We start from the raw sequence: 72,089 nt of genomic DNA on the forward strand, positions 1-72,089 counted from the left end.
AGCATGATTCAGACAGAGTTTCAGTCTTGGAGCATGATTCAGACAGAGTTTCAGTCTTGGAGCATGATTCAGACAGAGTTTCAGCTTTGGAGCATGATTCAGACAGAGTTTCAGCTTTGGAGCATGATTCAGACAGAGTTTCAGTCTTGGAGCATGATTCAGAAAGAGTTTCAGCCTTGGAGCATGATTCAGAAAGAGTTTCAGCTTTGGAGCATGATTCAGACAGAGTTTCAGCTTTGGGGCATGATTCAGACAGAGTTTCAGCCTTGGAGCATGATTCAGACAGATTTTCAGTCTTGGAGCATGATTCAGACAGAGTTTCAGCTTTGGAGCATGATTCAGACAGAGTTTCAGTCTTGGAGCATGATTCAGAAAGAGTTTCAGCCCTGGAGCATGATTCAGACAGAGTTTCAGCCTTGGAGCATGATTCAGACAGAGTTTCAGTCTTGGAGCATGATTCAGAAAGAGTTTCAGCTTTGGAGCATGATTCAGACAGAGTTTCAGTCTTGGAGCATGATTCAGAAAGAGTTTCAGCCTTGGAGCATCATTCAGACAGAGTTTCAGTCTTGGAGCATGATTCAGAAAGAGTTTCAGCTTTGGAGCATGATTCAGACAGAGTTTCAGTCTTGGAGCATGATTCAGACAGAGTTTCAGCTTTGGAGCATGATTCAGACAGAGTTTCAGTCTGGGAGCATGATTCAGACAGAGTTTCAGCTTTGGAGCATGATTCAGACAGAGTTTCAGTCTTGGAGCATGATTCAGACAGAGTTTCAGTCTTGGAGCATGATTCAGACAGAGTTTCAGCTTTGGAGCATGATTCAGACAGAGTTTCAGCTTTGGAGCATGATTCAGACAGAGTTTCAGTCTTGGAGCATGATTCAGAAAGAGTTTCAGCCTTGGAGCATGATTCAGAAAGAGTTTCAGCTTTGGAGCATGATTCAGACAGAGTTTCAGCTTTGGGGCATGATTCAGACAGAGTTTCAGCCTTGGAGCATGATTCAGACAGATTTTCAGTCTTGGAGCATGATTCAGACAGAGTTTCAGCTTTGGAGCATGATTCAGACAGAGTTTCAGTCTTGGAGCATGATTCAGAAAGAGTTTCAGCCCTGGAGCATGATTCAGACAGAGTTTCAGCCTTGGAGCATGATTCAGACAGAGTTTCAGTCTTGGAGCATGATTCAGAAAGAGTTTCAGCTTTGGAGCATGATTCAGACAGAGTTTCAGTCTTGGAGCATGATTCAGAAAGAGTTTCAGCCCTGGAGCATGATTCAGAAAGAGTTTCAGTCTTGGAGCATGATTCAGACAGAGTTTCAGTCTGGGAGCATGATTCAGACAGAGTTTCAGCTTTGGAGCATGATTCAGACAGAGTTTCAGTCTTGGAGCATGATTCAGACAGAGTTTCAGTCTTGGAGCATGATTCAGACAGAGTTTCAGCTTTGGAGCATGATTCAGAAAGAGTTTCAGCCCTGGAGCATGATTCAGACAGAGTTTCAGCCTTGGAGCATCATTCAGACAGAGTTTCAGTCTTGGAGCATGATTCAGAAAGAGTTTCAGCCCTGGAGCATGATTCAGACAGAGTTTCAGCCTTGGAGCATCATTCAGACAGAGTTTCAATCTTGGAGCATGATTCAGAAAGAGTTTCAGCTTTGGAGCATGATTCAGACAGAGTTTCAGTCTTGGAGCATGATTCAGACAGAGTTTCAGCTTTGGAGCATGATTCAGACAGAGTTTCAGTCTTGGAGCATGATTCAGAAAGAGTTTCAGCCCTGGAGCATGATTCAGACAGAGTTTCAGTCTGGGAGCATGATTCAGACAGAGTTTCAGCTTTGGAGCATGATTCAGACAGAGTTTCAGTCTTGGAGCATGATTCAGACAGAGTTTCAGTCTTGGAGCATGATTCAGACAGAGTTTCAGCTTTGGAGCATGATTCAGACAGAGTTTCAGCTTTGGAGCATGATTCAGACAGAGTTTCAGTCTTGGAGCATGATTCAGAAAGAGTTTCAGCCCTGGAGCATGATTCAGAAAGAGTTTCAGCCTTGGAGCATGATTCAGAAAGAGTTTCAGCTTTGGAGCATGATTCAGACAGAGTTTCAGCTTTGGGGCATGATTCAGACAGAGTTTCAGCCTTGGAGCATGATTCAGACAGATTTTCAGTCTTGGAGCATGATTCAGACAGAGTTTCAGCTTTGGAGCATGATTCAGACAGAGTTTCAGTCTTGGAGCATGATTCAGAAAGAGTTTCAGCCCTGGAGCATGATTCAGACAGAGTTTCAGCCTTGGAGCATGATTCAGACAGAGTTTCAGTCTTGGAGCATGATTCAGAAAGAGTTTCAGCTTTGGAGCATGATTCAGACAGAGTTTCAGTCTTGGAGCATGATTCAGACAGAGTTTCAGCTTTGGAGCATGATTCAGACAGAGTTTCAGTCTTGGAGCATGATTCAGACAGAGTTTCAGTCTTGGAGCATGATTCAGACAGAGTTTCAGCTTTGGAGCATGATTCAGACAGAGTTTCAGTCTTGGAGCATGATTCAGACAGAGTTTCAGTCTTGGAGCATGATTCAGACAGAGTTTCAGCTTTGGAGCATGATTCAGACAGAGTTTCAGCTTTGGAGCATGATTCAGACAGAGTTTCAGTCTTGGAGCATGATTCAGAAAGAGTTTCAGCCCTGGAGCATGATTCAGAAAGAGTTTCAGCCTTGGAGCATGATTCAGAAAGAGTTTCAGCTTTGGAGCATGATTCAGACAGAGTTTCAGCTTTGGGGCATGATTCAGACAGAGTTTCAGCCTTGGAGCATGATTCAGACAGATTTTCAGTCTTGGAGCATGATTCAGACAGAGTTTCAGCTTTGGAGCATGATTCAGACAGAGTTTCAGTCTTGGAGCATGATTCAGAAAGAGTTTCAGCCCTGGAGCATGATTCAGACAGAGTTTCAGCCTTGGAGCATGATTCAGACAGAGTTTCAGTCTTGGAGCATGATTCAGAAAGAGTTTCAGCTTTGGAGCATGATTCAGACAGAGTTTCAGTCTTGGAGCATGATTCAGAAAGAGTTTCAGCCCTGGAGCATGATTCAGAAAGAGTTTCAGTCTTGCAGCATGATTCAGACAGAGTTTCAGTCTGGGAGCATGATTCAGACAGAGTTTCAGCTTTGGAGCATGATTCAGACAGAGTTTCAGTCTTGGAGCATGATTCAGACAGAGTTTCAGTCTTGGAGCATGATTCAGACAGAGTTTCAGCTTTGGAGCATGATTCAGACAGAGTTTCAGTCTTGGAGCATGATTCAGAAAGAGTTTCAGCCCTGGAGCATGATTCAGAAAGAGTTTCAGCTTTGGAGCATGATTCAGACAGAGTTTCAGCTTTGGGGCATGATTCAGACAGAGTTTCAGCCTTGGAGCATGATTCAGACAGAGTTTCAGTCCTGGAGCATGATTCAGAAAGAGTTTCAGCTTTGGAGCATGATTCAGACAGAGTTTCAGTCTTGGAGCATGATTCAGAAAGAGTTTCAGCCTTGGAGCATCATTCAGACAGAGTTTCAGTCTTGGAGCATGATTCAGAAAGAGTTTCAGCTTTGGAGCATGATTCAGACAGAGTTTCAGTCTTGGAGCATGATTCAGACAGAGTTTCAGCTTTGGAGCATGATTCAGACAGAGTTTCAGTCTGGGAGCATGATTCAGACAGAGTTTCAGCTTTGGAGCATGATTCAGACAGAGTTTCAGTCTTGGAGCATGATTCAGACAGAGTTTCAGTCTTGGAGCATGATTCAGACAGAGTTTCAGCTTTGGAGCATGATTCAGACAGAGTTTCAGCTTTGGAGCATGATTCAGACAGAGTTTCAGTCTTGGAGCATGATTCAGAAAGAGTTTCAGCCTTGGAGCATGATTCAGAAAGAGTTTCAGCTTTGGAGCATGATTCAGACAGAGTTTCAGTCTTGGAGCATGATTCAGACAGAGTTTCAGCTTTGGAGCATGATTCAGACAGAGTTTCAGTCTTGGAGCATGATTCAGAAAGAGTTTCAGCCCTGGAGCATGATTCAGACAGAGTTTCAGCCTTGGAGCATGATTCAGACAGAGTTTCAGTCTTGGAGCATGATTCAGAAAGAGTTTCAGCTTTGGAGCATGATTCAGACAGAGTTTCAGTCTTGGAGCATGATTCAGAAAGAGTTTCAGCCCTGGAGCATGATTCAGAAAGAGTTTCAGTCTTGGAGCATGATTCAGACAGAGTTTCAGTCTGGGAGCATGATTCAGACAGAGTTTCAGCTTTGGAGCATGATTCAGACAGAGTTTCAGTCTTGGAGCATGATTCAGACAGAGTTTCAGTCTTGGAGCATGATTCAGACAGAGTTTCAGCTTTGGAGCATGATTCAGAAAGAGTTTCAGCCCTGGAGCATGATTCAGACAGAGTTTCAGCCTTGGAGCATCATTCAGACAGAGTTTCAGTCTTGGAGCATGATTCAGAAAGAGTTTCAGCCCTGGAGCATGATTCAGACAGAGTTTCAGCCTTGGAGCATCATTCAGACAGAGTTTCAATCTTGGAGCATGATTCAGAAAGAGTTTCAGCTTTGGAGCATGATTCAGACAGAGTTTCAGTCTTGGAGCATGATTCAGACAGAGTTTCAGCTTTGGAGCATGATTCAGACAGAGTTTCAGTCTTGGAGCATGATTCAGAAAGAGTTTCAGCCCTGGAGCATGATTCAGACAGAGTTTCAGTCTGGGAGCATGATTCAGACAGAGTTTCAGCTTTGGAGCATGATTCAGACAGAGTTTCAGTCTTGGAGCATGATTCAGACAGAGTTTCAGTCTTGGAGCATGATTCAGACAGAGTTTCAGCTTTGGAGCATGATTCAGACAGAGTTTCAGCTTTGGAGCATGATTCAGACAGAGTTTCAGTCTTGGAGCATGATTCAGAAAGAGTTTCAGCCCTGGAGCATGATTCAGAAAGAGTTTCAGCCTTGGAGCATGATTCAGAAAGAGTTTCAGCTTTGGAGCATGATTCAGACAGAGTTTCAGCTTTGGGGCATGATTCAGACAGAGTTTCAGCCTTGGAGCATGATTCAGACAGATTTTCAGTCTTGGAGCATGATTCAGACAGAGTTTCAGCTTTGGAGCATGATTCAGACAGAGTTTCAGTCTTGGAGCATGATTCAGAAAGAGTTTCAGCCCTGGAGCATGATTCAGACAGAGTTTCAGCCTTGGAGCATGATTCAGACAGAGTTTCAGTCTTGGAGCATGATTCAGAAAGAGTTTCAGCTTTGGAGCATGATTCAGACAGAGTTTCAGTCTTGGAGCATGATTCAGACAGAGTTTCAGCTTTGGAGCATGATTCAGACAGAGTTTCAGTCTTGGAGCATGATTCAGACAGAGTTTCAGTCTTGGAGCATGATTCAGACAGAGTTTCAGCTTTGGAGCATGATTCAGACAGAGTTTCAGTCTTGGAGCATGATTCAGACAGAGTTTCAGTCTTGGAGCATGATTCAGACAGAGTTTCAGCTTTGGAGCATGATTCAGACAGAGTTTCAGCTTTGGAGCATGATTCAGACAGAGTTTCAGTCTTGGAGCATGATTCAGAAAGAGTTTCAGCCCTGGAGCATGATTCAGAAAGAGTTTCAGCCTTGGAGCATGATTCAGAAAGAGTTTCAGCTTTGGAGCATGATTCAGACAGAGTTTCAGCTTTGGGGCATGATTCAGACAGAGTTTCAGCCTTGGAGCATGATTCAGACAGATTTTCAGTCTTGGAGCATGATTCAGACAGAGTTTCAGCTTTGGAGCATGATTCAGACAGAGTTTCAGTCTTGGAGCATGATTCAGAAAGAGTTTCAGCCCTGGAGCATGATTCAGACAGAGTTTCAGCCTTGGAGCATGATTCAGACAGAGTTTCAGTCTTGGAGCATGATTCAGAAAGAGTTTCAGCTTTGGAGCATGATTCAGACAGAGTTTCAGTCTTGGAGCATGATTCAGAAAGAGTTTCAGCCCTGGAGCATGATTCAGAAAGAGTTTCAGTCTTGCAGCATGATTCAGACAGAGTTTCAGTCTGGGAGCATGATTCAGACAGAGTTTCAGCTTTGGAGCATGATTCAGACAGAGTTTCAGTCTTGGAGCATGATTCAGACAGAGTTTCAGTCTTGGAGCATGATTCAGACAGAGTTTCAGCTTTGGAGCATGATTCAGACAGAGTTTCAGTCTTGGAGCATGATTCAGAAAGAGTTTCAGCCCTGGAGCATGATTCAGAAAGAGTTTCAGCTTTGGAGCATGATTCAGACAGAGTTTCAGCTTTGGGGCATGATTCAGACAGAGTTTCAGCCTTGGAGCATGATTCAGACAGAGTTTCAGTCCTGGAGCATGATTCAGAAAGAGTTTCAGCCTTGGAGCATGATTCAGAAAGAGTTTCAGCTTTGGAGCATGATTCAGACAGAGTTTCAGTCTTGGAGCATGATTCAGAAAGAGTTTCAGCTTTGGAGCACGATTCAGACAGAGTTTCAGTCTTGGAGCATGATTCAGAAAGAGTTTCAGCTTTGGAGCATGATTCAGACAGAGTTTCAGTCTGGGAGCATGATTCAGACAGAGTTTCAGTCTTGGATCATGATTCAGACAGAGTTTCAGCTTTGGAGCATGATTCAGACAGAGTTTCAGTCTTGGAGCATGATTCAGACAGAGTTTCAGCTTTGGAGCATGATTCAGACAGAGTTTCAGTCTGGGAGCATGATTCAGAAAGAGTTTCAGTCTTGGAGCATGATTCAGACAGAGTTTCAGCCTTGGAGCATGATTCAGACAGAGTTTCAGTCTTGGAGCATGATTCAGACAGAGTTTCAGCTTTGGAGCATGATTCAGACAGAGTTTCAGCCTTGGAGCATGATTCAGACAGAGTTTAAGTCTTGGAGCATGATTCAGAAAGAAGAGTTTCAGCTTTGGAGCATGATTCAGACAGAGTTTCAGTCTTGGAGCATGATTCAGACAGAGTTTCAGCTTTGGAGCATGATTCAGAAAGAGTTTCAGCTTTGGAGCATGATTCAGACAGAGTTTCAGTCTTGGAGCATGATTCAGAAAGAGTTTCAGCTTTGGAGCATGATTCAGACAGAGTTTCAGTCTGGGAGCATGATTCAGACAGAGTTTCAGCTTTGGAGCATGATTCAGACAGAGTTTCAGTCTGGGAGCATGATTCAGACAGAGTTTCAGCCTTGGATCATGATTCAGACAGAGTTTCAGTCTGGGAGCATGATTCAGACAGAGTTTCAGCTTTGGAGCATGATTCAGACAGAGTTTCAGTCTTGGAGCATGATTCAGAAAGAGTTTCAGCTTTGGAGCCAGATTCAGACAGAGTTTCAGCCTTGGAATGAGTCAGGTTGCCTCATGGAAAACACTCTTAACATCATCGTCATCCCATTATTATTATTATCATTTTAAGAAACATTACTTAAAAGTTCATAGTCAGTTTCAGTGAAATAATTCTCAGTGTGTTCATAAGTTGATTCCAAGTCACACATTGAAACAGTTTGAAAATTCGGTTCAACGGTCGAACACAGAATGAGCGATACACAGGGAAGCAGGGTAATTGAGCAGAGGAACCAAACTGTGGAAGGCGTCTCCTGTGGCTTAATAACTGCCTTTCTGCTAGCTGACCCATTAACAGTTCGTTTGCCCATGAGCGTCTTGGCAGGACTATTCTTAGTCTGAGCTACTTTATAAACATGAACAGTCTTTTCATAGCCGGGCCCATAAACTGGAAAATCAGTATTTGTTTTAATCTCCTCTATAGAAAAAACGTGCGGTGCAAAAACACAGTCATTTGATTCAAGCTGTTGTAAGGCGCAGTGGCGATGCGGACACCACCTCCTGGAAGTCATAGAGTGATGGAGGCAGGCACCACCATGGCTGAGGTGAATATGGTGCTGGAAGCAGCCGCTGGTTGACACTGAGGACTGCTACTTTACTGTGGTGGTTCTCCAGATGCTGCAAACAGAACATGAAAGACAAAACAGAGGTGCGTACACAAACAAACACAATTTTGCTGTGATGTGTGTGTGTTTGTGTTCCTGTCTAGCTATCTTTGTGAGGACTGAAATCTGCATTCTACTCTACTTGTGATTACCAACAGTCACTTGTGAGGACACACACACACACGGTCCTCACAAGTTTGAAAATGTGGTTTTAGTGTCAGGGTTACAAATAGGTTATGGTTGGGTAACGGTATAACTATATCAAGTAAAATAAAATAACATGTCAGTGCAGAGGACTATAAAAAGTGACATAGTATTTTGTAATGAACAGAAAGAATACAGGGTATGATGGGGGGATGAAACAAACATTCAGTAACATACTGTTGAGTAATGTTGCTGAATGAGAACAGAATAACACTGATATTGATATTAGAAGAATCTCCTACAGAGCGAGGTTGTACAGTCTCATGGCCACAGGTGGGAAGGATTTCCTGCGACGGTCGGTTCTGCATTTAGGGGAGATGAGTCTTTTGCTGCGTGTGCGCCAATGGTCCATCATGGAGGCGTGCATGGGGTGAGAGGGGTTGTCCATGATACTGAGAAGCTATTTTAATATTCTCCTCTCAGACACCTCCATCAGGTTCTCTAGTCTGACACCCAGGACAGAACCAGCCTTTTTAATCAGTTTGTTCAGCCTGTTGGCATCAGCTGTCTTCACCCCACACAGCAGTGTGCAGCACCAGCTGCGAAGAACACAGCAGAGTGATAAACATGGTCAGCATTTTCCCACAAATGCTGAAGGACCAGACCCGAATCAGTAGGAGAAGCCGACTCTGGCCTTTTTTGAAGACAGCATTGGTGTTCTTGGACCAGTCCAGTTTACAGTCCAAGTGTACCCCCAGGTACCGGTAGTCCTCCAGGATCTCTACATCAGCCCCTCTGATGGGGACAGGGGTAGGAGGAGGAGCCTGCTTCCTAAAGTCCATGATCAGTTCCTTTGTCTTTGTGATGTTAAGTTGTAGATAGTTAAGCTCACACCACTCAACAAAGCTGTCCACCACACTCCTGCACTCCTGCCCGTCCCTGATACAGCCCACAATGGCAGAGTCATCGGAGAGTTTCTGCGGATGACATGACTGAGATTGTACCTGAAGTCAGACGTGTAGAGGGTGAAGAGGAAGGGTGATAGGACCGCCCCCTGCGGCGCCCCCGTGCTGCTCAGGATGTCATCGAGCGGCAGCTCTTCAGTCGGACATGCTGTGGTGGACTTGATAAATAGTCCGTGATCCAAGCTACCAGTGGGGCGTCCACCTGCATTTCTGTGAGCTTCCCCAGCAGTGATGGTCTGATCGTGTTAAAAGAAGTCAAAGAACATGACCTTCCCAGTGCTCCCAACAATGTCCAGGTGAGAATAAGCCTGGTCCAGCAGGTAGATGGTGGCATCCTCCACACTGATATGGGGTTGATAAGCAAACTGCAGGGGGTCCAGCCAAGGCTCCACCAGCAGATGCAGATGTCTCAGGATGAGTCTCTCCAGCGTCTTCATGACATGTGACGTCAGAGCCACTGGCCTGTAGTTACTGGGGGGCGACGGGTTAATCGTTTTGGGGACAGGAACCAGGCAGGATGTCTTCCAGAGTGATGGGACCCTCTGCAGTTTCAGACTCAAGTTAAAGATCTGATGCAGAACTCCAGACAGCTGGGCAGCACAGCACCTGAGGGCACCAGCAGCTTTACTGGATGGGAGTCTGCCCAGTTCCCTTTTGATGTCATCTGCTGAGAGGGAAATGATAGAAAAGCCAAATCCCAGCCCCGAGATAGATTCATCAAACTATGATACTCCCATCACCACAACCACAGTGCTGGAGATATGAGATATCTAATTTCTGCTCTCCACCCAAAGAATGTTGTCCCACAAGAAATGTTAAATACCGTCATAAAAGCTGGGTCTGGCTCTCTGATAACACTTTCTAAATTTGGAAGACTGTTTTCTGCTCTTCTAGATTATGTATAAATAAATAAATAATGCAATGACAATTTTAATTTCATCATTGTGATCAATAAAGCCAAGAAATGTACATTTTTTTGTGTGTTGGTCAGATTGTGTTGTGACTTACATTAAGTTTAAACTATACTTAAAATAAACAAGTTATTATTATCATCATCATTATTATTATTATTATTATTATTATTATTATTATTATACAGATATGATAATAATATTAAATTAAAGTCATACTTGACTTCATTAGTTTTAGCTCACTAGTACACTGGACCCCCTTTTGCCTACAGAGCTGCCTTAATTTCCATCCATCCATTATCTTCTGCTTATCCGGGTCTAGGTTAGCAGAGAACCCCTGACCTTATTCTCCCCAGTCACTTCCTCCAACATATCCGAGTGAACACCAATGCATACCCGGGCCAGCTCTCCAGCATCAAACCGCTCCAGTGCGAACTGGAGGCAATCATCTGATGAAGCCAGAAGAACAACATAATCAGACACCAGTCGGCCCATACTCTCGAAGCACCCCCCACAGGAGTTGGTTAATTACCTCAATGAACTCACTCCCAGTGATGGGCGAGTCAACCTCCTTGTCCCAGACTCTGCTTCCTCTACAAAAGTGTGTTTGTGGGATTAAGGCAGTGCTTAAAATATTCCTTCCACTGCCAGAATATGTCCTCAGTGGAAGATATGACTGCTTCTACAAACTGATGGCTTCTTTCACCTTTGGTGTCCACCATCTGGTTTGGGGATTACCACCACGACCTGCACCAACCACGATGAAGCTGCAACTTTTTGTGGCAACCTCAACAATGGAGGTGCAGAACATGGTCCATCCAGACTCAATGTCCTCAGCCTTTCTTGGAACGCTATCAAAGCCTGAGGGGGACTGAAGATATCTCTGGCTTCTGCCAGGCGTTCCCAGTCTACTATACATGTGGGTGCACAATTCTGTCCAGCATCCTCTTCCACCACGTGATCCAACCAGGTGGTGATAAGTGGACACCTCAGCTCCTCTCATCACTGGAGTGGCTGCGCATTTGGGCTTCTTCATGGGGATGTGGTCCAGGACGTCATCGGTACCTGCTACCAATCTCTGTCAGCCTCTGGTGGCGTTGCTGTCCCTCGATTTCAACACACACACACACACACACACACACACACACACACACACACACACACACACACACACACACAGACACACACAGACACACACACACACACACAGGACACACACACACACACACACAGACAGACACACACACACACACACACACAGACAGACACACACACACACACACACAGACACACACACACACACACAGACAGACACACACACACACACACAGACAGACACACAGACAGACACACAGGGGACACACACACACACAGACACACAGACAGACACACAGGGGACACACACACACACACACAGACACACACACAGACAGACACACAGGGGACACACACACACACACACACACACACACACACAGACAGACACACAGACAGACACACAGGGGACACACACACAGACAGACACACAGACAGACACACAGGGGACACACACACACACACACACACACACACACACACACACACACACACACACACACAGACAGACACACAGACAGACACACAGGGGACACACACACACAGACACACAGACAGACACACAGGGGACACACACACACACACACACACACACACAGGGGACCCACACACACACAAACACACAGACACACACACACAGACAGACACACAGGGGACACACACACACACAGACACACAGACAGACACACAGGGGACACACACACACACAGACACACAGACAGACACACGGGGGACACACACACACACACACACACACACACACACACACACACACACACACACACACAGACACACAGACACACACACACACAGACAGACACACAGGGGACACACACACACACAGACACACAGACAGACACACGGGGGACACACACACACACACACACACACACACACACACACACACACACAGACACACACACACAGACAGACACACAGGGGACACACACACACACACACACACACACACACACACACACAGACACACAGACACACACACACAGACAGACACACAGGGGACACACACACACACACACACACACACACACACACACAGACACACACACACAGACAGACACACAGGGGACACACACACACACACACACACACACACACAGACACACAGACACACAGACACACACACACAGACAGACACACAGGGGACACACACACACACACACACACACACACACACACACACAGACACACACACAGGGGACCCACACACACACAAACACACACACACACACACACAGACACACACACACACACACACAGACACACACACAGGGGACACACACACACACACACACACACACACACACACACAGACACACACACAGGGGACCCACACACACACAAACACACACACACACACAGACACACACACAGGGGACCCACACACACACAAACACACACACACACACAGACACACACACACACACAGACACACACACACACACAGACACACACACAGGGGACCCACACACACACAAACACACACACACACACAAACACACACACACACACAGACACACACACAGGGGACCCACACACACACACACACACACACACACACAGACACACACACAGGGGACCCACACACACACAAGCACACAGTGGTGATCATCTTCACTTACATTCTTTAAAATGCAGTGAAATGTGTTTTAATGCGACCGCCCTGCCAATCCAGTCATTTCCTTTTCATTGTTCCACCTCTAGAAGTCAGAGTTATTCTCTGAATATATTTAACGTGTTGTGAGCAATAAATTTGTGGAAATAAAATGACACCCATAACTGTTCAGAGCAGCCAGACAGAATGAGGGGGTGAAATTTCAAGTTACTTCTACAGAGGAAATGGCTACTGTAGCAATGGGTCCTGCTGAGCTACCCGCATGTTTATTATGCCTGCTCCTCTTCTATGACTGTGTCACAGACTTAACACAGTACTGCAAACCGGAGAAACAACCCTTTGCTTATGGCTCTATTAATGCTCACTATAATTGCTATAAGTTGGCTTTTAGTGGTCCTGTTATTAGGACTCAGAACTACTTGGCACTTTGTGGCAAAGCCTTTTTGGTTCTCTAATACAAGGTAGGTTGCTGTGAAGAGTGCAGCCTTGATGTTTGAATGACAACATGGTAACTCAAGATGAATGGCTGCATTCAAAGCCCTGCTTTACGTTTACAAATGTGGTGATTATGTTCCACAGTAAGAGAGCAAGCTGTTCTTGAACCTTCCAGATAAAGAGCTTGTTTCTATCGATGGCAGAGGGCTCCGCTGGCAGCTGAGCTCAATTTTTTTTAATCCCTGTTTTTACTGTCTGTGGATTTTTTTTTTCTATTCTGTTTAAATCACTTGCACCTTTTAAACATGGAGTGCTTGCACTTACTGATTCTAAGAAAACAAACTTTGCAACTAATTAATTAACCTAAGTTTGAGCAGGTTTGACACTTGAGTTAATAATTAGGATCAGGTTGGTTTTGCGGGTTGGTTCGTGGTGCTGGAGCTCATGGGCCCATGACAACTTTATTGTTAACTTCTCGACTGAGTTGCAACAGATGATACAGCTCAGTAATTCAATTCAGTTCTATTTATTTAGAGTGTCATCACCTCTGCACAATAAAGCAGACAGACTACAATAGTTTAGAAGGGAGAAGGGAAAAACAAAAAGAAGGATCAATACCTGCAGAAACATCCACATCCCGAGCCAGTGAGATCTGCAACAACAAAGGAGGGAGCATAGACAAACTGTGGAAGAGAGGACAGATCTCTGCTGGTTGCATTTTGAAGTCATGTGGTGGTTTTTTTTTAATATATACATTTTCTGCAAATCCTAAAAAAGAACCGAAACCAGCAATGACATCATGCTATTGTGGGACTCATGTAATGGGTGGGCACAGATGGAAGTATTGTAATAGATATTGCCCCCCCTCCATAATCTCATGCATTGTTATGTTATGCGTTCAGTTCTGTATTACTATTTCTGACACATACTGTGATAACTGGCAATATAGCTAGGATACTCTGATCAATGATGATTCCCACGGGTGGTGCTCACGCAGGCACTGAAACGGGCAGCTTCGGGCTCACGCAGGCACTGAATCGGGCAGCCTTGGGGTCCTGTGTGTTCTACTGCACAGATAGCCTGCAGAGCGCAGCTACGCTGAACTGAAGTGCTTGTGTTTTGTATTTGCAGGTGAGCACAAGTTATGTGTTGATAAACGGAATGATGTTGACGTATGAGAAATGTATTAGAGTATGGTACTGTCATTAATGGAACACAACGCTAATGTCGGAGTTTGTGATTTACATGATGTACCTGAACTGGTGTTAAACGGGATGTCACATCGCAAATGATGTAATGAGGGGATCGAGAGGGTAGTCTCCATGCGCAACAATACTAGTTGGAGGAGCATACGAGTGTGCAGAATATTGTAATATGAACATTGGTGGGAAAATACTGAGTAAATGAGTACTTTGTTAACACGTGTTCAGTAGTTATATGTAAAATGGTCGCGTGTGTTCTACTGCACAGATAGCCTGCAGAGCGCAGCTACGCTGAACTGAAGTGCTTGTGTTTTGTATTTGCAGTTGCAAAAGAGCAAGTAAAGAGAACGATTCTGAACTCATGCACGCCTGGAAGTGTCATTTGTCCAAGTGTGCAACAAATATTGGAGGCACCGCTGGGATTATTAACGCCGTGTCCAGCGTGATGAAAATAAGGAAGGGGCGTGGCTACAGCAACCACGATGGACCTCGAGGAGCTGGCAGAGACTGTGTCCCAGACACTCTGGAACCTACAACTCGACCAACTCAAAGGGGTATGTGCTGAAGCTAAAATCCCTAGTGGAAATGTCACAACAAGATGAGCGTTAATAAGATTAATTACAGAATCGATGGACAAGGTTATTAATGATGAAGAGCAGGATGTTGCGCTCTGCTATCTAAAGAAAATGTTAGAAAGTGTCGACCCAGCGATAGGGAGCTCCAGAAGCACAGAAAGTGGATCAAATCCAACGAGCTCGCCACAGGGGGCTCAGGAAATAAGGGAAGAAGTTGATTTAGCAGAGAGATACGCACAGCTCCAGAGAAACAGCGAAGCACTGCAGGAAGAAATTAGGAGGCTGAGTGGAAGGGTGGAGAGGACACCACCAAATCAACCAACCACCCCACAAAATGTGTTTCCTGTCGCAGCCAACCGCCTTTCGGAAGTGACGATAAGGAGGGAATTCAAAATCTGTGGTCAAATTGGGGAGAAGGGCCAAAAGGACAGACTCTCATACACCAACCTGATGCATCAGATTGACAGAGGTCTGAACAAAGGACACAGTGAAGCGGAGGTTATAGAGGCTGTGGTGAAGTCTGTCAGCCCAGGTTTGAGTCTTAGAGACATGCTTGAGATAAAACGTGACCTCACCCTCCCCCAATTGAAGGCCATATTAAAGGGGCATTTTAAAGAAGATAGCACCACAGATTTGTATCACAGACGAGTGAACGTCACACAAGACAGCCGTGAGTCTCCCCAAAACTTCCTCTTCAGAGCAATTGAGTTAAAAGAGAGGCTGCTGCTTGCATCGGAAGACACAGGGTCCGATGAACAATACAGCCCTGAGCTCATCCAGAAGAAATTCTTGAGGTCGGTCAGTACTGGGCTACTGAGTGACCCTATCAAGTTTCAGCTCAAGCCCTATCTGGATGACCCTCGGGTGACAGATGAAATCCTCATTGATAAGATGAATGAAGCAGCTAGTGTTGAATCAGAAAGACAATTGAAGCAAAAGAAAACTACAGGCAGCAAATCTGTGAAAGTAAATGAACTCCAGACGGAAAGGCCAGCCAGTCAATTGGGTCTGGGTGTAGCCGAAACTAGGTTGGGGACTCAAGAGCAATCAGCTGAAGTGGTGAAACCCAAGAACCGCAGAACACCTGTTGTAGCTGCTTCCCGAGAGTCAGAGCTGCATGAAGCGGTCAGGCTGCTGAGAGAGGAGATGGCTGAATTAAGGAGGAGCATCACCACCCCTCAAGGCCCCACTCGCCCACTAAGAACCAGTGGGAGGAGGGGATGTAAGGCATGCCAGGAGCAGGGAACCAATGAAGGGTGTGAACACTGCTTCAAGTGTGGCCAGCCAGGACACCTCTCCAGAGGCTGTAGAGGGCGAAGGGGGGCAACAGAAAGATCGGAGAGCACTCAAGTGGGAATCCAGACCATCGCCCCTCCCAAATCATTAATTCCCATCCATGCTGAAGCAGATGACAAGTTGCATGAACTGCTTTGGAATCGGATAAGACAGCTGGAGGCAGAATTAGAGCAGAGTGGCAAGGCTAAAGAGACTGTGGGTGCCACGTATGCCAGTCATCTCTCACTACGCTGTCAGGCTAAGCTGAGAGCTCTGATCAGGAAGAAGTGTATGGTGGATTGTTTCTTTGAAGGTGTAGAAACACAAGCATTGTGGGATACAGGCTCACAGGTGACTATCATTAATGAGAACTGGAGGAAGTCCTGCTTTCCACATATCCAACTGAGAAGCACAAGTGAACTCCTAGGTGAGGATGAGGCTCTGGTGGGCAAAGCAGCGAACCAAACACCCATACCCTTCGCAGGTTGGGTTGAGCTAAAATTTAGACTGGGGTCAACTAGAGATCCACAGCCAGAGCTAGTTGTCCCCGTGCTTGTCTCAAAAGAACCAGGAGTAGCAGAGCCACCCATCATTGGCTATAATGTGATTGAGCATTTTGTGAAGGATGGAATGGAGCAGCATCCAGACGTTACACCTGCGGTGGTAAGGGAAGCCTTCTCGATTGATTGTAAGAAAGCGGAAGGGCTAATTAACATCGTGCAGCGCTGCCACAAAAGCGATGAGGAGGGTGTGGTGAAAGTTGGGAGGCAAAAGATAGTGATTCCAGCGGGACAAAGCAGGGAGGTTAAGTGCAGTGTGAGGACAGGTCCCCTTCGCCTGAAACAGGAGGTTCTTTTCGAACCAGAGGACATTTCAAAACTACCAGAGGGGGTTAACCTGAATGAAACTGTCATTGGACTGCAGAGGGGAACCCGGTCCAGGGTGGTTATTCCAGTCACGAATGGCAGCAGCCATGACATCACCCTCCTCCCTCATGCAGTGTTGGGACGGCTACAGCAAGTGAAGGCTATTTACCCAGTAGACGTAAGACCAGTAAGTGCTGAAAACATGGGCAAGTTGACATGTGCTAGTGAAAACACAGGGAGCACCATCAGCGCCCCAGAACAGCACAAAGGGGAGTATGAAGAGGTGGGCAGATGCAGCCAAGATTTATGGGACCCACCGGTGTCAGTTGATCACCTGACCCCAGACCAGCAGGAGCAGGTGAGAAAAGTCCTGCGTGATGAGTGTGCTGCATTTTCAAAAGATGAGAGCGATGTGGGATGCATCCCCTCCCTGCAGTTAAAGATCAGATTGAATGACACAACTCCAGTAAGACGCACATACATCTCAGTCCCCAAGCCACTCCACAAGGAGGTGAAGGAGTATTTGGAGGACCTGTTGAATAGAGGATGGATTCAGAAATCCCGTTCCCCCTACTCATCGCCCATCGTCTGTGTGCGCAAGAAGGATGGAAGTCTGCGTCTCTGCGTGGATTACCGTGAGTTAAACCGGAAATCCATTCCTGACCGTCACCCCATCCCTCGTGTTCAAGACATGCTAAACAGCCTGACTGGGAGTGCATGGTTCTCAGTGTTGGACCAGGGCAAGGCGTACCACCAGGGTTTCCTGGAGGAGAGTAGCAGACCCCTCACAGCCTTCATCACACCTTGGGGCTTATATGAGTGGGTAAGGATTCCCTTTGGTTTGTCCTCGGCTCCAGCAGAGTTCCAGCGCAGTATGGAAGAGTGCCTGGCAGGCTTGAGGGATGAAATATCTCAGCCATATCTGGATGACAATTTGGTCCACAGCAGATCATTTGAGGACCACCTGCGTGATCTGAGGGAGGTCCTGCGCCGCTACCAAGAGCACGGGGTGAAGCTAACCCCCAAAAAGTGTGAAGTGTTCAAGGACAGGGTGAAATTCTTGGGAAAAATTGTATCTAAAGATGGCTACTGCATGGACCCTGCTGAATTGGCACCAGTGCAAGCACTAAAAAACCGCAAACCTGAGACTGTGGGAGACCTAAGGAAAATGCTAGGTTTCCTGTCATACTACCGCCCCTACATTCCAAACTTCTCACGCACTGCCAAGCCACTATACCAGCTGCTATCGATCGGAAAGAGTCAAGTGATTACTGACAGAAGATCAACGGTAACAAAGCACAAAGGACAGCGGAAAAAAGCAGACCAACGCCACTCAAGCCAGCCAATCACATGGACAGAACAACACCAGGCAGTGCTATGCCAACTGATAGAACACCTGCTGAGTCCACCACTCCTGGCATACCCTGACTTCGAAAGGCCATTTGTGCTGCACTGTGATGCCTCTCAAGAAGGGCTTGGTGCAGTCCTGTACCAGAGACAGCAGGGCCAACTGGTTGTCATTGGGTATGGGTCGAGAACTCTAACAGCTCCAGAAACCAACTACCACCTCCACTCTGGAAAGCTAGAGTTTCTAGCAATGAAGTGGGCAATCTGTGAGAGGTTTCGGGAGTATCTGTACTACGCACCTTCGTTCACAGTGTATACAGATAACAATCCGTTGACCTATGTCCTGACTACAGCGAAGCTAAATGCTACAACACACCGGTGGGGTGCTGAGCTAGCCGATTTTAACTTCTCAATCAAGTATCGGCCGGGAAGGGCTAATGGCGATGCTGATGGTTTATCACGAATGCCGCTAGACATGGAGGAGTACATGCGCACATGCTCGCAGGAAATGAAACCAGAGGTAATCACCCCTGCGACAGAGGTGCTTCAGTTGAAAGCCCATGAAGATGAGCCATGGATGTGTCCAGCTACCATAACCACAGCATGTGCTGATGTAGAGCTTGAACGAGTAATGGCCCCAGTGACACAGATCTCCAAAGAGACACTAAAGAAAGCACAGGAGGATGATCAGTCATTGGCAGGGTGCGAGAATGTGTTATGACAGGACAATGGCCTCCTTGGAGAGGAAGAGACAGGGGTGAAGACACTTCCGTTCTAAGCCGGGAAAAGAGTAAGCTGTACCTCGACAAAGATGACATCCTGTACAGGAAATCAGCTGCTCGAGCTCAGCTAGTGTTACCCACAAAATTCCATCAGCTGGTGTACAAGGAGCTCCATGAGGAAATGGGACATCTCGGAGTGGAGCGGACACTCGCCTTGGTCCGTGATCGATTCTATTGGCCACATATGCAAAAACATGTGGAACATTATGTGACTAAGGTGTGCAGTTGCTTGAAACGGAAACGTCCCGGCAAGCCAGACAGAGCACCGCTGGTCAACATTGTCACCACATACCCTTTTGAGATGGTCTCAATAGACTTCCTGCATCTGGAGAGTTGTAAAGGAGGATATGAGTACATCCTAGTCGTGATGGATCATTTCACCCGGTTTGCACAGGCATATGCATGCACCAACAAGTCAGCAAGAACAGCGGCAGAAAAGATCTTTGGAGATTTTGTGCTCAAATTTGGTTCCCTGCCCAGTTACACCATGATCAGGGAAGGGAGTTTGAGAACCAGCTGTTTGCCACCCTGGAAAAGTACTGTGGAATCCAGGGGTCACGCACAACACCTCACCATGCAGCGGGGAACGGCCAGGTGGAGAGATTTAATCGGACACTCCTTTCCATGTTGAGGAGCCTGACAGAGGAAGCCAAGGCGGACTGGAAAAACTCCTTGAGCAAAGTGGTGCATGCGTATAACTGCACACGCAGTGAAGCAACAGGATATGCCCCATATTATCTTCTCTATGGCAGAAACCCCCGCCTACCAGTGGACATCATGTTTGGCCTGGTTCCAGGTGACCAGAGTACTTCTCACAGTGATTACGTCCGTAAGTGGAGAAGTAGGATGCAAGAGGCATACAGATTGGCATCAGAAACAGCCCAGAAAGAGAGGAACAGAGCGAAAAAGCAGTACGATCGGAAGGCTCATGGAGTGGAACTGCAACCGGGATGTCGGGTGCTAGTACGGAACTTCAGAGATCGGGGTGGGCCCGGAAAGCTAAGGTCTTACTGGGAGGAGCGAGTACATGTCGTGTTAGAAAGAAAGCACAAAGATAGCCCTGTCTATGCTGTACAGCCAGAGAGAGGACCAGGGAAAGTGAGAGTTCTGCACAGGAACCTCCTACTGCCCTGTGACTTTCTCCCCGTCCAGGAGGAGAAGCTGGAGAAAAACAAGAAGGGGAAGGAGGATGCCAAACAACAAAGAAAAGGAAAGACCCAAGAAAAGCAGCAGGAGAGCGACCACGACAGCGGTTCAGAGGATGAGGGTGACTGGGGAATTATCACCACACAAGCTGCGGAATCACCCACCCAGATCAGGAGTCAGCTGAGGGCAGAGGCAGAGGAGTTCCAGCCAGAAGAAGCTGACGGAGAACTGTCAAGTGGTGGTGTCAGCAGCGAGTGCCTAGACGAGGGTGGAAAAGGTGGACTGGAGTCAAGTGCAGAGGAGGAGGAGGCAGGGCGAAGTGAGCTGTCTGGGGAGGAGAACAGAAGAAGTCAAGGACAGGTGTCGTCATCTGATGAAGAAGACGAGGGAGAGCCCAACTCACAGCCAGTTCCCACATGAAAGTATTCTTTCCGATGCAGAGATCCACCCAAGACACTCACGTATGACACCTTAGGTCAGCCATCAGTCATAAACAGACACAAGTGATGTCCACAGCTAAGAGAAAAAACTAAGTTCATTGTCACATGTTGAGTTTACTGTGGTGACAGTTTAAACAGAAAGGGAAGTGTTCACAGTAGCAAATGTTAAAAAGAGCAAATTTGACAGAGCAACAACTGCATGTATTTGTTTAATAGTTCACATGAGTTAAACAGGGAATACCAGAACCAGACTAGCTACACATAGAGAGATACTGGCTTGTATGTGAGATATACAGCAGTAAATGTGTGTCTGTGTAAAAGGTTACATGGTAGAGTGATAGGTCTACACCTTCAGCCTGATACAGAGCACGCCTGAGTGGCGGAGAGACTTTACAGACATTGCCTGGCCAGTAGTGTCTGTTGCTGGTACATGACATGAAGGGGGAGATGTATGTCATGCCAAAGACTGTTACCGGACAGAACGTATCTTGAGAGGCTGACTCCCAGTGAAGCTACTGCTGTAACCTTCTGTTGAAGACATGCATTCTGGAAAAAATCTCTAATGTCAGGATGACATTCATTTTTGGAGGGGAGAGTGTGGGACTCATGTAATGGGTGGGCACAGATGGAAGTATTGTAATAGATATTGCCCCCCCTCCATAATCTCATGCATTCTTATCATTGTTATGTTATGCGTTCAGTTCTGTATTACTATTTCTGACACATACTGTGATAACTGGCAATATAGCTAGGATACTCTGATCAATGATGATTCCCACGGGTGGTGCTCACGCAGGCACTGAAACGGGCAGCTTCGGGCTCACGCAGGCACTGAATCGGGCAGCCTTGGGGTCCTGTGTGTTCTACTGCACAGATAGCCTGCAGAGCGCAGCTACGCTGAACTGAAGTGCTTGTGTTTTGTATTTGCAGGTGAGCACAAGTTATGTGTTGATAAACGGAATGATGTTGACGTATGAGAAATGTATTAGAGTATGGTACTGTCATTAATGGAACACAACGCTAATGTCGGAGTTTGTGATTTACATGATGTACCTGAACTGGTGTTAAACGGGATGTCACATCGCAAATGATGTAATGAGGGGATCGAGAGGGTAGTCTCCATGCGCAACAATACTAGTTGGAGGAGCATACGAGTGTGCAGAATATTGTAATATGAACATTGGTGGGAAAATACTGAGTAAATGAGTACTTTGTTAACACGTGTTCAGTAGTTATATGTAAAATGGTCGCGTGTGTTCTACTGCACAGATAGCCTGCAGAGCGCAGCTACGCTGAACTGAAGTGCTTGTGTTTTGTATTTGCAGTTGCAAAAGAGCAAGTAAAGAGAACGATTCTGAACTCATGCACGCCTGGAAGTGTCATTTGTCCAAGTGTGCAACACTATCAAATATGAATCGAGTTTAGCATGAACACATCCAGAACCAGTGGCGCCCTCCCCCTCCAAACACACACAGACTCCTCATATTGCGACCAGCAGATGAGTGTCCTCCCCTCAGTCTGGGACACTGTGGTGTAACAGCCAGCTGGTCTTTAAAGACCATTATACTAAAACATGGTAGTGGTAGCGTCGTGCTCTGAGGCTATTTTGGTGAAACTGAAACAGTGAAGAAAGATGATCTCAAAATTCTTCAGCTTCACCACAAATAGAGATTGCGGCCATTTATCTCATTTTTTAAGTAGTTGTGTGGAATAAAAACATTAAATGAATGTTAATAGCAAAGTTACTAATGTATAGCTCAGAGGTCATTTGTATTTTTGGCACCAAATGTAGTTTTTCCATTTTATAGACTGAAAATATCTCAGTGCTGTTGTAACTAATCTGCTGTTGACATACCAGACAGCCTAACAAAGCCTTAGCAGTAATTGATTTTTTTCTGTACATTCTTTGTGAGTAGTTTTGGATAACACCCTTTTGTCCCATGGACAGCGGGCCTTGCTGTAGTAATTGTCACAGGTGTAATTTGAGCAGTTCCTTTGTATCTCTGCAACAGTTTCGTCCCCATTGGCAGTCATGGTGTGCATCCGTACTAAAGCATGAGGGGAACAATGGAAAAGCATCATAAAAGCTTTGAAAATAAATCATGTGGGGTTTTTTGTATCGTTTCCCCTCTCAACACTCAGCCCGCCATTTGTCAAAACACAGATGGACTGTATTTTAACCAGGACAAATATTTCGGGAGTGGTTAGAAACACAGCAGGCTGTGCCTCTCTCTGTTTAACATCCTTGATGCCAGAAATACAACAGAAATACAGCAAATATTGATGCTGGAATGACTGTAGCATACAGTGTTGAACAGAAACCTGTTAGACACCAGTAAAGGAGGACCTTAATACGTATTAATGCTTAAATCCTCAATCGCCATACTGTCTCGGCTCCACAACAAGCTAACAGAAAAAGACATAACATGATACATTTCTCAATAATTTATTGAAACTGTGAAAAACACAAGTGTTAACACTTAAATACATGTCTCATTTCTTATATGGGAGGCCAGCAACTCAAAATACACTACACCTGACAAGACGGTAGGCCAAGCCTTTTCTATAACCTATTAGTGGTTTCCTAACAACACAGCATCTGATTAACAATCTTTGTTTGCTTTTTCTGAGAAAATGACAGAATGCATCATTAAATCAATCAGTAAAGGCTCGGTTCAAACTTACCTGCTCAAGAAAAGTAAGTAAAAAGTAAAGAGTGGGACTGATTATGACAAAATCTGAATATCCTTAATGCACACTCTCCAGTTCTTCACAGGATGACTTATTTTATGAGGAGAAGACAGTACAGCAAAAAGAAGAAGAAAGCAGACAGGTGACTGTCAGAGGAGAGATAGTTGACACTGAAGGGAATTTAAAACTGTTGAATATTTGAATTTTTGTGTGAAGGTCAAGAAAGACACCCGACTGATTTACTTTGCCAACTGGATCATCGTGGCCTTGCTGTATTGGTCCACTTGATTGACCTTTGTTATTATTATTTATTTATTTATGTTATTTATTTATTTATGTTATTTATTTATTTATGTTATTTTATTTTGTTATTATAGACAGGACAGACATGGCTGGGGGATAGGAAGGAAGAGAAAGAAAGAAAGAAAGAAAGGGAGGGAGGGAAAGAAAAACATAGGGGAAGAGGGACAGTGAGAGAAGACAAAAACATGAGCTGGATCACCTGTTGAAAGAAGAAAAACAAGCAAATAGAGAGCAACACAATAAACACAACACCACAGCAATAACCTAGATAAGTGTAAGTAACAGTAAATAACAAATATTGAATGTTATTGAGCAGCACGCAAGACCGACAGCGCACAATGTGCTTTGAGGCAGCAGCGAAGAAAGATATCGTTTGTGTCTTTGAAGACCCGTGTGTACACCTGTGTGCATGAGCGCCCTGGTATTCAAAAGATTTCTCCATGTAATGTAAAAATATGATTGAAGTCGGCAGTAATGACACCCGGTTCCAACAACTGGAGGCCACTAAAATTAATATTGATTCAATGTGTAACAAAACAATGTCAGACTCGCTGTCGCTGGTCTCCTCCCCAATCGGACCAATTGCTGAGTGGTGTCCAAAAAACTTGATAATTGGGTAATCCTCTGGAGGACACCTGGTCTTGTTAGGAGAGATGGCATCCATCCCACTTTAGATGGAGCAGCTATCATTTCTAGAAATCTGGGCAAATTTATTATTATAATATTTTAATATTATTATTATCTGTCTGATTTCTCAGACAGAACCCAGATAACACACACCGATTAGTTGAACTGCAGGAATGTCTTAAAGACATAAAGACCTGGATGGCCGCTAACTTTCTGCTTCTTAATTCAGATCAAACTGAGGTTATTGTACTCGGCCCTGAAAATCTTAGAAAGGCCCCATCTTCTCTTAATGACCTTGTAGTACCATATCACCCTATTAGAGCACTTCGCTCTCGCTCTGCAGGCCTACTTGTTGTTCCTAGAGTATTTAAAAGTAGAATGGGAGGGAGAGCCTTCAGTTTTCAGGCCCCTCTTCTGTGGAACCAGCTTCCAGTTTGGATTCGGGAGACAGACACTATCTCTACTTTCAAGATTAGGCTTCAAACTTTCCTTTTTGCTAAAGCATATAGTTAGGGCTGGACCAGGTGACCCTGAATCCTCCCTTAGTTATTCTGCAATAGACGTAGGTTGCCGGGGATTCCCATGATGATGTCAACGTGTTTACGGAAGCGGTTGTGGGATTCATCGGGAAACTAGCGGATGATACCGTGGAGACAAAGACTATCACAACGTTTCCCAACCAGAAGCCGTGGGTGGATAAAACCATCCGCGACACTCTGAGATCCCGCACCGCTGCCTGTAGCATCCCTGGCTGAATGATGGTCTTTTATACTGATGCTTCACAGAGGTTTTATTGTGTGGATGCCTTAATAGGCATCCACACTATTGAGTTCCTGTTTCTCTTTATTCTTTATTATTCCGGGTGTTTCCGTACACTTTTCGCCGTGGATCTACTTCCACAATTTTTGTGCTATTTTCACCGTTCAAACTCTAAACTGTTCTGCTCTTTCTGCTTATGCCGGCTATGACTTTTGGTGTTTATTACTATTATACTTTTTAAAATATTACACTTTTTTCCTTTAATTTGTCCCATTGAAATGAATGGGAAACTTCCACAATTCTGCTAAAACTTTCTTGTCTTTGAAACTTAACTACTGCCTCATACTTTCACCTAGAAACTCCATTCAAACTTTAAAACGTTCTCAAATGATTGGGCTATTCCTGTGTGATTCAGCTTTTTCAGATCTTCTACCTTTTTCATCTTATCTCTCTTTAAGTCTTCAGTTGCAAAATTGTGATTTTTCAGAAAATACATGCGTTGCTATGGTTGCTATGCAATTAACTCAGAGGGGACAGTGAAACTGTTTGAATTTTCTCTTCATGTCCAAACAACTTCTTGCTACTCGCTCAATTTCCACTCAAGCCGCACAAATTATACATCAAAACGTAGGTATTTTTGCTGGCTTTCAGAAAATGTCCCTATCATTGTTGTGGGACTCATAGATATTTTGCAAATCTCCTCAGAGTAACACAAAGTGTGAAAACTCTCCATATAAACTCAATGGAGAGTTTCAAAATCACCGCTGGATTTCTGTAATGAGAGGCATTTTCAAATTGTCATATCTCCTTAACGAAGCGAAGTTAAGACATGAGGCTTGTCCCCGTATATCTTCAGACACTCCTGATGCTCACAATTCAAGAATTATTTTCTCACCTATTACCGTTCTGAGATGAGTTAGACTTGTTTGAGGGTAGGAAATTTGTCCCTCGCTCAGATTTCATCAGATTTCAAATTCTGGAAATGAGTCACTTTTTTCTCTCATCATATCTTTTTGATGGATTTCCACAGAGCCCTGAAAATTTCCATGACTGTTCACCAAAGCCTGCTGTTTCTTACGGTGAAAGAATGATTTTGATGCTCCATATAGATTTAGAGTTACCAAAGGTTGTTTGAGAGCAAGTCAATGCAGTTTTTGCTTCGCCTCTACTCAGTTACAGTGTATTACAAGTCATATATCTTTAATAATTTATATTTTATCTCTGAATTATGAAGACCTGAAGATTCCCCCATCTCTTCTGAACAAAACGATGTCTGAATGACCGTTCTAGCCTCTACGGTTAGGAAATTATGGCCATTTGTTCGAGGGGAATCCTGAATGTCAGAAATACACTGAAGAAAACTCACACCTCTCTCTGTGTCTGTGTGTGTAAGGGCTGACTACAGCAGGTGCAGCTAATTTAACTGACCTACATATACCAAGCCCAGACTCTCCACAGCTCCTGTTCCCTTTACTCTCTGTGTATGTGTGTCTGTGTATCAATATTTCTCCTATGTTTAAGTATTACTCCTCAATCATAGTATTTCTGCTAAAGCAAAGTACTTCTACTACATCTAAGTACTTTTGCCAAATCATAGTATTTCTGCTAAATAATAGTATTTTTGCAAAAATCATGGTATTTGCGCAAAATCATGGTTTTGGGGCCAAATATTTCTGTTATTTTATAATGTATGTGCTGAATATATTATATGTGCCAAATCATAGTATTTATCCCAAATTATAGTATTTATGCCAAATTACAGTATTTATGCTAAAACGCAGAAATAGTACCTTTTAGCAGGAATTTCTACCAAAAGATAGTACTTCTGCTAAATCAGAGTATTTCTGCTAAACCAGAGTATTCCTGCCAAATCATAGTATTTGTACTGAAACATGGTACTTCTGCCCAATCATAGTATTTGTACTAAATGATAGTACTTCTGCCAAATCATAGTATTTGTGCCAAAGCACCGTATTTGTATGGAGTCATAGTATTTCTTTTAAGTCATAGTATGTATTTCAATCAAATCTCAGTAGTTGTTGTTAAAACGCAGTATTATTGCCAAATCATAGTATTTGTACCCAATCATAGTATTTCTGCTAAATCATAGCATTTGTGCCAAATCATGGTATTTGTGCAAAAACATAGTATGTCTGCAAAACCATAGTATATCTCTTATGTTATAGTATTACTACTAAGGCATAGTATTTCTGCCAAATCATAGTATTTGTACTAAATCATAGTACTTGTGCCAAATCATAGTATTTGTTGAACATCATAGTATTGGAACCAAAACATAGTATTTGTCCCAAAGCATCGTATTTGTATTGAGTAATAGTATTTCTTCTAAATCATAGTATTTCAATCAAATCTCAGTAGTTGTGTTAAAATGCAGTATTATTGCCAAATCATAGTATTTGTACCCAATCATAGTATTTTTGCCAAATCGTGGTATTTGTGCCCAATTAATAATTCTGTTATGTTATAGTATTACTACTAAGTCGTAGAATATCTGTTATGTTATAGTGTATCTGCGGAATATAGTATGTGTGCCAAATCGTAGTATTTATAGCAAATCACAGTATTTTTGCTAAAACATAGTATTTCTGCCATATTGTGGTATTTGTGCAAGAACATTGAACTGTTATGTTATAGTATTACTACTAAGTCATAGTATTTCTGCGTTGTTATAGTATTTGTGCTAAAACATAGTATCTCTGCCAAGTCATAGAATTAATGCAATTTCATAGTTTTTTTTTAGGAAATCTGTTATGTTATAGTATTACTACTAAGTCATAGTATTTCTGCCAAATCATAGTATTTGTACTAAATCATAGTACTTGTGCCAAATCATAGTATTTGTTGCACATCATAGTATTGGAACCAAAACATAGTATTTGTCCCAAAGTATCGTATTTGTATGGAGTAATAGTATTTCTTCTAAATCATAGTATTTCAATCAAATCTCAGTAGTTGTGTTAAAATGCAGTATTATTGCCAAATCATAGTATTTGTACCCAATCATAGTATTTTTGCCAAATCGTGGTATTTGTGCCCAAATAATAATTCTGTTATGTTATAGTATTACTACTAAGTTGTAGAATATCTGTTATGTTATAGTGTATCTGCGGAATATAGTATGTGTGCCAAATCATAGTATTTATACCAAATCACAGTATTTGTGCTAAAACATAGTATTTCTGCCATATTGTGGTATTTGTGCAAGAACATTGAACTGTTATGTTATAGTATTACTACTAAGTCATAGTATTTCTGCGTTGTTATAGTATTTGTGCTAAAACGTAGTATCTCTGCCAAGTCATAGAATTACTGCAATTTCATAGTTTTTTTTAGGAAATCTGTTATGTTATAGTATTACTACTAAGTCATAGTATTTCTGCCAAATCATAGTATTTGTGTGAATTTGTATACTGTAATATCACTGTATTATGTAGTGGCTAAGTAGGGGCTGTTTACTAAGTGCATCAGTGTAAATAGGTCATCTCTTGTGTTGGAGTGCCCTCTTGTGGCGCCTTTTGGGTAGTGCCTTAGTAAACGGGAACCCTGTAAAAAGTGGCATCAGACTGATTTGTAGTGGAGGAATTTGTTGCCAGTTTTCTTAATCTTTAATCTGTATGCATGTTGTAATGCATACCCTGTTCTTAATCATAGAAACCACACCATATCACCTCTCCACATCCTCCTACTGTATGCCATACCTCCCTGTACCATCCATCTGACCGCAATAAACTCCACCTGTGGTAATCTAATCCCTGGATGTCAGCCTCTCCTTCTGACCGAGGATAGTTATAGTATTTGAGCCAAATCATAGTATTTGTGCTAAAACATAGTATTTCTTCCAAATCATAGTATTTGTGCCAAAGTATAGTATTTCTTCCAAATCATAGTATAACTGCACAATAAAGGTTCTTGAGCCACATCAGTGTTTGTGCCAAATCTTAGTATTTCTTCTAAATCCTAGTAATTCTGCTCAATGATAGAATTTCTGCTATGCTGTAGTACTTTTTTCCTAGATTGTAGTACTTCTGCTAAGTCAAAGTATTTCATGTAAATCATAGTATTTCTACCAAGTCCCAGTGTTTCTGCTTAATCATAAATAATGTTTTAGTACAAATTGTATGATTTGGCAGAACTTTCTGTGTTCCAGCACAAATGCTATGATTTGGCAGGAAAAAAATATTATTTAGTATAAATACTAAGTTTTAGCAGAAATACTATGTTTAAACTTTAAAAAATTCTGCTATTTCTGCTGATGTGTGTTATGACTTTTGACCATTGAAATGAATGGAACACATTATCAATGTGGTCACTGATTTTGCATGATGGGCTGAGCTGTGTTTTAGCTCAGTGAGATAAGCATCCGTTCTCAGACTGGGAGGCCTGGGTTCAAATCCAGCTTATGGCAACATTTCTTTCACTTAACAGTTAAACTTTTTTTAAACTCTTTTCAACACAAATTTCATCTTTTTCACCCCTTTTCAGCAAAATTTTCAGTTTTTTTAACCCCTTTTCAGCACAAATCCAAACTTTTTCAACTCTTTTTCAGCAAAAACCTCTTTTCAGCAGAATTCTGCTCATTCAACTCTTTTCAGCAAAATTTTCAGTTTTTTCTGCTGTTTTCAGAAAAAAACTCTTTTCAGCAGAATTCTGCTCATTCACCTCTTTTCAGCAGAATTTTCACCCCTTTATTTTTGCCCAAATTCTGCTTATTCACCTCTTCTGAAAAATTTTCCGCCTTTCCACCTGTTATCAGCACAATTCTCAGTAGCTTCTGCTCATTTCAGCACAATTGTCAATCTCTCCACCTTTTCTTGGTGAGAAAGTGTTTTGCTCAGTGAGCTAAATAGCTGCCCTTTGACCAGGAGGGCCAGGTTCGAATCCTGCTCAGGGCATCTTTTTTTTTTTTTTGTTTCAACTTTTTCAGCTTTTTTCAGCAGATATCTTCAGCCGTTAAGGCATCCACACTGCATTTTCGCAGGAAATGCAAATTTTTCTAGTTGGAAATGTTTTTATTGAAACATTCAGTGAAGACACCGTAAGAGCTAGGAGCAAAACAAAACGTCGTGTAACTCAAAAACTAGGTGGGATAGAAGCATAATTCTTGCACTGGGTGAATCAGCGGACTTTGGTGTACTTTGACTGCGATTTACATAGCTCTTTGTATCTCCGTCGCGGAGAAGAAACGGCTTCATTTTCGGAATTTGAAAAATGAGAGGAGGACAGGTTTCCACCCCTCAAACAAGTCTAACTCATCTCAGAACGGTAATAGGCGAGAAAATAATTCTTGAATTGTGAGCGTCAGGAGTGTCTGAAGATATACGGGGACAAGCCTCATGTCTTAACTTTGCTTCGTTAAGGAGATATGACGATTTGAAAATGCCTTCAGTTTCAGTATTTCAGCTCTGAGTTTCACAACCTCCCCATAGACTTTGAATGGGGAGTTTTTAGACCTTGTGTCACTTCAAGGCAAATTGTGAAAAAACCGTAACTCTCACAATAATTATAGTGACACTGTCTTAAAGCCAGCAAAAATACCTACGTTTTGATGTATAATTTGTGGAAGTTGAGTGGAAATTGAGCGAGTAGCAAGAAGTTGTTCAGACATGAAGAGAAAATTCAGAACAGACGAGTGTGCACTGGGAGTTAATTGCATAGCAACCATAGCAACACATGTATTTTCTGAAAAATCACAATTTTGCAACTGAAAACTCAAAGAGGGATAAGATGAAAACGGTAGAAGATCTGAAAAAGCTGAATCACACAGGAATAGCCCAATCATTTGAGAACATTTTAAAGTTTGAATGGAGTTTCTAGGTGAAAGTATGAGGCAGTAGTTAAGTTTCAAAGACAAGAAAGTTTTAGCAGAATTGTGGAAGTTTCCCATTCATTTCAATGGGACAAATTAAAGGAAAAAAGTGTAATATTTTAAAAAGTATAATAGTAATAAACACCAAAAGATATAGCCGGCATTAGCAGAAAGAGCAGAAGAGTTTAGAGTTTGAACGGAGAAAATCGGCTGAAAACTGAGGGAGTAGTTCGAACTCAAAAAACGTACGGAAGCGACAGGAATAATAAAGAATAAAGAGAAACAGGAACTCAATAGTGTGGATGCCCTTGAGGGCATCCACACAATAAAGAGAAACAGGAACTCAATAGTGTGGATGCCTTGAGGGCATCCACACAATAAAGGATAAAGAATAAAGAGAAACAGGAACTCAATAGTGTGGATGCCTCCGGCATCCACACAATGATGCGCTGTGCATCCTCTCGCTCCTGAACTGTGCTGTGACTTGTTGACTTGTCACTCTTGGTTCGGCGAAGAAGTCGCGCAACAGCTTGTTTGACCTTACACCATGAAGAAAACTTTGACAAGCGGTCTGAAAGAGTCACTTGTTCTGCAGACTCCAAATTTAGTGCTTGAACCCTTTTAACTTCGGGGTCCCCAACTGGGATTTCTGGGATTACCTCTACCTCTGGTGATACCTCTTTCTCCCATAAGAACTTGGGTCCAGTAAACCAGTTCGATGTCAGAAGCTTGCTTGCACTAGAACCTCTCGAAGCAAGGTCTGCAGGATTCTTGTCAGTAGAAACATATCGCCACTGCTGAGGAGTTGTACTGAGATGTATTTTCTGAATCCTATTTGATACAAATGTGTGGAAGCGACGTGCCTCGTTGTTAATGTACCCCAGTACAACCTTGGAGTCTGTCCAGAAGTATTCGTCAATCCCTGAAATTCCCAGTTCTTCCTTTAGAGTATTGCTTGCTGCAACTGATACAACAGCAGCAGTCAGTTCTAACCTGGGGATGGTCACAGCTTTGATTGGAGCAACTCTGGACTTTGCCATAATCAGAGCACAATGAACAGTTCCATTTCCATTCACATGTCTCAAATATGAGCACTGGCCATAACCATACGTGCTTGCATCAGAGAAGTGATGTAGCTCTCTCTTTGTGACCTTTCCAAAGTCAGCTGGTACATAGCATCGGGGTATGGTGATTTTATCCAAATTTGCCAGATCACTCTTCCAGGATCTCCAGACTGGTTGCAGTTTACTGATGAGTGGGTCATCCCAACCTGTACCATGCCTACACATTTCTTGAAGAACCCTTTTCCCAGTTAGCAGGAAAGGAGCAATAAGCCCAAGTGGATCATAAAGAGAGGCAACAGTGGATAGTATACCACGCCTGGTTTCTGGTTGGTCTTTCAAATGGGCATGAAACCTGAAACTGTCTGACTCAATGTGCCAGTGGATTCCTAAGGCTCTTTCCAGCGATGAATCACTAAAGGCAAGATCAAGAGCCTTTACTTCAGTGGCACGCTCAGATGGTGCTATACTCTCAAGCACCTTCGCATTGTTACACACAAATTTGTGTAGTTGCAGACCACCCATAGCACAGAGCCTTTGGGCTTCTTTTGCAAGCTGAATAGCCTCATCTACATCTGCTATGCTTGTGACACCATCATCCACATAGAAGTCCCTTATAATGAATTGGGAGCCCAGAGGAAACAGGCTCTCGTTCTCCTTAGCGAGATGTTTCAACCCATAGCTGGCACATCCCGGTGAAGATGCAGCACCGAAAAGGTGAACTTTCATACGGAATTCCTGTGGCTCCACACTGAAGTTTCCATCCTTCCACCACAGGAAACGTAGGTAGTCTCTATCCGCTTCGCGCACATGAAACTGATGAAACATCCTTTCGATGTCGCACATCAGAGCAACACGGTTCTGTCGAAATCTGATAAGAACACCAGTTAGAGTATTTGTCAAATCTGGGCCCGACAGGAGATGATCATTTAGGCAAGTTCCCTTGTACTTAGCCGAGCAATCAAAAACCACTCTGAGCTTCTCTGGTTTTTTGGAATGATAAACTCCGTGGTGTGGAATATACCATGTTTCACCTTCCTTCTCTTCACAGAGAACTTCTTCAGCATCATTGTTTTTAATTACCTCATTCAAAAACGTTACGTAGTGAGTCTTGTAGTTCTTGTTGTTCAGCAGCTTTCGTTTGAGATGGTTGAGCCGGATGATAGCTAACTGCTTGTTGTTGGGAAGGTAGGGTCTCTCTTTAAAAGGGAGAGGCATCTCATAGTGACCATGGGCATTCATGTAAATGCTTTCCTTTAGCATATTGAGGAAGAGGATGTCATCTTGAGACACTGTTCTGCTGTCCTTGCTGATGTCCTTAAAGTCAGACTCAAGTACTTTAATGGCATCGGATGGCGTCACTGGAGGAAGCTCTTTGACAGTTACTCTATGGCATATGTTGGCGACAGGAGGAGATTCAAGGTGAGGTGGTGAGCAGCCTATGATGCTCCATCCTAGGTCTGTGCGGACTGCATAAGGTTCATTATCTCTTCCTAGGATGACCTGTCTTGGTGCTAGTGCTTGTGAGCAGTTATAACCTATTAGAAGACCAACTTCACAGTCTAAATGTGGTGGAATATCATCTGCTATTGCTTTGAGATGATTCCAATGCCTCGCCATTTCACTGGTAGGAATGTGCCTTCGATTCGCTGGTATGCAGTCTTTGGTATAGGCAGGAGGGAGATCAATGTGATTTGTGGAGGTATAGCCACGCACTCTGAGACCCGAGACTCTTTCACTGTGTGTTACTGTGTCCTTTCCGATCATGGTGGTTAGCTTTAGCCTTACAGGATAGGTCTTGGTTGTCAAGCTACGACTAACATCTTCATCAATAAACACAGTGTCACTCTGGGTGTCAAGCAGAGCATAGACAAGCCTTTCTATTCCTGGGTTGTTGGAAGAGGAAACCCAGACTGGCAAAATCATGGATGTAGTCATAGATGTGTGCTCAGTCTCTGTATTGAGAGACAATGTCGTAACTGCTTCGTCTGTATTCTGATTAGAGGCTAACACAGCATTCATGTTGGAATATCTGTCGTCATGAAGGCAAGTTGGGTGTCGTCCCTTACAGATATCACATAAGTGTCTGTGGCGGCAGTCTTTAACATTATGGCCTGGTTTCAGACAACCATAGCAGAGTTTGTTTTCCCTTACATACTTTCTTTTCTCTTCCAGAGGCGTTCCTTTAAACTCTGGACAACTATGTAGGCGGTGTTTGTTATCATGACAGAATGTACAAGGGGGCTTTAAGCTTGTCTTGGATGGTACATTCTTCTCATTCTCTGTAAGTGTCTGTGTATGGAGAACAGTAGATTTATTTTTCCTTTCTTTCAGATGATGTTTCTCTGCAGGTAAGTCTGATAAACGTAATGCATGGAGGGAAGTTACTGGGTTACAGGCAATCTCTGCTTCTAATGACATGAAGTTGACAAAGTCCTGAAAGGCTGGAAATTCCTGTCTGTCCTTCATAAACTGGGTCACCTTGCGGTTCCACCTTGAAGCTGCCCACTCAGGTAACTTTTGGACCAGCTTTTGGTTCTCTTCACAGTCATTCAGAATGTCCAGCCCTTTAATATGAGGCATGGCTTGCTGACATGCATGTAGGAAGTCGGCGAATGCTCTGAGTTGTTCTGCATCCTTTGAGTGGATCTTTGGCCAGCTAGCTAGTTTTTCTCTGAAAGCTCTCTGCAAGACGAATGGTTGACCGTACCTGCTATTAAGGCGATCCCATGCATCCTTATACGCTTCATCATCCTCCCTGTAAAAGATACCATCAAGTGTCTTTCGTGCAGGACCTCCCACATATCTTCTCAAGTAATGCAGTTTGTCAGCTGAACATATGTTCCTTTTATCTATGAGGGATATGAATGAAGATTTCCATTCAATGAACTGGATTGGGTCGCCGGTGAATACAGGTGGCTCTGGCATTGGAAGTCTGTTCATGGCTATGCTGTCTTGTACTGCTTGAGCTAAGTGGGACACATCTGTCTGTGGAGGTGAAGCTGGAAATCTTATGAGATGCTGAACTGGAGCCAGAGACACAGCTTGATGTGGGTGCATATGTTCCTGGTTCCTTAGTTTGCTGTTAGCAGAGCACAAGCTGCCCTCCTGCATTACATCTTGGTTGTAAATTGACAATCTTGCTCGTGCTGCTCTTATATCCTTTTCAGCCCTTAGTCTTTCTAGTTCATGTTTTTGAGCTTCAAGATCCCTTTTCTGTCGCTCTGCTAAGAGCTGGATCCTTTCCTTTTGTTTTCCTTCCGCCAATAACAACTCATATTCTGCTTCCTTTGCTGCTAATTCTGCTGCAGCATCTGCTCTTTTTACTGCGACAATGGAGTCTATAGTGTGTTGACTTGGAGGTGAAACTGTGGATCCATATATGGAATGAGCATAGTCTCTGTTAAGGAGCTCACGAAGGCGTTCTTTGACTGCTTCACTATCATAGTCTTCGTCTATGCCTGATATTCTTTCATATGCAATTTTAATAATGTCCTTTGTTACGGCCTCACATGCATCAACACGACGTCTCGTTTCACTGGATGGTGTGAGGTGATCTCTGATTTGTACATAAATGTCCGTAATATCATTCATGCATTTCTCTAAGATATCAATGAGAGCTGCGATTTCACTTTCTGGAATGTCTAGCTTTAGCTGATTTCTTGCCTTACGTGCCTGTATCTTCCATTGATCATAAAGGTGCATGAGCCGCTTCTCCCTTTTGTATGCCTCCTCTCTCTGAAATGTAAGCATCTTCTCCGTGGGATTTCTTGGGCGATCAGATCTGCGAAGTTCCTCATCCTTGCTTGCTTGACAGATGTCTTTTATTTGATCTGAGCCTTCTGCTTCTGCAGTTAATATCTGAGATGCTTCCATTTTGAGCGAGTGTCACATTTAGACCATCACAATGAATCCCTCTTCTTTCATCATAGACTTTGGCAGTCAGGTGAAACTCGTGAGGCTGAAGCTCTTACTGTAGCATCCCTGGCTGAATGATGGTCTCTTATACTGATGCTTCACAGAGGTTTTATTGGAAATGTTTTTATTGAAACATTCAGTGAAGACACCGTAAGAGCTAGGAGCAAAACAAAACCAGCAATATTAATACCATAAGATCAAAGGAAACAAATTTCTCCTGCTCACATATAGCATATACATCAAATTTACATCACTCAATTCATTATATCACCTCACTAACTTACAACTACACATAAAGGTCAAGGTCAAGGTTAACAACATAAACTCTATTAAACGACATTTTGATTGCATGTAACTTATTCCGTTAAAGGAAACATTAACAAACCTTGTGCCACTGTCAGCCAGGTACTAATTGGCAAAGTAAACGTACATATTTTTCACTTTAAGGCACACTATTTTACCATATCCTAAAAGAAACGTTACTAACAGCCCTTTAACGGTTTTGTGCCAGTTTCCTGTTTCAAAATAAAAGCATGGATTTCAAAATAAAACCGAAGAGCCTTTCAAACAAACGTAAAAATATTTACAAATTTAAAGGTCATTTACACTGCCTACAACACGGGACTCACGACGGGGGACATGGACCCGTACAAAGCCGCGTCATATAACGTGCGGAGGGCGGTGAAAGAGGCGAAGCAGCGCTACGGGAGGAAACTAGAGTCACAACTCCAACAGAGTGACTCTAGGAGCCTGTGGCGGGGACTAAGGACAATAACGGACTATAAAGCACCAACAACCGGTATGACGAACGCGGCCGTGACTCTGGCAGATGAGCTGAACACTTTCTATGCTCGCTTCGAGGCTGCAGCTAAGGACTCCAACGATGCTAGTGTTAGCGGCGCTAACGGCTGCAGACAGGAAGATACTGCCAGCACCGGAAACGTGCTCGTCATCTCCGAGCATGAAGTAAGGAGAGCCTTTAGAAGAGTGAACACCAGGAAAGCAGCAGGACCAGACGGCATCCCAGGTCGTATCCTCAGAGACTGCGCATACCAGCTAGCTCCTGTGTTCACTGAGATATTCAACATCTCTTTATCTCAGTCGGTGATCCCCACATGCTTCAAAGAGTCCATCATTGTTCCTGTCCCGAAGAAACCCCACCCTGCTTCTCTCAATGACTATCGCCCTGTAGCCCTCACCTCAGTAGTGATGAAGTGCTTTGAACGCCTGGTCAGAGACTTCATCATTTCTTCACTACCAGACACACTGGACCCACTACAGTTCGCTTACCGTCCAAATCGTTCCACAGACGATGCCATCTCTCATCTCCTCCACACATCACTCACTCACTTGGACACTAGAAGGGGGAATTATGTTAAAATGCTCTTCATAGACTACAGCTCTGCATTTAATACCATAATTCCCTCCACACTCACCACCAAGCTGGAGCATCTGGGACTCAGCTCATCTATGTGTCAGTGGATCTCCAACTTCCTAACTGGCAGACCACAGGCAGTAAGGATGGGCGGACATGTCTCAGCCTCCACCACTCTCAGCACTGGAGCCCCCCAGGGGTGTGTTCTGAGCCCCCTGCTGTACTCTTTGTACACATATGACTGTGTGGCCACTACCAGCTCCACCACCATCATCAAGTTTGCTGACGACACCGTCGTGGTGGGCCTGATCTCTGATAACAACGAGACAGCCTACCTGAAGGAGATTAGGAATCTGGAGAACTGGTGCCAGAGGAACAACCTCCTTCTAAACGTCAGTAAGACAAAGGAGCTGATAGTGGACTTCAGCACTAAGCAGGAGAGGAACTACCAGACCCCTGTCATCAACGAGTGCCCGGTGGAGAGAGTGGACAGCTTCAAATACCTCGGAGTTCACATCACGCAGGACCTGTCATGGTCCTGTCACATCAACACCGTGGTGAAAAAGGCCCGACAGCGTCTCTACCACCTCAGACGCTTGAGAGACTTCCAACTGCCCTCCAAGGTGCTCAGGAACTTTTACTCGTGCACCATAGAGAGCATCCTGACGGGAAACATCTTAACCTGGTTCGGGAACAGCACCATGCAGGACAGACGAGCTCTACAGAGGGTTGTGCGGTCAGCTGAGCGCACCATCCGCTCCGAGCTCCCTGACCTGCACTCAATCTACAGCAGGCGGTGCTGGACCAAGGCCAGGAAGATGGTGAAGGACCTCAGCCATCCCAACAACAGACTGTTCTCTCTGCTGAGGTCAGGAAAGCGATTCCGCTCCCTGAAGACCAACACAGAGAGACTGAGGAGGAGCTTCTTCCCGCAGGCGATACGGTCTCTCAATCACACCACCACACAGTACTGACCCACACATACAGTTCTTACACACACACTGGACTTTCTGGACATTGTTTTCACTTCATTACTTAAATCACGCTGCTGTTATTGTGTATATGCTGCTGTTATTGTGTATATATTTATTTATATTTCTTCATACATTCTTATATAGTTCTATATTGTGTATTTTGTTGTACAGTTATTTTATTTTCAACTTTAATTTATATATTTTATCTTATTCTTTCCCAGTTAAATTTACCCTTCATTCTAATTTGTGTTGTACAGTTATTTCCTTTTTAACCTTAATTTATATTTTATTCCTTCCTAGTAAAATTTACCCTTTTTAATTTTTCATATTTATTTCCCTTTTTAATTTTTCATATTTATTTCCTATCTTATTCATAGCCTTTTCCTTTTTTGTTTTCTTTAGGTCACGAGCAGTTGTCCAAGCATTTCACTGCATATCGTACTGTGTATGACTGTGTACGTGACAAATAAAATTTGAATTTGATTTGATTTGATGCACTGGGTGTTTCTTCATCAGTCACTATTTAATTATTAGTTATTATTTATCTCTGGCTATTTTTCTTTTTTTTTTCTTCTTTTTTTTCTTTTTTTTTTTGCCTGTCCCGTTTGGATCTTTAGCCATCAGAATCCGGTTGTTAAGTGATGACGTGACGAATCCTACTTCCGGGCCTAAAGTAGTCTGCGTTTAATATGGCTTTTGTGTTGTTAACATGTTTAATGTTTTGTATTTTCTTCTATTTAATCTCAAAAAGCTCCTAAAACAGTCAGTGATCACTGTTGACCTCCCTCGGCTTTTATTCATTTATTTAAGCTCAGTTTTTAAAACCTTAGGATGTAACTACAGCCCAGCCCATGCAGCAGTATATGAATGACTAACCTCGTATTGTGGATGGATTATCTCAGTTGTTCTCCTGGCTGAAGTTTGGTCCTTTTACAGCATCCTGCCATGCGATTACATTTGTTCCTGACCACCGAGAACACTCACGTTAACTTTTATCGAGTGGAAAAAAAGTTAGCTTGTTTATATTATGCTAACATAGCTGTGTCGCTAACGGTCACGTAGCACATCATTATATACCAGCTAGCCCAACTTCAGTAACCCTACAAACGTCACTGCTGTTTAGTTTTCTGTCTTCATTTATGTTGGAAGTGATAACAGAGCTGTACGTTTTAATTTGTTTCCAAAACCCCGCAGTCAGGACATGCTATATTGTATTTAGCTAGAAGCTAGCGAGCTAACTTCCTGCTAACTTCTAACTCCGTTAAATGTCATAAATTCCGTTTTCATGGATGCCTGGATGTTAAACTCAATTGTTACCCCTGGTAGAGCAGAACGCTGATCATTTTATTAAAGATGAAAGACTTTAGACAGTTTTTCAACTCTCAGTAATGCCATAGTGATCGTTTGATATATGGACCTGCAGCGGAGTTTAGGCCCAGACACGGCTAGTGACGTCAGACTTAACGACCGGATTGTCTGAAGGCCAAGAAAGATGCCAACCGGCTTTACTTTACCAATTGGATCATCGTGGCCTTGCCATATTGGTCCATTTGATTGACCTTTATTATGTATGTATGTATTTATTTTACTTGATTTTTGGTTGGATAGGACAGGGAGAAAGAATGACAGAAAAAGAGAGAGAGAAAGAAAAACAGAGGAGAGAAGAGATGGTGAAAAAGGGGGGAAGAAAAAAAGGAAAGAAAAAAAAAGAAAACACCTGGATCACCTGTATGGAGATAAGAAAATACAGAAGAGAAAACAAACAAAAAAAGCAACATAATAAACACAACACACTCACAATAAACTAGCTAACAGTAAATACTAAATATTACATGTTATTGTGCAGCACGCAAGATCAACAGTGCACAGTGTGCTTTGAGGCAGCAGCCAAGAAAGGTGTAGTTTGTGTCTGTGAACACCCGTGTGTAGGGCTGGGCCATATTATATCATTCACGGTAATACCGGTATAATGTTAGGCAACGATAGGAAAATGAAATATCGCGATAGAATATGAGTAAAATGCGCATGCACAGTGCTTTTGTTTTCATACGCACATGGCCGATTGTTGAGTGAAACAGCTGAACCAGATTTGGTTTGTAAAAATGGTGCAACTTCAGTGATGTGGAACTGGTTTGGTGTTTGTCCGTCAGATACACGACAAAGCACATTTTTTTGCAGAACATGCAAGCGGCCGTCGTTATCAGATTGTTCAGTCTGACGTCACTGGCCGTGTCTGGGTCTAAACTCCGCTGCAGGTCCATATATCAAACGATCACTATGGCATTACTGAGAGTTGAAAAACTGTCTAAAGTCTTTCATCTTTAATAAAATGATCAGCGTTCTGCTCTACCAGGTGTAACAATTGAGTTTAACATCCAGGCATCCATGAAAACGGAATTTATGACATTTAACGGAGTTAGAAGTTAGCAGGGAGTTAGCTCGCTAGCTTCTATCTAAATACAATATAGCATGTCCTGACTGCGGGGTTTTGGAAACAAATTAAAACTTACAGCTCTGCTATCACTTCCAGCATAAATGAAGACAGAAAACTAGACGCTCTGGGCCGTAGGTCGATGATCGATTTTGTAATCGTATCACCAGACCTGCGACCATATGTTCTGGACACTCGGGTAAAGAGAGGGGCTGAGTTGTCAGCTGATCACCACCTGGTGGTGAGTTGGATCAGGTGGCGGGGGAGGACGCTGGACAGACCTGGTGCACCTAAACGCGTAGTGAGGGTGTGCTGGGAACGTCTAGCAGAGGCCCCAGTCCGCGAGATCTTCAACGCACAACTCCGGCAGAGCTTCAACAGCATTCCGAGGGAGACTGGGGACATTGAGTCAGAATGGACCATGTTCAGCGTCTCCATTGCCGAAGCTGCTGCATTGAGCTGCGGCCGCAAGGTGGTTGGTGCCTGTAGTGGTGGTAATCCCCGAACCAAATGGTGGACACCAGAGGTGAAGGGAGCCACCAGGCTGAAGAAGGAGTCCTATCGGGCTTGGTTAGCCTGTGGGACTCCGGAGGCAACCGACAGGTATCGACAGGCCAAGCGGAATGCGGCTCGGGCAGTGGCTGAAGCAAAACCTCGGGTGTGGGAGGAGTTCGGAGAGGCCATGGAAAAAGACTTTCGGACTGCCTCGAAGAGATTCTGGCAAACCGTCAGGCGTCTCAGGAGGGGAAAGCGTTGCTCTACCTGCACTGTGTATAGTGCTGGCGGAGCGCTGCTGACGTCGACTGAGAAAATTGTCAGGCGGTGGAAGGAATACTTCGAGGACCTCCTTAATCCCACTGACATGTCTTCCGAGGAGGAAGCAGAGTCTGGGGATGAGGGGAATGACCCGCCAATTTCCGGGGGCGAGGTCACTGGGGCAGTTAAACAACTCCTTGGTGGCAGAGCCCCTGGTGTTGATGAGGTCCGCCCCGAGTTCCTGAAGGCTCTGGACGTTGTAGGGCTGTCCTGGTTGACATGCCTCTGCAATGTTGCGTGGAGATCAGGGGCAGTACCTGTGGACTGACAGACCGGGGTGGTGGTCCCCATCTTTAAGAAGGGGGACCGGAGGGTGTGTTCCAACTACAGGGGGATCACACTCCTCAGCCTCCCTGGGAAAGTCTATGCCAGGGTGCTGGAAAGGAGAGTTCGTCGAACCTCGGATGCAGGAGGAACAATGCGGTTTTCGTCCTGGTCGCGGAACACTGGACCAGCTCTTTATCCTCTCCAGGATACTTGAGGGTGCATGGGAGTTTGCCCAACCAGTCTACATGTGTTTTGTGGACTTGGAGAAGGCATTCGACCGTGTCCCTCGGGGTGTCCTGTGGGAGGTGTTGCGGGAGTATGGGGTGTCTGGCCCATTGCTACGGGCCATTCGATCCCTATACAACCATTGTAAGAGCTTGGTTCGCATTGCCGGCAATAAGTCGGACTCGTTCCCGGTGGGTGATGGGCTCCGCCAGGGCTGCCCTTTGTCTCCGGTTCTGTTCATAATTTTTATGTACAGGATTTCTAGGCGCAGCCAAGTGGCGGAGGGCTTTCGCTTTAGTGGCCTCAGAATCTCATCTCTGATTTTTGCGGATGATGTGGTTCTGTTGGCTTCATCGGGTGAGGGCCTCCAGCTCGCACTGGAACGGTTCGCAGCCGAGTGTGAAGCAGCGGGAATGAGGATCAGCACCTCCAAATCTGAGGCCATGGTTCTCAGCCGGAAAAGGGTGGAGTGCCCACTCCGGGTCGGGGATGAGTTCCTGCCCCAAGTGGAGGAGTTCAAGTATCTCGGGGTCTTGTTCGCGAGTGATGGGAGAAGGGAGCCGGAGATCGACAGACGGATTGGGGCTGCAGCTGCAGTAATGCAGACGCTGCACCGGTCCGTCGTGGTGAAGAGGGAGCTGAGTGTAAAAGCGAAGCTCTCAATTTACCGGTCGATCTACGTCCCTACCCTCACCTATGGCCACGAGCTGTGGGTAGTGACCGAAAGAACGAGATCGCGGATACAAGCGGCAGAAATGAGCTTCCTCCGAAGGGTGGCTGGCCTCTCCCTTAGAGATAGGGTGAGAAGTTCGGCCATCCGGGAGGGGCTCGGAGTAGAGCAGCTGCTGCTCCACATCGAAAGGAGCCAGTTGAGGTGGTTCGGGCATCTGACAAGGATGCCCCCTGGGCGCCTGGGTGAAGTGTTCCAGGCATGTCCCACCGGGAGGAGGCCCCGGAGCAGACCCAGGACACGCTGGAGAGATTATATCTCTCGGCTGGCCTGGGAACGCCTTGGTATTCCCCCGGATAAGCTGGAGGAGGTGGCTGGGGAGAGGGAGGTCTGGGCCTCTTTGCTTAGGCTGCTGCCCCCGCGACCCGGCCACGGATAAAGCGGATGAAGATGGATGGATGGATGGATGGAGAAAACTAAACAGCAGTGATGTTTGTAGGGTTACTGAAGTTGGGCTAGCTGGTATATAATGATGTGCTACGTGACCGCTAGCGACACTACTATGTTAGCATAATATAAACAAGCTAACTTTTTTTCCACTGGATAAAAGTTAACGTGAGTGTTCTCGGTGGTCAGGAACAAATGTAATCGCATGGCAGGATGCTGTAAAAGGACCAACCTTCAGCCAGGAGAACAACTGAGATAATCCATCCACAATACGAGGTTAGTCATTCATATACTGCTGCATGGGCTGGGCTGTAGTTACATCCTAAGGTTTTAAAAAAAACTGAGCTTAAATAAATGATTAGTGGTAATAAAAGCCGAGGGAGGTCAACAGTGATCACTGACTGTTTTAGGAGCTTTTTGAGATCAAATAGAAGAAAATACATAACATTAAACATGTTAACAACACAAAAGCCATATTAAACGCAGACTACTTTAGACCCGGAAGTAGGATTCGTCGCGTCATCACTGAACAACCGGATTGTCGTATTTTTCGAACTAAGATGCTCTTAAATCTGGGTCCTAAACTCCGTACGCTTCAGGTCAAACGAACACTGCAGCATCACTGAGAGTTAAAAACTGTCTAAATTCTTTCATCTTTAATAAAACGATCAGCGTTGCTGCTTTACCAGGTGTAACTATGAAGTTTAACTTCCAGGCATCCATGAAAACAAAATGTATTACATTTAACGGAGTTAGAAGTTAGCAGGAAGCTAGCGGAAGTTAGCTCGCTATTTTTGCTAGTTACCTAAGCATGATATAGCATGTTCTGACTGAGAGATTTCTGAAAAAAATCAAACGTACAGCTCTGCTATCACTTCCAACATAAATGAAGACAGGAAACTAAACAGCAGTGACGTTTGTAGGGTTACTGAAGTTGGGCTAGCTGGTATATAATGATGTGCTACGTGATCGCTAGCGACACGTTGGGGAGAAGCAGATAATGTCACACAAAAGCTACACAGACAGGTGGGCGAAAAGAATGACAGAAGCGTACAGGATAGCCAGTGAAAAAAGTAGGTTGTCTAGTATCAAAAACAAGTCTTTCTATGATAAAAAGCTGAGGGGTGTAGTGTTACAGCCTGGTGATAGGGTCCTCGTAAGGAACTGCAGTGAACGTGGGGGACCAGGGAAGCTGCGATCTTACTGGGAGAAAACCATTTATTTGGTTAAAGGGCAAATAGGTGATAATCCAGTTTATGCAGTCTATTCGGAGGGCAGTGATGGAAGTAAAACCAGGGTCCTACACCGTAACCTCCTATTACTGGTTAACGACCTCCCAGTTGAGGCTCCGCCTCCGAGATCTGAGCAGGCACCTAAGAAACCGATTAGACAGAGAGAAGCGGAGTTAAGTGAACAAAACAGACAGAAAAGCGATTCTAGTGACTCAGAATCTGATGAGGATGCAGGAGGGTACTGGTTTAGGTTCCCCAGAGAGGCTAGACATGTTGAAAGAGACGTCCATTATAGTCAATCTGGCGTACCCCCAACAAGCCAAAGCCCTGAGGACCAAAGGAACCGCTTCCAGTTACCAACTAGAGACAGTGAAAGAGAAAGAACCTCCAGCGAACATGAACAGACAGGAATAGACAGTCAGATGCCCCCTGTCCCTGAGGTACAGGCACAGCCAAATTGTCTGGAAGAAGGATGTGAAAGGTCCACTTTACCTGGCCAAGCGCTACCACAGATGCCAGCAGGTGACCCACAGACTGAGTTAAGAAGGTCAGCCCGAGAAAGGAGACCTAGACAAGTGTTTACTTATGAGTCACTGGGAGAACCGGCTCTACAGCCACAGGCCATAGTATCTGCACTAGCTGCGCCATTCTTTCCATACCAGCCATGGACACTAACACCTTTTGTACCATTTAGCCCAGGGTTTGCATCTTGTGTGCCTTATCCAGCTGGGCCATATACTTACCCTGCACATATGCCATGTTGAGTATTTGACTGTATTACTTTTGGAAAATGGTTGTATTTTTGAATGTCAGGAGCCATTTCCATTTGTCAGGGAGCGTGTGACACACTAATGTGTGGTCACATCAGGAGTAGTACTTGTTAAAAGAAAGAGAGACTTGTCACCGAAGTGAACCATGTGTAATGAGGTAGTTGCACCCCCCAGCCTCCGGGTGGCGCATTGTTCAGTGAGACAGAATAGCGAGGTCATAGGTCCTCCTCTCCAATATGGCAGAAGCGAGGCAAAGAGAAACTTCACCAGTCGTCTCTGTCTCATCATTTCCCTGTTTTGCAGGTTTGTAACCGGTAAAACTATAGTAAAACGGTTGTAAAATATTGATAAGAAACATAGCTAAATGTGGGGGTATAAATCAGCGGGTAAACGCTGTTATTGGTTACGTTTTATGAAGTAGAAGGACTGAAAAAATGCCAAAGCCCAGCCAGCCGCGGGCGCCATTTTGGTTTCCTTTCTTCACTTATTTCGGGTCGTTTAGCTGAATAAGCTCCTTGTTGTGTCCTGATATTGTGAATATGAATGTTAATCTGCTGTTGGCAGTGAAAAACGACTGTTTACTGGTTCTGAAAAGTGATTTTGAGAATGTTAAAGCTAAAGCTAAGCCTGTCGACATACACATGACTCTTTCATGTATTTGTGAGCCACTAAGCTAAATTGATTTAAGACCAAGCACTGGTATGTTGGTTAAAACAATCAGAATACATAGGTATTTGGGTTAAAAGTTAAAGAGAGGTAAAAATGTATTTGAACATGCATTTCATATTGTTTTGAATTGTCATTCGGAGAGAATAACCGAGTAAATGATTTGAAGGTCACTACACGTGAAGTATTCTTGTTTCCCATGTAAAGATCGTGGTATTGCAGCTTGAACACACAGATGGTTTTACTGTTATTTCTGTTGTATATAGAGAATGGTGATGCTGCAAATTAAAAATACATGTGATTGTATAAATAAATATGGCAGAAGCGAGGCAAAGAGAAACTTCACCAGTCGTCTCTGTCTCATCATTTCCCTGTTTTGCAGGAACATTTAATCTGTTTTACCGGCCCAAACTCTGGGTCGGTTACAGATTCTTGGTGGCCCGTACGGGGATTGGTTCCACATCATCAATGGAGCTGATCCTCACACATCCATAAGACCTGCTGCGGAGCTGATGGTCCAAGGAGAGTTGGTGTAAAGCGGAGGAGCTGCTATCCACTACAGAGGGAAGATCCAGTTTAGAACTACCCATCGCAGAGCAACAAGGAGGACATCATGGCTGACGGCGTAAGGAAGAGCCTGGTGTGGGACATCAGGAAGGGCCTTTTCGCGCTGATGCCGGATCAGCTTTTTGAGATTGCTGCAAAGGTGGGTCCAGTACCAGGCAAGGATCTGTCAGAGCTATCAAGTGATGATGCAGAAGGAAGCTTCGAGTACATCAACTCCTTCATCTACAGCAAGGCAATGTTAGAAGCTGAGGACAGTGGGATGGGGGAATTGTTAGCGCTAAAGGACATGGTAGATGAACTTCTGAATCCTACCGACAACCAGACCAGTGCCGTGGAGACAGATGTGGAAACACGGACGCCAGAGCGTGCACCCCACCCTACCTCAGAGCCCAGCCAGTTCAATGCAGCTCAAGTAAACATGGATCAGTCTAACTCTAGCCTTAACATCCCACAAGAAGAACTCCTTAAAATGATTTCGGACTATGAGAAGGTTGGTAGGACATTGCAAGGTTTAGTAAAAACTCCTGCACTACAGCAAGCTCAAGAACAACTCACCTCACAAAGTAATGTTAGACCTCCCCCAGGCCCTGTAGTTTCCCTCAAAGACCTACCTTATCTTCCGAGACGTGAGTTCAAGGTTCAGGGAGGCCAAGTAGGAGATCACATGTCAGACATCAGCTACAACAGTGTGTGTAGGCAGATAGAGGAGGGTCTAAAAGAGAATTTTACAGAATCTGAGATTGTTAGAGGGGTGTTAAAAATAATTAAACCAGGCAGTTTCAAGGACATGTTAGTTAATAAAGATGACATGACAGTTGCCGGGTTAAAAGGATTCCTGCAGTCCCATCTTGGAGAAAGGAGTAGTACAGAGCTGTTCCAGGAACTGATTTGTGCCAAACAGAGAGAAAATGAAACAACACAACAATTTCTCTACCGCATAATTGGCCTAAAACAAAGAGTTCTTTTTGAGTCCAAAAAGACTGATTCTGAGATTAAATATACCCCAGAAACAGTTCAAGGTGTCTTCTTGCACACAGTTTATCAGGGGATCGGACATAAGGACAATGATATTAGAAGAGAGCTGAAGCCCTTGCTGGCGAACCAGTCAGTGACAGATGAGATGATTCTGAAACATGCAATGAAAGTGACCAGTGAAGAATCTGAGCGTCACCGGAGATTAGGTTCCACACCCCGAGCAAAACAGTTCAGTGCTCATGTTGCCCATGTGGATGAGGGGAAAGTCAAACTAACAAAGAGAGAGGTTCTACTGGCCGTACATGAAACGGGACATAGAAAGCTATGTTACCAGGAAGTGCCGATGTATCATTAGCAAGAAGCCAACAACCCAAGTACGTGCTCCAATGGGCACCATCACATCCACCTCGCCTTTGGACCTGGTCTGCATCGACTATCTCCACCTGGAGCCCAGCCGGGGGGGATATGAATACATTCTTGTCGTCGTGGACCACTTCACCAGGTTTGCCCAGGCGTACCCCACCAAAAACAAGTCTGGGAAGACAGCAGCTGAGCGAATCTTTGGAGAGTTCATTCCGCGCTTTGGGTACCCAGCACGACTTCACCACGACCAAGGGCGCGAGTTTGAAAATGAACTTTTCAAGACACTGAGGGAGAAATCAGGTACTGGACACTCGAGAACATCCCCATATCATCCTCAAGGTAATCCTGCCGAGAGGTTTAACAGGACACTTTTACAAATGTTAAGAACGCTAGGCGAAAAAGAAAAGGGGAATTGGAAGGATCATTTGCCACACATAGTTCACGCTTACAACTGTACGCGCCATGAATCCACAGGTTTTTCCCCCCATTTTCTACTGTTTGGGCATCACCCGCGCCTTCCTGTAGACATTTTATTTGGTCTAGTTGGGGAGAAGCAGATAATGTCACACAAAAGCTACACAGACAGGTGGGCGAAAAGAATGACAGAAGCGTACAGGATAGCCAGTGAAAAAAGTAGGTTGTCTAGTATCAAAAACAAGTCTTTCTATGATAAAAAGCTGAGGGGTGTAGTGTTACAGCCTGGTGATAGGGTCCTCGTAAGGAACTGCAGTGAACGTGGGGGACCAGGGAAGCTGCGATCTTACTGGGAGAAAACCATTTATTTGGTTAAAGGGCAAATAGGTGATAATCCAGTTTATGCAGTCTATTCGGAGGGCAGTGATGGAAGTAAAACCAGGGTCCTACACCGTAACCTCCTATTACTGGTTAACGACCTCCCAGTTGAGGCTCCGCCTCCGAGATCTGAGCAGGCACCTAAGAAACCGATTAGACAGAGAGAAGCGGAGTTAAGTGAACAAAACAGACAGAAAAGCGATTCTAGTGACTCAGAATCTGATGAGGATGCAGGAGGGTACTGGTTTAGGTTCCCCAGAGAGGCTAGACATGTTGAAAGAGACGTCCATTATAGTCAATCTGGCGTACCCCCAACAAGCCAAAGCCCTGAGGACCAAAGGAACCGCTTCCAGTTACCAACTAGAGACAGTGAAAGAGAAAGAACCTCCAGCGAACATGAACAGACAGGAATAGACAGTCAGATGCCCCCTGTCCCTGAGGTACAGGCACAGCCAAATTGTCTGGAAGAAGGATGTGAAAGGTCCACTTTACCTGGCCAAGCGCTACCACAGATGCCAGCAGGTGACCCACAGACTGAGTTAAGAAGGTCAGCCCGAGAAAGGAGACCTAGACAAGTGTTTACTTATGAGTCACTGGGAGAACCGGCTCTACAGCCACAGGCCATAGTATCTGCACTAGCTGCGCCATTCTTTCCATACCAGCCATGGACACTAACACCTTTTGTACCATTTAGCCCAGGGTTTGCATCTTGTGTGCCTTATCCAGCTGGGCCATATACTTACCCTGCACATATGCCATGTTGAGTATTTGACTGTATTACTTTTGGAAAATGGTTGTATTTTTGAATGTCAGGAGCCATTTCCATTTGTCAGGGAGCGTGTGACACACTAATGTGTGGTCACATCAGGAGTAGTACTTGTTAAAAGAAAGAGAGACTTGTCACCGAAGTGAACCATGTGTAATGAGGTAGTTGCACCCCCCAGCCTCCGGGTGGCGCATTGTTCAGTGAGACAGAATAGCGAGGTCATAGGTCCTCCTCTCCAATATGGCAGAAGCGAGGCAAAGAGAAACTTCACCAGTCGTCTCTGTCTCATCATTTCCCTGTTTTGCAGGTTTGTAACCGGTAAAACTATAGTAAAACGGTTGTAAAATATTGATAAGAAACATAGCTAAATGTGGGGGTATAAATCAGCGGGTAAACGCTGTTATTGGTTACGTTTTATGAAGTAGAAGGACTGAAAAAATGCCAAAGCCCAGCCAGCCGCGGGCGCCATTTTGGTTTCCTTTCTTCACTTATTTCGGGTCGTTTAGCTGAATAAGCTCCTTGTTGTGTCCTGATATTGTGAATATGAATGTTAATCTGCTGTTGGCAGTGAAAAACGACTGTTTACTGGTTCTGAAAAGTGATTTTGAGAATGTTAAAGCTAAAGCTAAGCCTGTCGACATACACATGACTCTTTCATGTATTTGTGAGCCACTAAGCTAAATTGATTTAAGACCAAGCACTGGTATGTTGGTTAAAACAATCAGAATACATAGGTATTTGGGTTAAAAGTTAAAGAGAGGTAAAAATGTATTTGAACATGCATTTCATATTGTTTTGAATTGTCATTCGGAGAGAATAACCGAGTAAATGATTTGAAGGTCACTACACGTGAAGTATTCTTGTTTCCCATGTAAAGATCGTGGTATTGCAGCTTGAACACACAGATGGTTTTACTGTTATTTCTGTTGTATATAGAGAATGGTGATGCTGCAAATTAAAAATACATGTGATTGTATAAATAAATATGGCAGAAGCGAGGCAAAGAGAAACTTCACCAGTCGTCTCTGTCTCATCATTTCCCTGTTTTGCAGGAACATTTAATCTGTTTTACCGGCCCAAACTCTGGGTCGGTTACATTAGCATAACATAAACAGTGAAGCTGGAGGACGAACACTAAGAATTTTCCACTTATAAAAGTTAACGTGCCTGATAGTTAGAGACAAATGCAATCGCATGGCAGGATGCTGTAAACGGACCAAACTTCAGTCAGGAGAACAACTGAGATAATCCATCCACAATACGAGGTTAGTCATTCATATACTGCCGCATGGGCTGGGCTGTAGTTACATCCTAAGGTTTAAAAAAAAACTGAGCTTAAATAAATGATTAGTGGTAATAAAAGCCGAGGGAGGTCAACAGTGATCACTGACTGTTTTAGGAGCTTTTTGAGATCAAATAGAAGAAAATACATAACATTAAACATGTTAACAACACAAAAGCCATATTAAACGCAGACTACTTTAGGCCCGGAAGTAGGATTCGAGGTTAGTCATTAATATACTGCAACAACATGGGAATAGAGCAGCTGTGCGAGAATTCAGCATTAATGAATCAATGGTACAGAAGTGGAGGAAGCAAGAAGAATGAGTTTAATAAAGTTTGATTTATCTGACTGCTTTGTTTCGCTTAATGTGCCTTATAATCCCGTGCACCTTATGGTCTGAAAAATACGTACTGCACACTGCAGTTTAATGTTGCAAAGCACCTCTTTTTAACTTCAGTGGATATTATACATGATTATGCTCAGGATATGTCAGCCCATTTCTACTGGAAATGCCTTTTGGTTAAACTTTCAGCAAGGAATTTGCATTTGCACTGTTAAATTTCTATAAAGCTTTAATGTACATAAAAACCAGCTTCTTGTTTAAGTGAAAATAAATGGAAGGTTGTCCTTTTGCGCATGTTGTGGAGTTGTATTTTGTCTCGCATCAATTATATCGTCAGTTATATCGTTATCGCAAATTTTCAAATATATATCGTGATATATATATATATATTTTTGGCTATATCGCCCTGCTCTACCCGTGTGTACACCTGTGTGGATCAGCACGCTTGTATTCAAAAGGTTTCTCCATGTACCGACCTGCTAGGGGGTGTGGGAGTCATAGCCCCGTCCCCCAGGGCATGAAACTGGTATGGAGGAGATCCAGGCCCCAGAGTACAAGGACCCAAGGAGGACCACCAGGGGGGGCAACCGTGCCACCCTCCTGGGAAGAGCTGAGTAGAGCCCCAAACGAGAGGTCACCCAGCAGCCACGGAGCAGAGGCCAGAGGGGGTTGCAGTGACGTGCCCGCGGGCTCTGCCAGCAGCCAGCTGTGCCAGAGAGGACCGAGCCCCAGGCCCAGAGACCGGAGGCCTGAGGACACCCCACCCCCAGAAGGAGCCCAGCCGGGCCACAGGCACCAGGCCCCACCAAGCGGCCACCAGGAGTGAGCCGGTACATACATGAGCGCCCAGCCCCAGACACCAAGAACCACCAACCCACCAACGTCTGAGGGCATCAGCCACCGGCAGTTAGTGTGGTGAGGGGAGATAGGCCTCCGTGCTTTAGAGGGCCTGAGATGTACCCAGAGAGGTTTAGTCTAAGACCCAACCTGACATATAGACACAGACAAATAGGCGCACGCAGACACAAATGTGCATTCCCACCCCCATATACACAAACAAATACTCGGCACTCACCCAACGTGGAGACAGACACAAATAGACGCTGCACAGACAGTCGCACTCCCCAAACATACTCTATATCCCAGGTCCAGGTACCCCCACCCCAGAGACGCAAACCGTACCCAGACCCAGGAGATGTAACCCTTCTCTCTGGGGTGGAGGAGAGCAGACCGCCTCCTTATCTGCAGTAGCAGGGAGGCCCCGCATCCCAGACCCCAATCCGACGGCCAGCACCTCCTCCCAGCCCCCCAGCCCAGACGGTTAACAGAACAGGGCTGAATGAAGACCCCAAACCTCCCTCCGCCCGCTCATATGTAGTGTTGCTGCATGCTGTTCTAAAGTGCATTTAAAACTCAGGAGGGCATGGTGCTTCCTGCCAGAGAGCAGCACGGCTCTTCCTGAAACCCTCAGTGTCTATATGCATTTAAAATGGGTAGGGCACCAGCGCCAGAGGTGGGTTTGAATACACAGACCATCCTCTGGACGCTGTATAACGTGCCCACCCCCAAGCCGTATAATCGCGACCGTACAGTGGATCCAGCAGACTCATCTCTGTCTGAGTGAGGAGGTGAGGAGGAGGTGAGCGGGATCCAAGCGATCCTCGACCGTGTTCTCACGGTTCCCGACTTGAAGAGCATGGCAGTTATGGTTAACACAGCCGTGGCTATTATGAGGACGAATCTCCACCTCCTCCAGTCCTTGGTCTCACCTGCCATAATCGATGCTTTTAGGAAGATAATGGGCTGCGGGCCCAGGAACTAGCGCGTCTCATGATGTCCTCCAGTGCCTCCCCCTCGGTGCTGCAGCCAGCTCCCAGGAAGAGAGAGCGCTATTCTGGACAGTGGCCTGAGGAGCTTCAGTTTGCGGAAACAGTTCAGCAGCAGCCACATCAGCGGCAACCCTGCAAGCTAGCATTACCTCCTCAGCCTTGTAGTCCCCAGGTGATTAAGATTAGCACCGTGAGGCTCCTCCCAATGGGTTAGGGTTAGGATTAAGCTCGGACCCCTGTGGCTTCCTCCTGAACAGTAACTCAAAGGGACAAAATCCAGTGGAGGCCTGCTGCACCTCCCACACTGCAAACAACAGAGGGTCTAGCCAGCATTCCCAGTTGCGTTCATCATCATGAATGAACTTATGAATGGTGGATTTTACGGTTTTGTTCAAATACTCTACTAACTCGTCAGTCTGACGATGATAAACACTCATCCAAACAGACTTAATACCCAATAATTCATGCACTTCCTTTAATGTGTAAGGCCCAGGTCAGTCAGTGTCTTTTTGGGATGCCTCATGGGGAGATGACCTGAAACAATGCCTGTGGCTAAAACTGCACCTCTGCAACACCATGCATTGGGATATTGCGTGGCATAAGCCACCAGAACTAATACAGAGTGATATCGCCCATTCATCTTCAGTGGCCCAGTGAGGACCCTTCATTAACAGTAATGGATGTAAAGCCACTTTCAGCTGACATTTCGGGCACGATGCACACCATTGGTGCATATCCCTCCGAATGTAGATTAAAAAGAATCTGGCTATGATTCACTCCAGGGTTTTATCATACCCCATCCCGTGTACGCTATGGTAGCAGCATCAGATGATCTCGCATCACTACTGAACACAGCCTAGACAGTCCCTAGCAGTCATGAATGCATCCCCACACATTGTCCCAATACCTCTGGGCAGTCTGCTCCCAGAATGAAGCAATGTGTCAGGCTGAGGTTAGAGGCAGCATTAAACCCTTATATTTAATTTCCAGTGGCACTATAGTATTATTGTGGGTGTTATACACCAAACCTCCATTAAGTCTTCCTTCAGCAATGCCCGACCATATCACGGTTGGGTGGACCATGGTCTGTGAACAGTCCACCATAGCATATACCCCCTTGGCACCTTACCGGATCACTGTATGTCCCTCCTGGACTGAGGAAAGGTCCCAGAGCCCCGTCAACATGGAACACACGCCCCTCCTCCATCAACGGGCACTCCCGAGACAGGTGTCACGGCAGCCCACACTCTTGCCTTGGTCTTTGTGTGGCACCCTGCGGATGCAACACCAGGGGCCGCCCGGACCTGGGGAGAAAGTTCAGAAAAAATGGGTCACTGGCCCACAGTGGCTGCTCCGCAGATGGTGGTACCCATTGTGCCGTCTCTCCACGAATTGCTTGAGGAACACTACCTCCAGCAGCTGCACCTCCCCCCTCAATGGCATGGGCTGCAGCCACTTTGCTGCCGCAACCTGCAGCCATCAGGCAAATGCTAAAGGTCAGTCTTCTGCTGTCATCTTGCTGCACAGGCCCGCCAGTGGTAATCCTCTGGGGGAAAGATTACTGCTTTGCACACATCCAGGAAGCGCCGTCTCAATGATTTACCCTAGGAGCTGTGCAGCTCCAGTAAAGACTGTGGCTCAGACCTGTGTATGTGTATCACGTACCCCAACACACACCACACACACACAGTGTGTTTGCAGGAAAAGTGAGGATGTATTTATTTCACTACCAAACTTAGGGACTGACACTGACATAGGGAACTGTTCGCAGCTGCCCTGCCAGTCTCTGCTCTGCAGCGGAGCCACCGACCACACACCACCACAATGTACTCATGTCATTGAATGAAACAGTTTTATGCCATCTTCCTGTTTTATTTGAAGCCTCAGTGTTTACTTTTGCACAAAATTTATTGCGAAATTATTTTAGAACAACCTGTTTTCCTTGATGGTGATTGGTCCATATTGTCCTGATGAAACAAAGCCTCGGTGAACAATGAACGGCGATGACCACCACTCGAATACTCATTATACGCGACTGGGTCTTAGGCTTTGTTTGGCCACCTACAGTACTGCCATATGTATAGGCTGTACGAATCTAGGGAAAAGATGTCGGTCAGGAATATTTATCCCAAACCCTCTGCTGTTGGAGCAAGTCAAGATTTGTGTCTGCATTTTTGGAGCCTTTAAGTATGCTCCTAGTACATCAACAGTCAATTAATGAGGGGATGTCTTATGTGTTAAGCAAACACAGCTGCACAGCAAATCTAAAGGGAGAGAATGGGATAAATACACTGAGCTGCAGCAAGCCATGGATAATGAAAACAAAGCCACATGCAAACAAATTTAAAATGGTGCTGGCTCAGTGTTTGGAAGGGCATGTTTTACGCCTAATGTTGAAATTTGTGTGCAAGATGAAGAGATTTAAATTGTATGCACCAATAATGAGGCTGCAGCATCTCAGCGCCCAGATAGAAGGCTACATGTCAATTAAAAAAGATGAGGAGTGCTTAAAAAATGATCGTACTTTTAGCATCATATAATTGGGCTCACTAGCGGTCAATCTTCCCATATGAAAGCGAGATAGTCAATAAAGGCACACAGCAGCACATTGTCACCAAACAAAACAGAGCAGTCATATAAAGGCACAATGAATACCCAGAGGAATAAATGAGGTATGAGAAGAATTTTGCCCTTCATCGCTCCTGTTTTTGTTTTTCTCAATTGGAGCAACTTCTTTGACAAGTGTTTTGCAAGATGGCATTCCTCAGTCAGCGGGACGTTTAAGACTCTTTTTTTCTGTCAGGTTGCTTGCATCAAAGAGAAATCACAGTCTTACCGAGAGATGAAAAGGAATCACACTTGGAAATGTAGAAAGAAAAGGTTGAGGCAGTCACAGTCAGCAGCTGTGAATGACTTTGCTTTAAAACGTATTTCACATTTATTATCCTTTATGCCTTTAGACCGGCGTCGATCTCCAAGCTAAAGTATTCACATATTCTCATACAGCCAAAACAAAAGAAAGTCATTCAGTCTGGTAATGTCTCATCTAATCAAAACACCCATTTCATTTCACTTCTGCCATACAAAAAATGCCCTTGGAGCTTCATTAACTTTCAGTATTGAAAAAAAATCTGATTTTGCAGATGTGATAAACCATTGTGTGCACAACGTCTAAGTACCTCTTGACATGTATTTCTTATTAAGACTATGCACTTAGGCATGATTCCAAAAGTTTAGATGGTAGCTCATGTTCTTTCTCTTCATTATTCATGATGATCTAAATAACTATCTCCTGATCTGAAAGCTACTCTACCTAATAACTATTTCAGAATCCCTAATTAGCAGTTTAAGGCATGTGTCACTTCCTAAATGGCTGGTATTTTTTGCCTACTAAAAATGGTAAAGCTTCAGATTATTTTTTAGTCCTTACAAAACAAACAGTGTTATGATTTTAAGGTTGGCTGATTCAAACTTGTTTTTTAATGATAATTAAGACAAACGAGAATTATTATGAAAATGCCAGTAATGCATACAGCATCTATGTAGCAGAATTTCCGGTCAGGCATTCACAGGAAAATCTTTGAAATGTAAACGACTGCCTGCTCTTCAGTCAGCAGTTGAGGACACACAAGTAACAAAATATATGTTTCATATTTGAAGGGCACTTTTACACAAAGAACCTTTATTGGATTTTATTTGGTCATTTTCTAATTTTTTTTTATTTAACTTGGTTTGTTTAATCCATGCAATGTGAGTAATTACATACAAGTAATGTATAGTTGCAGTCCCACCTCCAAAATAACAGGATGTTTTCTTGTTTGTGCAGTTTACTGTTACCAGCAAACATATCAAACCATTTAGAAAGGCTTGTTGTGTGAACCAATATAAAGTTAATAATTATTACATTAATGCCAGATCGATATTAGTGTGTTCTGCTGTGTTAGTGGCTCCACACTGTCTCTACCAGTAACTGCACATAATTCTAGGGGAATGTATATATTTATATATATTTGAAGATTTTAAGATGGAAGATGAAATGTCATCAGTGGTGTCAACATCGATTGCAGCTGCTGCCTTGACCCTAAAACATAAAGATAGAGAAATCTGCCTGCCTACCAGATTCATTGGCCCTATCCTTTCTCCCTGAACACAGCGTTGCACAATATTCTCTGAAACAGAAACCTGGTACTTTGTTACGGGGTTAAACCTTTGCTCCGTGCTCCGTCTAAGTCTGCAGTGGTTGAGCAAACATCTTGCTTGATTTACATGTAATCATATTCTGATTTGCTATTGTTCCAGTCCATAATCAAAAGCCCAAATCACCACCAGGAATTATGGTGCTGTCAGTCATAGATTAGCATATGAAGCCTGGGCCAGGGGCATTAGATAGAAGAGCATTGGACTGTGTGGTATTAAATCCTTGGGAAATTTTGTCAGCGCCGCTTGCTGTGACTGTTAAGCTCTGGGGCCCCCATGTGGTTTCTGCAGGTATATTAGCAAAGGTCAGCCAAAGCCCCAGAACATCAAGAACAAACTATTAATCGATTTGAAAGAATAATATTTAATTACGCAGTAGTGTTAGGGTGGTTTAAAATAGAAAATAAAGGTCTAAAACATAATGTAACCATTGCACTTAACTTAGTACATCTGATTTCCATTTGAATCCCTAAATTGGGCTCTAAGATTTTGAAGCAGATTTGGGGCCCGTCATGTTCCCAGCCACCTTGATGTAACGATGGCTCTGTGTAGGTCTTCTGGGGCATTACTGTGTTAAACTGCATTTTCAACAATTAGATTTTTTCTCAGTAACTGTAAATAATTTCAGTTACAGATATTATATATTTAGCTTGGCAATTGCATGAATGAATATGTCTTGGGAGAAAATAGTAACTGTTGTTTTTGCATTTATCTTTGTGTGTCCCGGTGATGCCAACAATTCATGTTGGACGTGGAGCTAATAAATCTCAAACAACAGTTGCTTTCATTGAAACAGAGAAGAAACGTGTGATGGTAAAGCTGATTAAACACACGTGTGTGCATTGGTTTAAAAACGGCTCTTGTATTGTGATCAAGCTGTACTGTTCATTATGTATATTTCTATTGACGGTCAATATGCGGTGTTTAACAGTATGTTGCTATGGAAAATATGGAAAGATGAAAAGCATCTTTAGGTAAAATACAACCTCTGCACAGTGAAGATTAATTTGTTGTTGTTTCATCTCTAAGAAAATTAATTTTTATACAACAGTAGAGTAGAATCTGAGTATAAATGCAGCTGAACAGTTTTGTCTAACATCTTCTGAAAAGATTTCTTGACCGATTTTTACACCACTGATGCTGGATTGTGTGCGTTCATGAATGCTCAGCAGTGAAGCTGCATTTAAGTGAGCTGTTGGTGGAATTGTTGCAAGTGACCTTAGAACAGCTAAATATGGAGTTTTCATATTTGCTTTGTTGTGTATTAATTTACCAGGAGCCTTTGACCCTGGAAGGTTGCTGGAGGCCCTGATAGATGTAGAAATAAATGGTACAGAATGAAATGCCTGTTAGCACAGTTGTTAATACAGATAAAGAATGGCTCATGTAAAACCACTACTAACACCACAACACTAAACTTCTGTACACTGAGCTCAACTGCACAATCTTTTCTTCACCCTCTGCGTATGAGTTTGAATGCAAAATGAAAAATTTGTCTTCAAGCCATTTTTGAGTAATGAAACATTTTGAGATGAACTCCTTTTAAATCATTCTAAAATTCTCTTATTTTCTAATCAATTGTGTTTATTTATTTTAAAGAAAACTAACATTTTTGCTTATTTAAATCTGAAATTGAACTTCAAGTCAGTTAAATAATATACAAAATAATTTCTATATAACGTGTAGATAACTATAGTATAAATGTTTGTTTTTTAATTACACATGCTTTCCCCAAAATGTTTTGACAACAACAATCATTATGCACAAATGAATTTCAATAATTTTTTTCAAATTGAAAATCATCCAATTCCAGCCTATGGAGGTGCACAGCATTTAATGCTACGTATTACACATGTCAGTAATTTGCTATACAGTCACACCAAACAGACTCCAAACCAGAACCTGAGCTAAATGATATTGCAAGCTTCAGCAGCCTTTATTTTAGCCTCCTGAGACCTGGTGTCCACATATGTGGACATCATATTTTGGGTTGTCTAGACAAAAATAAGACTTTATACTGCCACTGTTCTATCAAAATTTAAATCGAATATCCTCATATGTGGATCCCATTTTTCTCAGAAACAAAAATCAAGTAAAAAAAAAACAAAACAAAATCTGGTAATTCTTTGTTTTTACATTCATCGTGTTCCAATCAACCCAAATAGCAAAGAAATTAAAAATGCATGCCATGAAAGAGTTCGAGTCTTTGGAGGTTAAACCAGCTCCTTGTTTTATTGAGTCTGGGCAGTCGCTGCTTTTATCAAGACACATATAACATATGTCAGCCATGCTGCTTCAAGAAATAATTTTTTTAGCCCAACATTACAAATCACCAATGCTTCTCGAGAAGCTTCACATCCTGCACAGCACGTTGAGTCCTTAGACGCTTTCAGATGAAGAGAAAATGTTACAGAAGCTTCAAGAAGACAAAGAAAATACTTTCTTTTCTTTTCTTTTCCAAGCCAGATGTTGTCTGAACAAAAAAAGCAACATAGCAGACTAACAATACAGACACTGAGATAAAAAGAAAAAATTCAAAACATGCAAAGAACATTGTACAACAGAACAAAATTACATCTTCATCGCCATGAAGGAACAGGTGTCGTTGTAGATACAAGAAATTTCATAGACACAAGTTCAAGGAGTTCAAGGCAAGACTTAACTGTGTTATTCACACATTTAGAAAAGAGAGGAAGAGGAAAGCTAAACCTAGTAGACAAAGATCATGAAAATCAGGGGTTACATAGTCTTTATTTTCATCCACTGACTAATGAAAAAAACTGCAGTTGGTAGAGGAGGTGGGGGTTTGGGGAGACACGGACACATTGTCAGGGCTGGGTTGGCCGGTGTGCTTGAAGAGGAGACCCAAAAGCAGATACGCAAGGCACCAGACTAAAGTTTAACAAAAAGCGAGCCATTTATTCAGGCTGACAAGAAACTCAAAAGGCAAAGGTGAACCGAGGCAAAACTAAATTATAACCTGAACTGGGCAAAAGTTAGACATGGAAAAACACTAACTATAAACATGAGCATGAATCAAAACATGGTTTTGATTCGTCAACAGGAAATCCGTGGAACAGAAAGACACAGACGACCCAACGATGAACAGAAGGAGGCAAAGGACTTAAATGCGCAGAAGGATAACGAGGGAAGTGGAAACACAGCTGACACACATGAACATGACGCCACAAGGGAAGCAAAAATAAACACACTGAACATGGAAACACAAGACTTTCAAAATAAAACAGGAAACACGGAGAGACGGAGACTGACAATAAGGAACAGGCAGACATGAAACTCATAAGAGGAGACAGAACGATACAGAAGGACAGGAACATGGAAACAGGTAAGGGGAACGAGACACAAATCACAGAGGACAAGACACATAAACAAGGGAGCAAGGGTGAAACTTGAACTAAAGAAAACCTAACAAAGAAATGCTAATAACACACTAGAACTTAACATTAATGCATCATGAAGAATTAAAAAATACAAAATAAACTCAAAATGCTGGGTCACAGACCCTGACACACATACACTAAGATATAAAAAGAGAGGGGTTAAAGAATGACTCAGTTTCTGTAGAGGTCATCCTGGAATGTAACAGTTATATTAGGTGCAAGACAAATGGGATGGCTGTTGCTCAGGTGTGAAGTAAGTCGTTTACCAATCAGAAGGTCCCAGGATGGCCAGCCCATCCAGTACATGTGTCAAAGAATCCTTGGGTGAGACACTAAACACAGAGTTGCCACTGATGCATTCACTGGGGTGTGTATGTGCATATTCTTTTATATTAGACATAGATGAAAGCACTGCATGAATCTGTGTGTAAATGAGACTTGTAATAGAAAGTACTTTGAGTTCTCACGGGGCAGCTTCACTGACATCTGCTGGGCTGTGCTGGACCAAATGGATATTGGACAAGATTGTGCTAGAGCAATCGGTGGAGGGGCTACCAGCGGAAATACCGCAATGGGTCCATTACCACCGGCTATGAGCCTGGAGGCAGCAGTCACGCTGGCAGAGGACCACCGGGTTGCCAGAGCCAAGGAGCTTGAAGGAAGCAGCCCGGATGCCCGGATGCCAGCGCTGAGGCGCAGGGTCCCTACACCTGCACCGGTAGAGCAGGCCCCTGTGCTACGTCCCACCAGCCTGTTTTTTTCCGCTTTCCCTCCACAGGGGCAAGCGACTGCTGCTGCTCCCGAGTCATGGAGAGATGCATAGACTCCAGGGCAGGAGTGCTGGAAGTGTGGGCGGCCGGGACACCACTCTAGTGGATTATGCAACGCGATACCCGGAAGCAGTGCTGCTGGGCATCATTTCTGCAAAGAGTGTGGCGCAGGTGCTGTTTCAGGTCATCTCCTGAGTTGGTATTCCAAAAGAAATACTGAAAGAACTGTACGCATTATTGGCATTAAATCTGTTCGGACCAGCGTTGACAACCCTCAGATTGACGGGCTGTTAGAACGGCAGAATAAGACTTTAATGTCCATCATTCAGAAGTTCATTCATGAGGATAAATGCAATAGGAATTGCTGGTTAGACCCTCTGTTATTTGCAGTTCGAGAGGTGCCCCAAGCCTCCATGAGATTTTCTCCCTTTGAATTGAGTACGAGTGCCAGTGCGAGTGTAAATTACTCGCCGCGTGACCAAGGCGAGTGGGGGACATCAAATTTTGATTCATCGGTCCATAATACCTTCTTCCAGTCTTCATTAGTCCAATGGTGGTGTTCGATAATGCAGCAAAAAGCTCTTTCTGATAGATTCACAACATGGCTCATCAACTTCATCCCTCTGTAGTTTCTATAGCTTAGCTGTCAACTGATCAGCTGATGGTGAGTTTGATCAGCTGGCAGAGGAGGATGCTGGACAGACCTGGCACCCCCAAATGTATTGTGAAGGTGCACTAGAACTACCTGGAAGAGGCCCTGGGCCAGGAGATCTTCAACTCCCACCTGAGGCAAAACTTTGACAGGATTTCAAGGGAGGGTGAGAACATTAAGTCTGAATGACCGTGTTCTGCCCTTTCATTCCTGAGGCTGCTACAAGGAGCTATGGCCTCAAGATGGATGGCGAATCTCATGGTGATAATTCCCGAACCAGTGGACACTTCTTCAGCTTGATGGCGAAGGGAATCATCAAGCTGAAGAAGTAGTCTTACTGGGCTTGATTAGCCTAGGAAACTTCTGCAGCAGCTGATGGGTACTGGCAAAGTGGAATGTGGCTCGGTTGGTAGCTGAAGGTGGAGGTTCAGATCCAGTCCCTGCACCTGCTGAAAGACTGCTTCTACAGTAACTCCAACCAAAATAGTTTTTTAAACCATGAGGGTCCAAAAGACTTGTTCTACACAACAGTGTGGGGTTTTTTGTTCCTGGTGTAAAAATGTGGACAGAGGACTGATTTAAAAAGTGGGGTCTTCCCTGCTGAAAATGTATCTTTATGGGTTGGTTAGAAGACATTCGCCTCTCACACCCCTATTCTCTGTACACCATCAGGTCAGGGGGCTGGGAGGAGTTGACAGTCTGACCGGGGTCCGGGACGCTGGGCCTCCCTGTGGCTGCTGGGGCGGAGGCGGTCTGCTTGCCTCCACCCCAGGGAAAAGGGTAGTATCTCCTGGGTCTGGGGGTTTATTGCCCCCTTGGGGGTAGCGATACTTGGACCTGGGAGTACAGAGTATGTTTGGGGAGTGTGAATGGGTGTATAGTGTTCATTTCTGTTTGTCTCCATGTTGGGCGAGTGCTGAGTATTTGTATTTGTGTGCATGAGGGTGGGAATGCATGTTTGTGTCTGTCTGTGCCAGTCTATGGGTCAGGTCGAGTCTCCGCATCCGCCTCTCTGGGAACATCTCAGGCCCCCCCAGGTGTGGAGGCCTGTCGCCCCACCCCACCACACTCCCTGCCGGTGACTGGTACCCTCAGCTGTCGGTGTGTCGGTGGTTCTCGGTGTCTGGGGCTGGCCACTCAGTTATGTACCCGGCTCACTCCCGGTGGCTGCTTGGCGGGGCCTGGCTGGCGCCCGTGGCTGGGTCAGGCCACTTCCAGGGGGTGAGGTGCCCTTGGACTTCGGGCCTCTGGGACCAAGGCTCGGTCCGCTCTGCTGCGACTGGCTGCTGACAGGGCCTGCGGGCTTGTCACCGCAGTCCCCTGTGGCTTCTGCTCCGTGGCTGCTAGGTGACACCACGTTTGGGGCTCTTTCGCACACATGGTGGCGAGTGGACAACGACGGTTACTTTTTGAGGGTAAAATGATGTCTGTGGACATAGCAGCAGTTGAAAAATATTTTTGTTTTATTTCTGCAGGCCCTCTCACTGAAATGACCAACGTCCCATAGACCAGAGGTTCCCAAAGTGTGGGGCCCGCCCCCTAGGGGGTCATTGAAGGGGGGGCGCGATACGAAAATAAAATAAAAGAACGCTTGGACACTGCTAGCATAATGGACTCTTTTTTTGACGGGGCTCCCACACAAACGCAAAGCAGGAGATGAAGCGTCGCTGAATATGTTTCCAAACCAACTTCATTCTAAGCCAAAGACTAGAAAATATGGTGAAGCAAATCTTCCCTTTGGCTTCACCTGCACAGGTGCCGAGGTAGGTCTCCCTGCAGGATTGGTTTTTGCTGCATCGGGAGCAGCGCTGGGCTCTTCAAATCACGGACAAACAGCATCCCACAGCTGTTTAAGTTTTTGAACCCATTTTGCACAGAGAGACATTTTTTGAAAAATGTATTAATTAAGCAATGTTGAACATTATTACACAGGAAAAAAAACCAACTACACGTAAAATAGTTACACCGTGACGCCTCTGCGTTTGTAATGGAGGGACAGTAACTGCGTGTGTGTGTAAGCGTGTAAAACCTGCAGATAAACTGAAGACCTGTAGTCAGATTAACAATATTTTGTCTCTATCCGCGATTGTAGAAATTCATCTCATGTAAACAATAACGTGGCGCACAGTGTGACGTGAAAAAAGTTACATACCTTTGACGTTGCGTGACGAACTCTGTATTCCTCGTGCACACGTAAACGCAAAAAAGGAGTTTTAAAAAATCTCTGTTTTCAGTGATTCGAAACGCCGTTTACGTCCACTGACTGGACGAAAGGTCCAAACACAGCTGTGTTTTCAAAAATACCCGTGTAGGTGTGGATGTAACATAAAAGAGTTAGTGGTTTATTTTATTACTACCTTTAATTTATTGCAGTTTACTTTTATGTGTTTAATTGTTTACTAAATGTTTGAGGTGTGAAATAAACTGGAGTTTGAAAACAAAATATGGGTGTGTGTGGTTGGAGGAGGGGCGAACCACTGCCATAGACACTCAGTATAAACTCTGAAATGGGTGAAAGAAAGCATGAAACTTAAACTGGAACTGAAGAAAAACTATAAGAGATTGACAAGATAAATACAAGCTCAATGTCAGTTCAGTGTCTTGGCTTCTTTTTAAAGATTGAACGGTGTCTGTAGGTGAAGGTATGTGAAGGTAGTTTGGGTTTAAAGAGGAATACGTTGAATAATGATTGGAAGAGTCTCCCCATTCAAATACACGATAATGTTTTGTTGAGTAAGTTGAATATTTAAAAAAATGTGTGTTAAATGAGAAAAACACAAGCTAACATATCCATAGGAAGAGGAATCTAATGTTAGTTGAATGTGTTTTTTAGAGGATTGATCTTAAAGGAGATAGCGGGTGAAAAATGTACAGAATGTGATATTACAAACACAGAACACATATCCTGAAGAAAATGCAGTGTGAATGCTGAGAGCTCAGTGGTTTGAGCTGAATTTTTAGAATTGCTTAATCTTTGGTACAAAAAAAAGTTGAATGAGCTGAAATACACTGAAAACCAACAGAATGGTTGAAAGCTGAAATTCACACAGAAGATGTTTCAAAGGTGGAAAGTAGCTGAACATCTTTGAAATGCTACACAAAGCTCTTAGGTCAGTGGTAACGGACTTCTCCGAAAACTAGGGATGGTCCAGCGCTTCAGAAGCACCATGTCGAGGCTTGGTTCAGCTGGCCAGAGTCATGTGGTGAGTGAAGTTCGTTTGGTACATCACTGCTTCAGTACCTGATTCAATGGTCTATAAGGAAGTGAATCACTGATAGGATTTGTGGTGTGTTTAGGTGGTGATCTTGTGCGAGCGACAAGGAGCCAGTGGAGCAAGTGAGGATCTTCTGCCTGTTCATAAATAAACATTGTTTACATTACTATATATAATGTTTACAAACGCCAAGAAGTCACAAGCAAAGTGAGAGAACATCAGAGCTCATAGTCATAACCCAAGATCATGTACAAATATGTGTGTGTTTATATGTGGGACTCCTCCCACCAGAGGATGTGGGTTTTTCTCTCCCCTCCCTCCCAGGTAAAAGGAGGTGGGGGGGGGGGGGGGTGTCTTGACAGACACAGGTGCTGAGCGATTGAGTGGAAATGGTTCCTGTTCCCGAGATGGATTACTGGATGAACAGCAAGCTCTTAACCGCCAGATGACAGATACCTCGCCTCTCTCCTTGACGACTCAACACTTTGTGTTTCTGACTGACGAAGTTAATAAACAGCTGCATAGCATTTGCAACTGTTCAGTGTTTTTGGCTCTTTCTTGGTCGGAGCTGAAGGCGGGAGCCGCGTTTCTGGTTCTGCCCAGGTTACCTCCAGGCCGAGGGCGTCACAGACGTTTAAACAAGGAAGGTCTATTCATCAAAATGTTTTCTTAGTCAAAAAGAAAAAGCAATATTTCACCCCCTTCCCCCCCCAAAAAAAAGATTTATATTTGATATTGAGATAAGACAATGGTAGCCCAATATCAGAAAGAACTGTCACACAATATTAAATATAAACTGTCTATTGAGCTCTGTAGAGTGGGCAGTTATAACAAAGTTCATTTTAACTCGTAGGTTCAGGCAGCTGCTCTTCATATTTTTGGCCACCAGATGTCACCAAAGGGGAGTGTGTTGAAAAGCTTTGCGTGATGAACCTGTCTTACTTACCGTGGGGGAGTTCAAGTCCATTTTGAAAGAAGCAGAGAAAAACGCTTTTAGTCAGTGTGGCTGATAGGTTTGTAGCTTGAACCTATCCGCTGGAACGTTGAAGGCAATATAATTACACAGCAAGCAAGACACGAAGTAGGCAAAGTTCTTCATGTTTCTCGTGCACGGGAGAGAACCGCACAAACGCCGTTCCTTCGCTTGACCCCAGCTGCTCTCGTCCGTTCCCCCGTAACACTGCTTTTTTATTGAGGTTACATGAATATGCATAGGTTCATTAACATATGACGTCTACATACACACAAAGAGTACCTTGTGTGTGTGTGTGTGTATAGCCACGTTTATCCTACCATAAAACAATAAGACAAGGTACGACCTCTTCCCATGCTCCCAGGATGTAGGTGTGCATTCTAGTGTGGAATACACACCAAGCCTTTGTAGCCTGCTAAAGATCACACAGCCTATCACTACACAATTGATTATACACCTCTAAGCATATATGGTTAAATGTTTCTAAGCATAATTGGCAATCAACAATACAAAACCTAACAGTGGCTGTTTTTAATGATCTGCTATTGTACATTTTGCACATGTTTGTATAGAATTTTGTGTTAATTTTTTATTGTTATATTGTGCGTTGAAATGCATTTTGACTTTTGCATCCATGATGCCAGGTCTCTCTTGGAAATGAGATTGACCTTTTCTCCTTTAAATAAATAAATTATTAATAATAATTTTCTTTAAACTTAAAACAAGCATCAGTGCTTCATTTGGCCGTAACTAGAAACTAGCCAGTGTCTTCATCAATCAAGTTTACACATCACAAAAACAGTCTTTCTAACTTTACTTACAGCTTTATCCACCATTGCTGCTTTGTGAATTTTGGACCAAATGCATTCTGGGATACTTGGCTGCACCTAGGATACACAAACCACCAGCGATGCTTGATAGAATGGGCAGAGTGAGATCAAATCTGGGCATGTTGAGTGCATTTCTATTGGTCTGCTAGTAACACTGGACTGAAACGCAGACAATGGAGCCGAAGGTGGATGTTGAACAGAAAGCGAGCCTTTATTTTAGCAGAACAGAACAACAAACAAAAGCATAGAACAACTAACACGGAGCTAACAAAACCTATCCTGAGAGAACTAAACAGTACATGAAACTAAAAACCTGAAACATGAGGGAAATACACAGATGAACCAACAAGAGACAAAGGAAAACACAGCCTCTGTATATACACAGAAGGTAACGAGGAAATACGTCACAGAAGGGGGATACAGCTGAACCTAATCTGACAAGACGAGACAGGGAGGACGCAAAACTGATTGCATTCACACAGGACATAAGACCGTCAAAGTAAAACAGGAAATACAAGACAGTGTCACGGCCTGGAGGATCAGCAGGGCGCTGATCTGCAGTTTCTGCCTTTCTCTCTCTCGTTCTCGCCCTCTCATTGCGGGTTCACGCCCTCGGCACACGCCCCTCACAGGAAGAAACACCTGAGCCTCATTAGTGTGGCCAGCATTTAGGCCAGGGAGCGACTGCTGTTCTTCGGTGGATCGTTGTATGTGACTCGCGTTAGTGAAGGCAACCCTCAGCAAGTTTTCCCTCGTACGGACTTCCTGTGTTTCCTGTGTGGTGAACGTCAGAGAGAGAGACTGGTTGAGTGCGTGTATTGTTTGAAGAGGACTGAGTGCTTTTCCACTGGGTTTCCCTGGAGCCCTGTCCCCTCACCTTTTGTATATACACCCAGTGAACTTTGTGTGCATCTGACCCCGGAGTCCTGCGTGTGAGTCCTCCATGTCAACCGTAACAGTAAAGATCCAGCCAAACCACGGACTCGGCGGAGTCAGCCCCCGCCCAGCAGTAGTGTCTCCCGGACATATTCATATTCATCTGTGTTGTGAGGATAAACCCTTGGCCAAAGATTTCTTAAATGTAATTGATTCCTCAAACTTCACACAATTTGTGTCCGGGCCAACACGTAGGGGCCACACCCTAGACCTTTTCTTGGGTTACAGACGAATGTATGGGTGAGAGAAAAATGTGTTTTACCTATTTTAGACCAGCAATTTTATTTGATATTTTAATCCCTAAATCTCCAGCTTCTGAGAGGGGAAGATCATCTCATCATATTAGCCCCGAAGCATTGCTTGGAGTTAAATTACATCTACCTGATGTGTTGGACACCATTTTTACCCAAGAGTTATGTGTGGACACCTTGACTGCGAACCTTTAATAATACACATCTTGAACTGTTGGACACTGTTGCTCCTGTAAAGAAGTTAAAATGTCAATAAAGGAACCCTATGCCCTGGCTAAATGTGGGGCTCTTGAATTGGAGAAGAATTGGAGAAAAGCAGAGCGTCGCTGGCGATCTTCCAGACTAGAAGTATCTCTCCAGGCTTGCAAGGACTCATTGTCTTTTTTTCAATCAGCGATGTCTGCAGCAAAAGCAAATTATTTCTCAAATCTCATTGTAAGGGGCTACTAGCCCCGCTATGTAGGGGTGAAGAAGCACACAGGTTGCCCTGAACGACTAAAGGGTGGTGGGATCTGAGTCCGTGACCCCCCCCCCCGGTAAAGTTGACCCTGATAATTACTTCTGTAAGAATGGTTTTAGCTGTCTGGCGGCGGCTACAGGCACAGAAGAGGGGCTCCAGGATTCAATCTTGAGAAACGATGCCTGCCTGGAGTATACTATACTATCAGACATAAACACAGCCTAGCCTACCTTCCCTCCGATTTTCTGTACCCCAACCAGATAGCTAGGGTGCCCCTACTCCAAGGCAACTTGGGTTAGACAAAAACATGAAACGGTCTCTTCTAAGCAATGTTAAACTTTAATTTGCTCAGATGGCCCTGAAATCATGGATGGCAAAAACAAAAATGCAAAAGAAATCAGGTTCAACAAATGAAACAGGCAATTGTGACCCCACTGTTGTAAAACCCTGGGTTTACACTAGCCACAGACGGGGATCCAAAAATCACGAAGCAAATAAAATAATGAAACAAAGAAATTCTTTTCTCCAGAATGATTAACACTGCATCACAAACATAACACAGTTTACAATGTTCACAGGGTAATAGTCCCAGTTCCTACGAGTCAGTCCCAACAAAATGTCCTTTGAACAACCATATACAGTCTTTTTTGAGGTGTAACTGCAGTGAACAGGAGCTGACTGCAGGGTCCCAGTCCATTAAGCTGACCAAAGCTACAGCAGCCAGAGTGAGCAGTCCAGTCTCAGGTTCACGAAAGCAAGGAAAATAGAAACCATACCTTTGTCTCTCGGCGACAGTGTGTGGGAAAAGCACTGGGCTACGAAAGGCAACACTTTCACATGCAGCGTAACACTGGTGTCAAGCCAGCCTCCACTTTGTTTTACGTTCCCTGTGTATTCTGAGTATTATGGCAAAAGATGTGGAAGCCTGATTTCAAAATAAAATCTCCTGAAGCATGATTTCAAAATGAAGGCCCACTTCCAGTAAATTAAGAGCACATTCACATATATCAATTAGTCTTGTTTGCACACTCTAATGTTGGATACAAATGGCATACCCTAGTATTCTAGTAGCAACATGTCAATATTAAAGCCACCTCCGTTTGGATTTCAAAGTAAAAGCCCTCTGAATGTTTATTTTTGAACTACTCTTTTAATTAATTCAGAATGGAAAACTCACTAATTCACTTAAGATCAAGAATATGCAACCCCACAATGATACAATATCAATATCAAGTTCAGTCTGATTTTGCATTTCAAATTAATGGCCCGTTGAAATTGCCCATTTAAGACGTAACTTTCAGTGATTTAAGAATGCTCTAAAAAGAAAAGTTCCTGTTTCCACAGCATATTTCCACTTTAGATCAACAGTATCTGTTCTAGGATGCCCTCTGGACCCAGTGGAGGTGGTGAGTGACAGGAGAACGGCGGCTAAGCTGTCATCCCTGATGGACAACATCTCCCACCCCATGCAGCAGACTGTGACAGCACTGAGCAGCTCCTTCAGTGGGAGACTGCGGCACCCACGGTGTGGGACGGAGAGATTTCGCAGGTCTTTCCTCCCCACTGCTGTCAGACTCCATAATAAAGACTTTAACTGATCAAGCACACACATCCATACATATGCAATAATACTAAGTGCAATAATCCTTTCTGTCATCGTTGTATTTTTACTCAGTTGTATATAGTATTTGTATTTGTATTCTATTTTTATCTTATTGTATATTTATTTTATTTTATTCTACTGTATATAGTATTTTATTTTATTCTATTCTGTACAGTTGTGTACTGTATTTATTCTTATTGTATTCTAATTTTTGCCTCATAACTTTTGCACTGTCCACTTCCTGCTGTGACAAAACAAATTTCCCACGTGTGGGACTAATAAAGGTTATCTTATCTTATCTTATCCAACCCCACAGTGATACCATATCAAAATCAAGTCAGTCTGATTTTGCCTTCCAAAATAAAAGACTTTTCAAATTGAGCATATACAACCTACTCTTTTAACGATTTCAAAATGCTCTTAAATAGAATTTTGCAGTTTCCACAGGATGAATCCATGTTAGATCAATAGTATACAATCCCACAGTGATACTATATCAATATCAAGTCAGTCTGATTTTGCCTTCCAAAATAAAATCCTTTCCAAATTGTCGATAATTGACTTCATTGTCTAAGCGACAAGAGTAACTAAACATGAAACGTGGAACACGGGTCGGCAAGCTAACAGGAGCCTAAATACTAAACCTGAGAATATAACATACACAGGAAACAATGAGAACCAAAACCATGAACAACAATGATCAAGGAATATAAATTAAACAAGCACATATTGCTCAAGCCTTTCAATCCAGCTGTAGTTTTTCATTAGATAAATATATTTATTTTCTTTGTAATTAAGATTCAGGCCTGTGTTTCCGAGCTTATTGTCTTTTTAGTATTTGTGTACCTCTCGCATAGCAGTATAACATGATTTCACTGAATATGACTGTACAACAGAATATAAAGCATTTAAAATGAGGTCAGCCTTGAACGTCTGCACCTGTAATACTGACCCACCCAACAGGGGGAAGTTTTGCTGCAGAATAGTTGTTTTTAGTTTTGATCAAATACGTGGTGTGTGGTGACTGTTACAGCTCACCCACAGCCGGTGCTTTTCTACTCTGAGCACTCAAAGAACACGTTAAAGAGAATATGAGGCATTTAAAATTAGGTCAGCCTTGAACATCTGCACCTGTAATACTGACCCATATAACAGTGGTGGGGAACATTTTTTCACTTACTTTCAGTTTGGATTATTATGTGACATGCAGCGACTTTTACAGAAAGGCAATCTTTTTTGCATCACACGTGTTGGTTGGTTCACATTAGGAAAACTGAAGCTCGTTTAATTGCTCATGCTAGCTTTGTTTCCATACAAAGTGCAAATCACGATGGATCTTCGAGCAGTAAAGGAAGAGTCAGTGGCAGCTTGGCTTGCACTCTATCAGTTTACCCTCAAAGACCTGCAGTTTATCCACACAATGCACAAACCACCAGAAAAAGTGGCTGGCCTCGGTGCTTTTCCAGCTTCAGTCATTGTTAAAGAGACATGACCCTAAAAACTTCAGTCCGTTAGATTGAGGTGAGCTCTAGGTGACAATATCCAACTACAGCACAAATTCACAGTAATGTAAACCACTAATGCTCATATTGACAGGTGAGGAGATTGACTTATGTACAATTTGCCAATAAAACAATTTTATGTGTTGTGAGGTGTTTTAATAGGTTTTTTTTATTCCTACTTTTACTGACAAATTCTTCTAGCACAACATATTTAGATGAAAACTACAGAAGTAATAATATTCTACAATCTTTCAGCAAGTAAAGAGCGCAGAGAGGTGAAGACTTACAGGAAGAGTGCATCAAACTACAGAAGCCTGTCAAAATAAAAGACAGGAAGCACAAACAGTCCAATTTGTTTTGCCAAACAGTAGGCTGCTGCTCTCTGAACTTACAATAAAAGACCAGCAGCAGCTAAGTATAAACCTGCACTTTTTACCTGAGACTTGACATTATAGCATAGAACCTCTTTATCAGTCTTAACTACTCACATAACTGAGTTACCTGATTGGATGACTGGGTGAATGAATTAGTTGTGTAAAGCGCTTTGAGTGCTCAGAGTAGAAAAGTGCTGTATAA

At 43.9% G+C, this 72,089-nt stretch overlaps 1 protein-coding gene across 1 annotated transcript; it reads right to left on the bottom strand.

Moving 5' to 3' along the window:
- Window positions 1–23,117: 23,117 nt before the first annotated feature.
- LOC146694832 (uncharacterized) lies at window positions 23,118–36,547 on the bottom strand. The gene is made up of 3 exons (XM_085478501.1): window positions 36,316–36,547; window positions 31,377–36,087; window positions 23,118–23,150 (listed from the first exon to the last, which is right to left on the bottom strand). Exons 2-3 carry the CDS (start codon window positions 35,886–35,888, stop codon window positions 23,118–23,120), a joined length of 4,545 nt encoding a protein of 1,514 aa, XP_085334627.1. The 5' UTR covers window positions 35,889–36,087; window positions 36,316–36,547.
- Window positions 36,548–72,089: the final 35,542 nt, after the last annotated feature.

The sequence above is a fragment of the Copadichromis virginalis genome, linkage group LG13 (genome assembly GCF_057382275.1).
Source record: "Copadichromis virginalis isolate Kocher_CV1m ecotype Utaka linkage group LG13, C_Virginalis_male_GT1.1, whole genome shotgun sequence".
Classification (NCBI taxonomy): Eukaryota; Metazoa; Chordata; class Actinopteri; order Cichliformes; family Cichlidae; genus Copadichromis; species Copadichromis virginalis.

Coding starts and splice junctions, on each gene's coding strand:
- LOC146694832 (XM_085478501.1), bottom strand. CDS start 35,888: ATGGAAGCATCTCAGATATTAACTGCAGAAGCAGAAGGCTCAGATCAA. Junction 23,151..31,376: donor TCATTGTGTGGATGCCGGAG/GCATCCACACTA, acceptor TTTTTCTGTTAG/CTTGTTGTGGAGCCGAGACA.